The 60,948-nt window shown below is 37.7% G+C and overlaps 2 protein-coding genes across 2 annotated transcripts in view; both read left to right on the forward strand.

Annotated features, from left to right (window-relative positions):
• Positions 1-11,955, forward strand: part of LOC133092399 (alcohol dehydrogenase E chain) — a 20,058-nt gene extending 8,103 nt beyond the window's left edge. The window contains exons 3-9 of the mRNA XM_061191696.1: positions 731-869; positions 2,598-2,685; positions 2,783-3,002; positions 5,260-5,520; positions 8,351-8,486; positions 9,454-9,592; positions 11,848-11,955. Of these exons, the coding sequence (XP_061047679.1) occupies positions 731-869; positions 2,598-2,685; positions 2,783-3,002; positions 5,260-5,520; positions 8,351-8,486; positions 9,454-9,592; positions 11,848-11,872 (1,008 nt within the window). The 3' untranslated portion in view covers positions 11,873-11,955. The remainder of the gene's footprint in view (positions 1-730; positions 870-2,597; positions 2,686-2,782; positions 3,003-5,259; positions 5,521-8,350; positions 8,487-9,453; positions 9,593-11,847) is intronic.
• A 34,986-nt stretch (positions 11,956-46,941) lies between these two features.
• On the forward strand, positions 46,942-60,548 carry LOC133092400 (alcohol dehydrogenase 1-like). Its single transcript, XM_061191697.1, is given in 10 exon segments — positions 46,942-47,055; positions 49,477-49,615; positions 52,274-52,361; positions 52,516-52,633; positions 52,635-52,727; positions 52,915-53,055; positions 53,057-53,176; positions 58,174-58,309; positions 59,181-59,319; positions 60,524-60,548. Coding segments are annotated over 9 exon segments (999 nt in total). The 5' UTR covers positions 46,942-47,055.
• Positions 60,549-60,948: the final 400 nt, after the last annotated feature.

Consider the following 60,948-nt stretch of genomic DNA (forward strand, 5'->3'; position numbering starts at 1 on the left):
ATGGATCTAGAGACTGTCATACAGAGTGAAGTAAGTCAGAAAGAGAAAAACAAATATCGTATATTAACGCATGTATGTGGAACCTAGAAAAATTGAACAGATGAACCAGTTTGCAGGGCAGAAGTTGAGACACAGATGTAGAGAATAAACGTGTGGACACCAAGGGGGGAAAACCGCGGTGGGGTGGGGATGGCGGTGTGTTGAATTGGGCGATTGCGATTGACATGTATACACTGATGTGTATAAAATTGATGACTGATTAAAAAAAAAAAAAAAAGAGACCAAAGAGTATATACAGTATAAACCTAGTAAAATAAAAAAGAATTTATGTGTTAATACAGAAAAATAAGTGCAAAGGAATATATATCCAGATTTTAAATCAATTAGCATTAGATGGTAGCATTTAAGTAACTATTTTCTTGGTGCTAATCTGCATTTCCTACTTCTATACAAACGATGGCCTCCTTGTATATTATATGACTTAAATATTTCAGAAACAATTATTTCACCGATTATTCCAAATTGTTTAATGCATGAAAGGAAAGTAGAGGAGGGTTTTAGGCTGAATAATCTTGGGTATAAATTGAATCTGTATTTGGGAAGAGTAGGAATTATCAGTAAAACCCGTGAAAACTCTTTAGCGCAAATTCAGGAAACTGGGTATGTTAAGTCCATCTGAGTGAGGGTCATAATCTTTTCTGAATCTAATCATCCTCCCTTTACCCTGTAGATGGTGGCCACAGGAGTCTGTCGCTCAGATGACCATGCGATTAATGGATCTTTGTTCACACCTCTTCCTGCGATCATAGGCCATGAGGCAGCCGGCATTGTGGAGAGTATTGGAGAAGGGGTGACTACAGTAAAACCAGGTACAGAATTCACAGTTGGGGAATGTGCTTTGGTTCAGGACTCCAAGATGATCCAGCCTGGATGATGACACTGAAGTAATAAGAGATGAAAGAACTTGCTCAAGGCTGAGCTAGGACTTGACCGGAGGTCTCTTCCTTTCCTCCCTCCCTTCCTGTCTCAGGCATGTATGCATCCATGAACTCCTGTATTCTCTCCTTCAGCAAGTATTTCTTGAGGACCTACTAGATGTCAGCCACCATGTTAGATCCTGGGAATACATGAGGATCAAAAAAGACCCAGTGCCTGCCAGGTTGGAGTTCATAATGAATTAATTCCCATTTTAGTGTTGCTAAGCAGTGTCTTCTATCAGGTCCAAAGAAAACTACAAATGAGATAAGGGAAAACACATGTCTGTGTCCTGAGCCTCTAGATCAGTGTATGGAACCTGTTCTGTCCTGACTTCACACAATGGGGATTGTGAGGCCATGACTGAATCAACATGATCTCTTCTCAGGTGGGAAGCGGAGCCCATTCACTGATTTCCCCTTCCAATATGGCCTTCTTTCCTGAACACGGAATGAACGGAACAGACTAGTTGGCAGGAAATGAAAGAGAACTAGCAGAAGGCATCCTGCCATAAACAATATCTGTTTTATTACCTTTAACCATGATTAAATGTGACTGGTTACCAAGTACTATTTTTCTTTAATATTTATTTTATCCTAATATTATTGTGTATTAATACAGATAAATATTTTTAGAGGTAAACTGTGAATAAATAGAAAATTTCCATGCTATCATCTCATATAAAGTTTATCTATTAAATGTTCTGAGTCTTTTGGATAAGTAGTATAGATGATTAAAAATAAATAATTTTAATTCTAAAAAATCACTTTAGCCAGTAGATTTGACCTCCCTGCTTACCAAATACTTAACTGACCTGTGAGAAAATAATAAAATAAGTTGTCTGGTTTGAGTTTCAGCTCTCAGTATTTCCTTTAGTTAGAAATCTATTAATAATAAATGACACCCCTACTTTTCACCCCTGCTCCCTCCACCATAGCAGTAAAAATGAACTATTCACAAATTATCAGCTACAAACATTGGAAAGTCAGTTCTTATCCTAAAAGAAAGTGTCTAACTTATTATTGAGGGTTGAGGTTTTCAAAGGCATTTCTTAAATTCTTATGTGTCCTATTTTTGTTTGTTTTCCTTAAAAAAGAATTTTTTTTAAAAAAAGGACTCATTTCATAGTAGAGATAAGCATAATCACTTTGAAAAGCCAAGAAATAGTTGTTGAGATTCTCACTGTTATTGTACCCCAAACTATTACAAAATACTGGATCATCTAGTGGAACTATGGCAGCCTGCTCACAACTTAAATTTATATTTACACTTACAGTGAGAATATTTGTTTTAATTATTAAGGATTAAATGAGATGATACATATAAAATCCTCAAGAGAAAGGGCACACAATAAAAGATAACTATCAACACAGTGGAACCACTTCTAAAACTCCATGTTGTTTTCCACATTTGCATTTTCTTTGGGCATCTTCAGGCATATATAAACCCAAACTGGTAACGATGCTGGCAGGCAATGACCAAGACATAGCACTGACTGGACCCTATTCTTGGAGACTTTTCAAAGTCAAGTGCCTCTAATACATATGTGTAAGCTTTAAGCTCTAGCTCTACTAATTCCTGGGTAGAAATTTAAGAAGAAATTTGTTTTACCCCTTCCCCAGGTGATAAAGTCATCCCACTCTTTGTTCCCCAGTGTGGAAAGTGCAGTGTTTGTAAACACCCGGAAGGCAATTTCTGCCTGAAAAACAAGTAAGTTTCTGATACTCTCCTTACGCAGCCAAGGAATTTGCACATCAGTTATACTCCTGTCTCATACCCTCATGTGCCTGTGTGTTGCACTGACCAGTGTGACCAAGCCTCGGGGGACCCTTATGGATGGTACCAGCAGATTCACCTGCAGAGGGAAGCCCATCTACCAGTTCATCGGCACCAGCACCTTCACCCAGTACACAGTGGTGGATGAGATGTCAGTGGCCAAGATTGATGCAGACTCACCGCTGGAGAAAGTCTGTCTCATTGGCTGTGGATTTTCTACTGGTTATGGGTCTGCAGTCAAAGTTGCCAAGGTAGGAATTACAATGGGTGATAAAACCAGCTACACTCAGACTGTCAGGAGCTAAAAGGAGAGCAGTTTCTCACAGGAATCAGAGATCATTCTACAAAGATTTACTGGTAGCTTCTCCCCCCACCACCATAATAACATTGACATGCTCCATAGAATTGAGGGTGTTGATTATAAGTAGAAAATGCCCTCAGAAGGAATTGAGAGCACATCCTAGAAAATTAATGTTAATCACAATTGAAAAGCTGTTGATAATTAACTAAGAGAAAGTAGATGTTTTCAATAATTATTCTTCTACATGTGTTTTTTTATGGGATTACTAAATTTTAGAGCTGGGAGCTCATTTTGTCATTCATTTTGTAGTTAGCACCAACATGAGCCATACACAGCAGTTTCCACTAAGTTCTGAGTCAGGAAAAGTAAATGAAATGAAGGGGTTGCCTTTGAGGAGTATCTAGTCCATGGATCTTCTACTCCCAGAATTATGATCAACAGTAAATTTCAAAGCCTTACCTGATATCCCGATATACTTCCAAACTGAGGGTCACCAACATACCCACTCTATGGATCTCTATGAGGAAAGCAAAGAAGCTACAATGATGCATGAAGCATTTATTCCATTGCTATACCTCCACCCCTGCCACGAATACACACACACACACACACACACACACACACTTCAGAAGTGGTAGATTTTAAGGTGAAATTATTTAAAGGCTCCTCTTCCCAAAAGGTTGGAAATCTAGTAGTATCCTTTCATTTTATGAAACTGAGGTCCAGAGACATAAAGCTATTTGCCCAAAATCTCACGACTGGTTAATATGACAGCTGTGACTAGCCTCTTTCTCAAAACTCCTGCTGAATCATAAACCATAATACATAATTACCAGCACTTTTAAATCAGAATCACAAGCCTCATGTTTTTCTAAGGTAAAAAAGTGGTGTTGTACCCCACAGAAAGTTTACTTGGGACAGGAGGAACATTTCACCCACACTGAAGGCTAACTATAGCAGACTAGGTTTATTAAACAGTTCCTTAGGCAAGATAAACAATTGAGAGCACGTGTTTTCCAAATTTCTGTGACCCTAGCACTAAGTCCCCTGTGCAATTGCATCATCTGAGCAGGTGGTCCAACTGAACCTACAGACAGAGCAGAAGCCAAGGGCACTTGTGATGATGAATTTCATCCATTATTAAAATACAGACTAGCTTTTCATTGCATTATTCTTCATTAGTGTATTTTAAAAAGCAGACATAAAGACCCACTCAGAGCACACTGTTCCCAAGCAGTATTATCTTAAAATTACCTGTTAAATTTCCCCTGTTAAGTGTGCTTTAAGCTGAGGATAACTCTTCTATGATTCACAGCTAATTTCTGCTCTCATTATACTGGTCATGACTACTGAAAGTTAATGAACCAAGGAGTTAATTATTGAGGGTTCAATTGGATTATTTTTTTTCAGTCTCCTCTCTTCTACTTATTATTTAATTTCCCCAAAATTGTGTTTGTGTATGTGTGATGGACTGAAGCTGGCTATCAATAGATTCTCTTTAAGAGGGGGTCACTAGCATTTAGAGCTCAAAGATCATCCAGTCCACTGGCTCCCAGCTTGGGTTTCCCATTGGAGTCACCTGGAGACTTGGTCTTACCTGCAGAGAGTCTGATTTAATTGCTTATGGGGGCTTCCCTGGTGGCGCAGTGGTTGAGAATCTGCCTGCCAATGCAGGGGACACGGGTTCGAGCCCTGGTCTGGGAAGATCCCACATGCCGCGGAGCAACTAGGCCCGTGAGCCACAACTACTGAGCCTGCGCGTCTGGAGCCTGTGCTCCCAACAAGAGAGGCCGCGATAGTGAGAGGCCCGTGCACCGCGATGAAGAGTGGTCCCCGCTTGCCGCAACTAGAGAAAGCCCTCGCACAGAAACGAAGACCCAACACAGCCAAAAATAAATAACTAAATAAAAATAAATTAAAAAAATAAATAACTAAATAAATACATTGCTTATGGGCTGTGACCTGGGTGTTCAGATTTTTTTCAAAGCTCCCCAGGTGAGTCTAATGTCCAGCAAAATTTGAGAACCACTGATCTAATTCAACCCCTTCATTTTAAACATGAAGCAGCTGAAGCCAAAAGAAGTTTTGATAACAGATGGACATAGTTTGAGTAGCTCCTGACAAGGGAAAAGCATGGCACTTTATACAATTTAGGCTCTTCCTAACAATCATTACTTAATCTGTTTTTGCATTTTCTGAAAACACAGGTCACCCAGGGCTCCACCTGTGCCGTGTTTGGCCTCGGAGGAGTTGGCCTGTCTGTTATCATGGGCTGTAAAGCAGCTGGAGCAGCCAGGATCATTGCAGTGGACATCAACAAAGACAAATTTGTAAAGGCCAAAGAGGTGGGTGCCACTGAATGCATCAACCCTCGGGACTATGAGAAACCCATCGAGGAGGTGCTAAAGGAAATGAGTGGTGGAGGTGTGGATTTTTCATTTGAAGTCATCGGTCGTTTTGACACCATGGTATGTACCCTGAAATGCCTTGAGGTATCAGCTTCTGCATTCTAGAGTCTACTTTTATGCAGCAGAATATAAACATTATATATAAAGAATATTTTTTAAATTATGGCAATTTTCCATCTCCTATTTGTTACCTGGATTGCTTAATTATTATTATGAGGAATCTCATTCCATCAGTTAAGTATAACTGTCACAAGTATTATTTCCTTTTTAGAGACAGAAGGGGTTTTTTTAATTGAGCCATCATAAATTTATTTTAATTTTTAATTCAAAAAATTCAAACTCAAGTCAATATAAAGAATATAAATTCTGTTTTCAAGTTGGCAAGTTTGATTTTTCCCCCACATTCTTAACAAAAAATGGTCTGACAATTTTTATAGGTTTTAATGGATATCATATTTTGGCCAAAAGAAAAAATGAGCAACTTTAGGCTCTGTATCATTTTATTAACAGAAAATATGCCCTGTTTTACCACAGCAGGCAGCACAGTGCCTGGTACATAATATGCATCCAAATCTGTGTGTTGAACTGAATACTTTAAAAAGTCAACAGGTTTTTCCATCAAAAAAATTTAAGTGATACGTATCTCATAGTGTTGTTTCTGGATTAAGTGAGATAGACATGTAAAATACTTAGCACGTGCCACCTGTCAGTAGCAAGCTCTTAATAAATGTCAGCTGGTGTCGTCAACATACAGTACTGCTTGCAATCTTGCAGCACTTACATCATCTTTAAAATATACATGATATTACTTTCAAATAATTACAATTATCAATTGCAACAGAGAACACATCCCTAGCTACATTTCACCTAACCAGAATTCTCTAGAATCCTAATGAAAAAACCCCTGGAGACCAACAAAAAAAAAGCCCCCTTTTAAGGTTCTCCAGTAAGTCCCAGCAGTGTTGGTAGTAGGAAGCAGCACCTAAAGAGTAAAGCTCTTTGCAGCCTTGACCTGGGACAATATGCCATAGATGACTGAAGTTCCAATACAATCCAACTTTTTCCAAGGCTCTAGCCTTTCTCCTTATGCCATCTTTCTATGGTTTTCCCTCCATTTTCTCTTGTGGAATTGGACTGTTTTAAATATCTGATAGCCACATGTTCTAAAGTTCTCTGGTCTTCCAAATGTCATACTCCAAAATCAAAGGACTGATTATTATATATTTTGGGGGGGATCCTAAACAACTTTCTTACTGCAAACCTGCTTAAAAACCTGACTGGAGGGGAAAGGCTTTCTTTTCAAGTTCCAGAGTAATAGGTGTAGTTTAAAGTAAATTCACACCGGAGTTAAAAGCACATTTAAAACATGCCCATTCTAGGCCAACAACTATATGGAAAGGTGCTCAACATCATTAATCACCAGGGAAATGCAAATCAGAACCACAAAGAGATATTACCTCGTACTTGTTAGAGTGGCTATTATCAAAAGACAAGCAATAACAAGTGTTGGAGATGGTGTGGAGAAAAGGGAATTTTGTGCACTGTTGGTGGGAATGTAAAACTGGTACAGCCATTATGAAAAGCAGTATAAAGGTTCCTCCAAAAATTTAAGATAGAACTACCATATGATCCAGCAATCCCACTTCTGGGTATATATCCAAAGAATATAGAAATCACTATCTGCACCCCCATGTTCATTGCAGCATTATTCATAATAGCCAAGATATGGAAACAACATAAATGTCCATTGATGGATGAATGGATAAAGAAATTGTGATGTATATATAATATATATAATATTAATTCATATGAATGAGTATTATTCAGCCATAAAAAAGAAGTCCTGCCATTTGCAACAACATGGAATAACCTGCAGGACATTATGCAAAGTGAAATAAGGCAGACACAGAAAGACAAATATTATATGACCTCTCTTATATGTGGAAACTAAAAAAATCAAATTCTTAGAACCACTGAGTAGAACAGTGGTTGCCAGGGTCTGGAGGAGTGGGGGAGGAATAATGGGTAGATGTCAAAGAGTACAAACTTTTAGTTATGAGTAAGTTCTGGAGACTTCCATGTACAGCATGGTTATTATAGTTAATACTACTGTATTGTATACTTCAAATTTGCTAAGAGAGTAGATCTCAGATGTTCTCACTACAAAAAAAGGTAGTAGCTATGTGAGGTGATGAATGTGAATTAACTTGATTGTGGTAGTCATTTCACATGGCATATGTATATTAAATAATCACATTGTTCACCCTAAAAAATCACGTTGTACAACCTAAAAATAATTTTCATTTGTCATTCATACTACAACAAAACTGGAAAAAAATAAAGTACACAAATTAGGAAAAAAGTGTCCACTAGAAATGGGCGGTAGAAATGGGGATCCATTAAAAAGGGAGACTGTGAAGTGGGAAAGAGAGAAATGTTGATGTAATTGACCTTGTATCTTGTTCACCATCAAAATACCTGGTTCAAAGTACTGAGTTCAAAATATTTACTTAATAAGTAAATGAAGAATGAGTTAACTAACTCAGATTGCCCAGGGGTCATGTGATGATAAACATTACCTTTATTTGAGGAATCAGATTATATATATGTAATGATATTTACCTCTTCATTATTTTCTAAAGAAGACTTAAGTACATACCAAACATACAAATTCATTCATCTATTGTCTCATTCAAAAATATTTTCTGGGCATTTTCCAAAGCCACACCTAGTGGCTTTAGGAAATAATGGGGAATGAAGAAAAAGGCATAATCTCTTCCAGCCACACACTCACAATTTAGCTAGATCCATATTTCATGATACCATGTATCATAAGTTGGGACTACCAGAAAATCCACTTTAATGATGCTACATATTAATTTTATTCCAGATGGCTGCCTTGTTGTGCTGTCAAGAAGCATATGGTGTAAGCGTCATTGTAGGAATACCTCCTAGTGCCCAAAATCTCTCTATGAACCCCATGTTGCTGTTGACTGGACGTACCTGGAAAGGAGCTGTTTTTGGTGGTACGTAGTTAGGCTTGAGGGCCAAATTCTTACTAACGTCAGGATTTCTTCCTTTTTACAAGTGACAAGGCCAGGTTTTAAAATGCAATGTAGGGACTTCCCTGGTGGTGCAGTGGTTAATAATCCACCTGCCAGTGCAGGGGACATGGGTTTGATCCCTGGTCCAGGAAGATCCCACATGCCGCGGAGCAACTAAGCCCGTGCACCACAACTACTGAGCCTGTGTTCTAGAGCCTGCGAGCCACAACTGAGCCCGCATGCCACAACTACTGAAGCCTGCGCGCCTAGAGCCCATGCTCTGCAACAAGAGAAGCCACCACAATGAAAAGCTCGCGCACCGCAACGAAGAGTAGCCCCCACTCGCCGCAACTAGAGAAAGCCCGCGCGCAGCAACAAAGACCAAACACAGCCAAAGTTAACTAATTAATTAATTTTAAAAAATAAAATGCAATGTAGTTTAAAAATAAACTAAAATTCCTTTGTATCTATAGGCTCCAAATCAACTAGATGTGGAACTAATGCACACAGAAAGTCCCAAGATAGACTTTAATGAGTCCCCATAAACTAACAAGGATCTTTCAGCATCATCTCTTTTGATACTTGTGACTGCACAATGCACTGAAATACCTAGGAGGATCCAGGAAATCCATAGCGATAATTTATGTCTGCACTCACTGCCCAAATTTAGACAGTTGTTAAATTTTCTTCTTCACTTTGAGAATAACCATCTGTACTACGATTTCTCTATGAGAGAAATAATAACCAAGGACTCTAGTTTGTTTGGGGAGATTGTTTTAAAAAGTCAAACCACTGCAAAAGGATATTGAAACAAACCATCTCTCTTAACCTCAGTAATAGTAGTCTGTGGACGTTTTATAAACTTTCATTTAAATTCTATGTGGAAAATCTCCTCTCCAATTCTCCTCATATCTGGCTGAATCTAACATTGATGTCACTTCCTTTTCAGGCTTTAAAAGTAAAGATTCTGTCCCCAAACTTGTGGCTGATTTTATGGCTAAGAAGTTTCCACTGGATCCATTAATAACCCATGTTTTACCCTTTGAAAAAATAAATGAAGGATTTGACCTGCTTCGCTCAGGAAAGAGGTAGACTTTAAGTTTCTTTTTATGGTGCGGTTTGACTAACAGAGAAAAAAAGGTAGAAGGATGAGAGAAAGACAAGGATGCAGTACCTTGGTTTTCCATTCCCAGTTCAATCTTTGCATGTAGAACACTTAAGATCACATTGTGAGAAGCTAAATGCTTTGCATTGCCTGTTTTGTTGAACCCAAATTATGTTGGTCACAGCAAATCTGAATGATCAGAGCCCTCTGCCTTCTTTACAAGAGAGCTCTCACCTTTGCAAGGAAAAAGAATGAGACACACAGTCATATTATAACATGGAGTTACTGCAGCCCCTGCCTGGCCACCTAAAACGGTTGACTATTAATAGCTATAAATTTAAATTACATTCAAGACATCCCAAAAACTCATTATGGGAGCTGGTGGAGCTATATAGGCATTATTTTCTATACAGATATTACTTTCTTCATTAAAATGTTATTATTGTTATTCCTTTTTTCCATTTACAAATAATTTTTCACAAATAAAAATTATTGCAAAGAGGAAGGGTACATAATGCTGTTTTAAATCTTTAAATCTTACATGTTCTTCAAAGCTTAGGAAAACAAGCCAGTTCCATTTTCTACCTCTAACGTTTAACTTTTACAACCACCTAAAGAGAAGAATTTTATCATTTGCATTTATATATGGGGCACAATTAATAATAGGCAGTTTTACCTAACTCTCCCCTTCTTGTTCCATAGTCCCTGCTTTTTCTGCAACTTCACACTTCTTCTCATGAGGTTTTCAATTTTAAACAATATTTCTTTAGCACCCATACACATAACACATACTAGGCACTTAGTCTGATAAATATTACTGAGGAAGGAAAGAAACTAGCATCCAAACAGTACCAGATTACATTCTTTCTAGAAAGCAGTTTGGTCATTTGTATCAGAAACCTTAAAAAACAAAACAAAAAAATAAAACTTAGATCCCATGTCCCAGCAATGCCATTTCTGAGAATATATTCTACAGAAATTATGAGATATGCAAATGTACATATGTTTAAGCATGTTCATCTATTATCTATAATATCAAAAATTGGAAACATCCCAAAAGTTTAACATTAAGGGGATAGTTAAATAAATTCCAAACATGTACTAGAAATCAATGAAGCCATTTAAAAAGAAATGATTTCATTAAATTGGGAAATTCTCCTGATGTAATTTTAGGCTATAGAGTAGAGAAAACAAACTTATATATACAATATGGTTCCAAGTTTTCAAGAAGAGCAATAAAAACTTGAATATGTTTAGAAAAAGTTGATCAAAATTCAAGAAAATATTAACACTGATTATTTCTGGGCTGTGGGATTACAGGTTATCTTTACTTTCTTCTTTATACTGTCCTTTACTTTCTAAATTATCTACATACATTTTTCATATATATTATATATATACACACACACATATACATATATATAATTTTTTTTAAATACAAAGACCACCTTTTTCTAAAGTATTTACCCATCAGAAGATGGTTTTTGGAAAGGACATTAGTTCCAGTAAAATGTAACATTTCTGATGTTTCCAAGAATAAAGTCTCACCCAGTACAAATCAATTCTTTTTTTTCTACTTCTAAGTCTCCTTAAACATTTCTTTATCAAAGCTCTATTAAACTTTCAACATGGTCTTAACTTTATTACATTATCAGCACCTTTAGGCACATTACCTATCGTCTTGTAATTTGTGCAACTTTGTATTTGGATTTAAATCCCAGGATCCCACACTAGATGTGTGATCTAAAGAAAGTTACAAGTCTCTCCAAGTCTCAGTATCTACAATCTCTAAAATGGAAATAATATTAGAAACTGCCTCCTAGCATTGTTGTTTAAATAAAGGTTTAAATGATAAAATACATGAAAAGCATCTACATAGTATGTGACAAATAGCATGAACTTATTACATATCATTACACATTGTTATTTTGTATTCCTTATTATACAAGGCATGTGGGATCTCAAAAATTATATTTTGAAAACCTAATACATAATGAAGCCTAAATGGCAGTCATATTCAGGATATAATAGAGCTTCAGGTTGGAGAAAACACAACAGGAAAAGAGGAGATGACGTTTTACTTGACTTGACTTGAGTGCATTACGGATGGGAATGAAATAGCAGGAAACAAAGACAGCTTTTCAAAGAGACAAATCGAGTGCTCCTTGTACTCTCACATGGAAGAGTGTATATTATCTAAACATTAAAACAATCAGTATCTTTTATTTTCTGTTTCAGTGTCCGTACCGTCCTGACATTTTGAGACTATACACATGCCTTCACTTGTAGCAGTCTCCCGGCTCCTCCATCATCTGAAACATCAGCCAAACATCATCAATAATTCTATTCTTCAGAGATACTACCAATAAATTACACATGGGGGCTTTCCAAAAGAAATAAAATTAATGTGAAATCATTTTTTAAGCAAATGCTTAAAATTCAAGTGAGAGCTAGATGAACCATCATATGGGTAATTGAGTCCAATAAACCCTCCTTCTTAATCATTCTACTCATGTTGAATCGTGTCATCTTTCCCACTGAGGAAAGGTATTTCTTTTGACCTTTTGCACTTTTTGTATCTTTGCCACCCTTAGTCTTTGAAGCCTTAGTCATTGAGAAAGTCCTCATGATACTTATTCCCCAACATACATGTGATGGACTATTGTGCTCCAAGTCTTCTACCTGTACTTCTACTGTCTGTATTTTCCTTTTTATGAAATGTAGCAAAGCCCTACAATAAAAACTACATGTAGCCTGCGAAAGGATACACTCAGATTTATAAGTGGAGAAGGTCCAGAACTTCTAAAATGCAGGGAATTTCTTAGGGAAATGTCACATATTTTTAAGGTGAAGGGAAGTGTTTTTATACTACAGTTTCATACTACATGTGATAAATGTGAGGTTTGAATAGTAAATCTGAAAATTGAACTGCTCTTGGAACCATATTCCAAAAGTCTATAATTTTTACTCAAGAAAGTACTTTATTGGTTAAATGATCTTAGTTATTACAACTGACTGAAAATAAGTCCTAAGGTAATTAAAAATAATACGGTGGCTTGAAGTCTAGGGATGGGAATAAAGCAGTTGTGGACACAGCGTGTAAAAAGGGTAACTAAGAAATGGCACAAACATCCAAAGCAATAGATTTTCTAAGTAGATGTATATACACATAGAGATGTACATTTTTGCAAAAATCTTTTCAAACTAGAACTTTTCTATTAACTACCATGTCTTAAGTCTATAACCCTGGAATTAATTCTTTGAACATGTGAAAGTCTATGGTCCCCATTTGTTAGTGCTTTCTCAGGGGAAGATTTGCACTTTGAGCTTCATCTCTAAATGTGTAATGAAAAGCTTATTCCTTTAAGGAGTTTTAGCTATCTTTAAAAGTGTGATTTGTTTCCATGTCTACAATTTGTTTGATATTGTGGAAAGGACTCTAGACTTAGAGCAAGTGATCTACCACTTATTTGTGACCTTCAGTAAATTACTCAACCTCTCTAAACCCATTTTATCCTTTGTTTTAAAAAATTACTCTACCAACCCATTACAGCTTCATGAAGATTAGATGGAATGATGCTAGTGGAAAGGCTTTGTCAACTATGAAGTGCCACATAAATGTAGGGAACAGTTTAATTCTTTTGTCAAAGATACTGAAGGAGATATTGAGGGTTAGGGGAGCTTTCAGAATGTCCCTAAGTTTTCAGAATGTCCTAACATCATGGAACACTATGTTCCCATGTTACTGGGTAATCCAATGTTTTTATATTGGTGCTGATAATGTGAGATTCAGAGGAAAAAAAGATGGTTCTAAATGCCCATGTCACAATAGTGGGCATAAAATCCTACTGGTTGCACAGAGGCCTGCATCCAGCTCCAACCCTCCTTCCTCCCAGGTTGTGGGGAGCAGGCGGAGAGCAGGATTTGGTGGCATGTCAGTTTTCTCATGGAGGGGCACAGTGCTCCATGAGGTGTATGGGGGGAGGTTGGGGGGTGCCTTTTGCACTCAGAACTTCCTCTCTATTTACTTTGACATTGGTGGGGAAGGAGGCATGTTGAAATCAAAGCAGAAAAATGGAACCACAGAGTGGCTGGTATCCTGACAGACCTATAATGGTACACATGGTCAGTGTGTCCTGCTGGCCTCCAGCAATAATTTTGATTCTACAATCAAGAATTTCCATATTTGTTGGTCTCCTTTAAAAAGTGTAACTATAAATGCACATAGCTTGCACTCATTTTTAGCCAGCTGCAAAAAAACTTAGTCAAAATGAAGAAAATTTTCAAAATTTGAAGAGAAAGAATTTCATGTTGATGGTTTAACTAATAGCTCTGATACAGTGACTTAGCTCCTCCAGAAACAGTAAATAAACAAAAAGGAGTCATATAATCAAAGTCTGATTTAACCCTTTGCTACTTTACAAATCACACAAGCTACTCTAGGATTAGAAAAAAAGTCATTTTGACAGAAGCATTAAAAAATTACTCAGAAGTTGAAGTAGAGTAAGAGCAAGTATGTATTTAATAATTACATTCTTAGACACCTGACTACTTAATTCTGTTAGCAAATGATTATTGCACAAATAACCTCTATTAAGTATTCTCCAAAACTGTGAAATTGACCATTTTATTGAAGTATATCAAATTATATTTATCTGTCAAATACCAAGCAAACATTCAGGAAATGGACCATTGCATAGGAAGAGAAACCAAAATTAGTGTGGCAAGAATAAAACTGGAGTGGGAGCACTAGAGGCCAAACACCATTTTGATGAAATTTTTTGTCATATATGTCTACCTGGTTTGCTCATTTCATTCACTTGGGATCCAAGGGCCAGAAGATCATCTTGCACAGCCCTACCACAGTCATCAAAAGAACCCAGAGGTTGCTGAATAACTCGTGAACAAAACTAACTCATGAGCAAAGATAACTAGAGAGAGTAAAGTATCTGGTTTCCTTTTCCAGTCTTGCTCTTTGAGGTATTTGCCATGTCAACAAATAACTCGGTAGATTTATTAGGAACAAAAGCAAGTCAGAAATCATCAGACAATTCTTATCTAAAAATGATGTTTAAAGACTACCACTCAGGACTTCCCTGGTGGTGCAGTGGTTAAGAATCCCCCTGCCAATGCAGGGGACACAGGTTTGATCCCTGGTCTGGGAAGATCCCACATGCCACAGAGCAACTAAGCCCGTGTGCCACAACTACTGAGCCTGCACTCTAGAGCCCGTGAGCCACAACTACTGAAGCCCACGTGCTCTAGGGCATGCCACAACTAGTGAAGCCTGCGCGCCTAGAGCCCATGCTCCACAACAAGAGAAGCCACCGCAATGAGCTCGCACACCACAACGAAGAGTAGCCCCCGCTCGCCACAACTAGAGAAAGCCCACGTGCAGCAACGAAGACCCAACGCAGCCAAAAATTTAAAAAAAAAAAGACTACTACTCACCATAAACCAATAATTTATAGTGATTTGGGAGATGTCTAATTGCCTTAAAGGGTCATAACTACAGCTTTGAAGCAAGAAGAATTTTAGTTCATTCTAAATTTAAATACTGAATATCTCCTAGGTAATTCCACGTTTCAGCATGGCTGAGAGAGAGATTGGGAAATAACATGAAGACTAAGTATTTCTTTTGACACTGATTTTTTTTTCTTGTGATGAGTACCTTTACGATTTAGTCTCCTAGCAACTTTCAAATATGCAATACAATATTATTAACTAATATATTCTCCATGCTGTATATTACATCCTCAGGATTTTTTTAATAACTGACAGTTTGTACCTTTTGACTCCCTTCACCTATTTTGCCCACCTCCGGCACCTCCACCTTTGGCAAATATTCTGTTCTCTGTATCTATGTGTTTTGTTTTTTTTTTTTCAGATTCCACATATAAGTGAGATCATACGGTATTTGTCTTTCTATGTCTGACTTATTTCACCTAACATAATGTCCTCGAGGTCCATCCATATTGTCACAAGTGGCAAGTATTCATCTCTTTCATGGCTGAATAAAATTCCATTGTATATATAGACCACTTCTTCTTTATCCATTCATCTGGACATTTAGTTTGTTTCCATATCTTGGCTATTGTAAATAGTGCTGCAGTGAACAAGGGTTTGGATATATCTTTTCCAGTTAGTTTTTTGTTTTCTTCAGGTATATACCTAGAAGTAGAATTGCTGGATCATATGCTAGTTCTATTTTTAATTTTTTGAGGAACCTCCATACTATTTTCCATAGTGGCTGCATCAATTTCTACATTCCCACCAACATTGTACAGATATTCCCTTTTCTCCATATCCCTGCCAACACTTGTTATTTCTTCTCTTTTTGATAATACCCATTCTAACAAGTGAGGTGGTATCTTATTGTGGTTTTGATTTGCATTTCCCTGATGACTAATGATATGGAGCATCCTTTCATGTGTCTGTTGGGCATTTGGATCTCTTCTTTGGAAAACTGTCTTTCAGGTCCTCTGCCCATTTTTAATACAATTGTTTGGTTTTTTGCTGTTGACTTATATGAGTTTTTATATATCTTGGATATTAACACCATACCAGATAGATTATTTGCAAATATTTTGTTCCATTTAGTAGGTGGCTTTCTTATTTTATTGATAGTCTTTTTCCTGTGCAGAGCTTTTTAGTTTGATGTAGTCCCACTTGTTTATTTTTGCTTTTGTTGCTTTTGGTGTCAAATACAAAAAATTATCACCAAGTTCAATGTCAAGGAGCTTACTGCCTATATTTTCTTCTAGGTATTTTTTGGTTTCAGGTAAATGGGATTCTTTTCTTTCTCTTTCTTGTCGCTCATTATTAGTGTATAGAACTGTAACAGATTTCTGTATATTGATTTTATATCCTGCAAATTTACTGAATTTATTTATTAGTTATAACAGGTTTTTTTGGTGGAGTCTTTAGGGTTTTCTCTATACACTATCATCTCATTTGCAAATAGTGACAGTTTTCCTTCTTTTATAATTTGGATGCCTTTTATTTCTTTTTCTTGCCTAATTGCTCTGGCTAGGCCTTCCAATACCATGCTGAATAAAAGTGGCGAGAGTGGGCATCCGTGTCATGTTTCTGCTCTTAGAGGAAATGCTTTCAGATTTTCACTATTGAGTATGATGTCAGCTGGGCTTCTCATATATGGCCTTTATTGAGGTATATTCCCTATGTAACCAGTTTGTTGAGAGCTTTTATCATAAGCAGATGTTGAATTTTGTCAAATGCTTTTTCTGCATCTGTTGAGATGATTATATGATTTTTAGCTTTCATTTTGTTAATGTGGTATATGACATTGATTGATTTCACGATGTTGAACCATTCTTGCATCCCTGGAATAAATTTTACTTGATTGTGGTGTATGATCCTTTTTATATATTGTTGAATTCAGTTTACTAATATTTTGTTGAGGATTTTTACATCTACGTTTATCAGGGATCTTGGTCTGTAATTTTATTTTCTTGTGGTATCCTTGTCTGATTTTGGTATCAGGAAGTGTTACTTCCTCTTCTATTTTTTGGGAGAATTCGAGAAGGATTGGTATTAATTCTTTTTTGAATGTTTGGTAGAATTCATCAGTGAAGTTGTCTGGTCCTGGACTTTTGTTTGTAGGGAGGTTTGTGATTATTGATTCAATCTCCTTACTAGTAAGTAGTCTGTTCAGATTTTCTATTTCTTCCTGATTTAGTCCTGGAAGGTAGTATGTTTCCCAAAATTTCTTTCTAGTTTGTCCAGTTGGTTGGCATACATTTGTTCCTAGCAGTCTCTTATGATCATTTGTATTTCTGTGGTATCAGTTACAATGTCTCCTCTTTCATTTCTTATTTTATTTATTTGAGTCCTCTCTTATTTTCTTGTTAAGTCTAGCTAAAGGTTTGTCAATTTTGCTTATCTTCTCAAAGAACCAGCTCTTGGTTTCACTGAACTTTTCTATAGTCTTTTTCATCTCTATTTCATTTTGCACCTGAATTCAAGCATCAGAAAATTAGAAGTGAAAGAAAAGCTGGAGTGAAGTACACTCCTGCATTAATGGAAGGAAATACTAAGGCATTTGGTTTTATCTTTCCAAAGTCTTCAAACTATAATGAATACCAGAAAAGATTTAGAGCTGTCAGTGACCATTTATTTTATGTTTGCTACCACCTTCCTTTCCTTGAAGGACATTGAAAGACAGATCTTTGAAGAATATGCTGGTTGACTTTTGAGTGTGAGAGAGATTTAAGTCTCTCTGAGCCATTTATTCTCCATCTCTCCAATAGTTCTGAAGAAAAAGAAGGGAGTGAAGAAGGAAGGGGAGAGGATAACAAGTACATCCAAAACTAATACCTAAAGGAGAAATTGTCTTTATTTAACCTGATATTTGCATTCTGTGATTATGTTGATTGTTACCTAGAAGCAAATATTTATACCTAAATTGAAAGGATGAAGAGGAGTTTGACAGAAGGAAAATTGGGCTTCCCAGACAGAGGGCTCAGCATGAAAGAGCAGAATATGTTTAGGTAATGTAAGCATTTAGTATTGCTGACCTGCAGACTTCACAGTGGGAAATGTCTAGGGTCAAGTAACAGTGAATTCTGAATTCCTTGCAAGAGCTTTAGATTTTATCCTCTGGGCAATGGGACCTCTGTCGAAATTTTCTGAGTAGGTTGGTGATATGATCATATTAAAACATTAAAAATTCATTATTGCAACCCTGGGGAGGGGACATTAGAAGTGAGGAGAGGAACAGAGTGAGAAGGCTTTAGCTATGTACAGGCAAGAGGGAATGGAGCCTGTTTTAGAGCAGTGTCAAAGGGGAAGGAGTGCATCAGATAAATGAGATATTCTTAAGAAGTATAGATGACTTGGCACAAAGACTGATGGAGTGCAGGATGCAAGGTAGAAGGAGACAGAATTGAGGCTTATTACAATGTGTCTGTCTTGGCAACTGGGTGTGGACAATAGGCCCCTTCACCAACTTGGGGTCTAAGAACAGCACCAAGTATTTGTAGTGAAGATGGTTAAGATTGGCATTGGACTTGACAAGTTTGAAGTGCTTCTAAGATTTTCATATGGAGCTGTTTATACAAAGTCTGCAGCTACGAATTAAGTTCTGAGCTAAATATATAGATTTGGGGTTGATTCCCATGTTGATAATTCCCTGTAGTATAAGTCCACCTTTTCTAGCATTGAATTCTCCCATGGCCCCCACCCCAAAAAAATTACAAGATGCAAAATTGTGATTTAAGTGTCAAAACTACAGTGAGGTACCACCTCACACCAGTCAGAATGGAAATCCCTTTGCTTATGCAAAGAAATACCTCCCTCAAGAAATCCCTTCTGTGTAAACTACCTTTAGTAGATTCTGGTGTCTACAATGATCAACATTTAGACAAGCACGAGGTGTTGGCTGAATCCGTGGGGAAAGATAATATTGTCCAGGGAGAGAGTATAGGACATCAAGAGAATAAATCAGAAGGAGAAACTGAAAGATCATTTCAATCAGGGAGAAGGTATCAGCTAACAGCCACAGGGAGAAGTGTTTGCGCTGCTATTTAAGGAACCATAAGTCAGTCAATTGACTGAGAACTAGGAGAAATGACTGAATAGGAAGAGAAATGACAGACTGTGGGGAGACCTTCAATGTCAGGCTTTGGCTTTTTTTCCTACAGAAAAGAGCCATTGAAAGTTTAGCAAATGTACCAATCTGGAAAATTAATAGAACAGTAATAAGTAGAATAGATTGAGGCTGGGTAAGGAGACCAGCTAGGAAAGAATTTCCATAGGACATGAGTGAGATAGATGAGAGACAGATCACACGTGACGGATGTGAGAAACTCCATAAAGGAAGGATCATTGAGATTGGTGCCTATTGTAAGAAAGAAAAGCCAAAGATGACCATAGGTCTGGAAATCAGGGGACAGGTGAAGAAGAATAATCCACATAGAGTGCCAAAAAAAGGGGGTTTTATAAAGAAAAGAAATGGGCCATATCTTAGAAACATGGATTTTTGAAGTGACAGGAGGCATTCAAATGATGTCCAGTAAGTAGACATAAGACTTCAGATCCAAGATGGCATGGGACATGAGGTAATAGTAAAAAGGATGAATATAAAAATGATTTCTGATATCAGAGGACTGGTGTTGAAACATGTCCTCATCTTTGAAGTAAAAGAAGTTCTGTGAAGAGAGAGAAGGAGCAGGCAGAGGAGATAGGAAGACAATGAGGAGACAACCTGTAATGAAGGCCAGAGAATTGAGAAAGATCTGCCTTTTACCTCTGGAAGTGGCAGTTCTAGTAAACAGAAGGAGAGTGGGAGAAGCAAATTGCATAAGCAAAGAAGTTCAAGAGTTGAGTTGTAATAAAAAAAAGGCAAGTGTGGAAAACTTGAACATATTGGACAAAAACAGTAGTAGCAACAGGGTTGAGAGGAAATTCTTTTGGGGGGATAAATGAACAGTCAGTGGACAGTAGAGAAGAAATGATTTAAAAAAATTTTTAAGAGAAATAATAGATTAAATTACCACAGAAAAGACAGGAGATGGCTACAGCACACAAGAGAGGTAGAAATTAATCTCCATTTTCTTATCTGTAAAATGGGGATAATAAAAGCACCTATCTACAGCACTGTTGTGATAATTAAATGAGAGTTCATGTAAAACACATATTCCCACTCCCAGCAGTTCTTTGTCCTATGACAAATAATGTCCACTGCCTAAACCAGTACATAATTCTCAAACCACTTCCATCTTGCTGCCTCTACCACAGGGCTTAGGAAAGGTATATATTGCTTTCCCAGCCTTTCGTGCATCTAGGTGTGGCCATATGACATACTTCTTGCCAATAGGGACGTAACAATATTCTGATGGAGACTTCTGGGATGAAGCTGACCATTTTTTGATGAAGGAAACAAATATGTTTGCACTATCCCTTTTTTCTCCTTCTCCCTTTTTTCTCCTTCCCTGTTTTGCTTTCCTTAAACATAGTTGTAAAACCCGGAGCTGGGGCAGCCATCTTGGGACCAGTGATAACAATCGTAGAAGAACTAAAGTAATTTCAAAACCACTGGCCTTCAGGGACTTCCCTGGTGGCAGAGTGGTTAAGAATCCGCCTGCCAATGCAGGGGACATGGGTTCGATCCCTGGCCCGGGAAGGTCCCACATGCCGTGGAGCAACTAAGCCCGTGCACCACAACTACTGAGCCTGCGCTCTAAAGCCCACAAGCCGCAACTACAGAGCCCACATGCTGCAACTACTGAAGCCTGTGTGGCTAGAGCCTGTGCTCCAAAACAAGAGAAGCCACCGCAAAGAGAAGCCTGCGCACTGCAACGAAGAGTAGCCCCCACTCGCCGCAACTAGAGAAAGCCTGCGTGCAGCAACAAAGACCCAATGCAGCCAAAAAAAAAAAAAAAACTGGCTTTCATGTCACCATGCTGCTGAACACATGCAGAAAAATCCCTACTTCCAAATTATGATTATTTGGTAAGAAAATAATTCTTAAGTGTTTTGTCCCTTCAGAGTCAAGTTTTCAGTTATTTGCTCTTGAATACATTTCTAACTAATACACTTCTTAGGGTTACTTTAGACTTCCCAAACCCCACACTAAAATTTGAACTGGAGGCCCACCACCTAGCCTACTCTTCCTCCCACAGGTAAGCCTGCCAAACATAAAATGCCATCGAACACTCACTGCCATGGCACACTGCCTGCACATAGTAAGCTACTGATAAATAATTGCTGCTATTATTACTATCAACAGCCTTTGATGAGAGAAACAAAAATGTGAAAAAACAAATGAGCTACTAAAATATTTCTGTAAGAGACATCAAAGCACCTTTATTGTAAAAACAGCTGCACAGCAATGAGAACATGGACATCGCAAGACATGGCAGCAGGAGATTTCTCCTCCTCTGACCTCTAAACAGGTAGTCCTACAGCTTATATGTCAAGTATTCATGTGTTGCCTTACATATAACCTTTAATATTATGTTTAACTTAAATGTTATGTTGAGATTGGTTCAAGATGGCAGAGTAGAAGGACGTGCACTCACTCCATCTTGTGAGAGCACCAGAATCACAGCTAACGGCTGAACAATCATCGACAGGAAGACACTGGAACTCACCAAAAAAGATACCCCACATCCAAAGGCAAAGGAGAAATAGCAATGAGATGGTACAAGGGACTAAATCACAATAAAATCAAATCCCATAACCGCTGGGTGGGTGACTCACAACTGGAGAACAATTGTACCACAGAAGTCCACCCACAGCAGTGAAAGTTCTGAGCCCCATGTCAGGCTTCCAACCTGGGGGTCCGGCAACAGGATGAGGAATTCCCAGAGAATCAGACTTCAAAGGCTAGTGGGATGTGATTGCAGGACTTTGACAGGACTGGGGGAAGCAGAGACTCCACTCTTGGAGGGCACACACAAAGTAGTGTGCACATCAGGACCTAGGGGGAAGGAGCAGTGACTCCATAGAAGACTGAACCAGACCTAACTGCTAGTGTTGGAGGGTCTCCTGCAGAGGTGGGGGGTGGCTGTGGCTCACCGTGGGAAAAAGGACACTGGCAGCAGGAGTTCTGGGAAGTAATCCTTGGCGTGAGCCCTCCCAGAGTCTGCCATTAGCCCCATCAAAGAGCCGGGTAGGCTCCAGTGTTGGGTTGCCTCAGGCCAACAACCAATGGAGAGGAAACCCAACCCACCCATCAGCAGACAAGCAGATCAAAGTTTTACTCAGCTCTGCTCACCAGAGCAACACTCAGCTATACCCACCACCAGTCCCTCCCATCAGGAAGCTTGCAAAAGCCACTTAGATAGCCTCATCCACCAGAGTGCAGACAGCAGAAGCAAGAAGAACTAAAATCCTGCAGCCTGTGGAACAAAAACCACATTCACAGAAAGATAGACAAGATGAAAAGGCAGAGGGCTATGTACCAGATGAAGGAACAAGATAAAACCCCAGAAAAACAACTAAATGAACTGGAGATAGACAACCTTCCAGAAAAAGAATTTGGAATAATGATAGTGAAGATGATCCAGGACCTCGGAAAAAGAATGGAGGCAAAGATCGAGAAGATGCAAGAAATGTTTAACAAAGACCTAGAAGAATTAAAGAACAAACAAACATAGAAGAACAATACAATAACTGAAAAGAAAAATACACTAGAAGGAATCAATAGCAGAATAACTGAGGCAGAAGAACGATAAGTGACCTGGAAAACAGAATGGTGGAAATCACTGCCATGGAAAAGAATAAAGAAAAAAGAATGAAAAGAAATGAAGACGGTCTAAGAAACCTCTGGGACAACATTAAAAGCACCAACATTCACATTATAGAGGTCTCAGAAGGAGAAGAGAGAAAGAAAGGACCAGAGAAAATATTTGAAGAGATTATAGTTGAAAACTTCCCTAACATGGGAAAGGAAATAGCCACCCAAGTCCAGGAAGCTCAGAGAGTGCCAGGCAGGATAAACCCAACGAGAAACATGCCGACACATGGTAATCAAATTGACAAAAATTAAAGACAAAGAAAAATTATTAAAAGCAGCAAGGGAAAAATGACACTATACAAGGGAACTCCCATAAGGTTAACAGCTGATTTCTCAGCAGAAACTCTACAAGCCAAAAGGGAGAGGCATGATATATTTAAAGTGATGAAAGGGAAGAAACTACAACCAAGACTACTCTAGCCAGCAAGGATCTCATTCAAATTCGACGGAGAAATCAAAAGTTTTAAAGACAAGCAAAAGCTAAGAGAATTCAGCACCACCAAACCAGCTCTAAAGCAAATGCTAAAGAAACTTCTCTAAGTGGGAAACACAAAAGAAGAAAGGGACCTACAAAAACAAACCCAAAACAATTAACAAAATGGTAATAGGAACATACATATCGATAATTACCTTAAATGTGAATGGATTAATGCTCCAACCAAAAGACACAGGCTCTTTGAATGGATACAAAAACAAGACGCGTATATATGCTGTCTATAAGAGACCCACTTCAGACCTAGGGACACATACAGACCGAAAGCGAGGGGATGGAAAAAGATATTCCATGCAAATGGAAATCAAAAGAAAGCTGGAGTAGCAATACTCATATCAGATAAAGTGACTTTAAAATAAAGAATGTTACAAGAGGCAAGGAAGGACACCTCATAATGACCAAGGGATCAATCCAAGAAGAAGATATGACAATTATAAACATATATGCACCCAACATAAGAGCACCTCAATACATAAGGCAAATGTTAACAGCTATAAAAGAGGAAACTGACAGTAACACAATAATAGTGGGGGGACTTTAACACCTCATTTACACCAATGGACAGATCATCCAACAGAAAATTAATAAGGAAACAAAAGCTTTAAATGACACAACAGACCAGATAGATTTAATTGATATTTATAGGACATTCCATCCCAAAAGAGCAGATTACACTTTCCTCTCAAGTGCACACAGAACATTCTCCAAGACTGATCACAACTTGGGTCACAAATCAAGCCTCGGTAAATTTAAGAAAACTGAAATCATATCACGCATCTTTTCTGACCACAATGCTAGGAGATTAGAAATAAATTACAAGGGAAAAAGAGTAAAAAAACACAAACACATGGAGGCTAAACAATACGTTACTAAATAACCAAGAGATCACTGAAGAAATCAAAGAGGAAATCAAGAAATACCTAGAGACAAAGGACAACGAAAACACAATGACCCAAAACCTATGGGACGCTGCAAAGCAGTTCTAAGAGGGAAGTTTATAGCAATACAATCTTACCTCAAGAAACAAGAAAAACCTCAAATAAACAATCTAAACTTAAACCATACGGCTCCACAGGTGAATTCTATCAAAAATTTAGAGAAGAGCTAACACTCATCCTTCTCAAACTCTTCCAAAAATTGCAGAGGAAGGAACACTCCCAAACTCATTCTATGAGCCCACCATCACCCTGATACCAAAACCAGACAAAGAAACTACAAAAAAAGAAAATTACCGACCAGTATCACCAATGAATATAGATGCAAAAATCCTGAACAAAATACTAGCAAACAGAATCCAACACCACATTAAAAGGATCATACACCATGATCAAGTGGGATTTATCCCAGGGATGCAAGGATTCTTCAATATATGCAAATCAATCAATGTGATACACCATATTAACAAATTGAAGGATAAAAACCATACGATGACCTCAATAAATGCAGAAAAAGCTTTTGAAAAAATTCACCACCCATTTATGATAAAAACTCTCCAGAAAGTGGGCATAGAGGGAACCTACCCCAACATAATAAAGGCCATATATGACAAACCCACAGCAATCATCATTCTCAATGGTGAAAAACTGAAGGCATTTCCTCTCAGATCAGGAGCAAGACAAGGATATCCACTCTCGCCACTATTATTCAACATAGTTTTGGAAGTCCTAGCCACGGCAATCAGAGAAGAAAAAGAAATAAAAGGAATACAAATTAGAAAAGAAAAAGTAAAACTGTCACTATTTGCAGATGACATGATACTATACATAGATAATCCTAAAGATGCCACCAGAAAACTACTAGAGCTAATCAATGAATTTGGTAAAGTAGCAGGATACAAAATTAATGCACAGAAATCTCTTGCATTCCTATACATTAACAATGCAAGATTAGAAAGAAAAATTTAAGAAACAATCTCATTTACCATCACATCAAAAACAATAAAATACCTAGGAATAAACCTACATAAGGAGGCAAAAGACCTATACTCCGAAAACTATAAGATATTGACGGAAGAAATCAAAGATGACACAAACGAATGGAAAGATATACCATGTTCTTGGATAGGAAACATCAATATTGTCAAAATGACTATACTACCCAAGGCAATCTACAGATTCAATGTAATCCCTATCAAATTACCAATGGCATTTTTCACAGAACTAGAAAAATCTTAAAATTTGTATGGAGACATTAAAGACCCCGAATAGCCAAAGCCATCTTGAGAAAGAAAAACGGATCTGGAGGAATCAGGCTCCCTGACTTCCGACTATACTACAAAGCTATAGTCATCAAAACAGTATGGCACTAGCACAAAAATAGAAATATAGATCAATGGACCAGGATAGAAAGCCCAGAAATAGACCCACGTACCTATGGTCAATTAAACTACAACACAGGAGACCAGACTATAAAATCGGAGAAAGACAGTCTCTTCAATAAATGGTGCTGGGAAAACTGGAGAGCTACATGTAAAAAAAGTGAAATTAGAACATTCTTTAACACCATACACAAAAATAAGCTCAAATGGGTTAAAGACCTAAATGTGAGACTGGACACTCTACAACTCTTAGAGGAAAACAGAGCAGAACACTTTCTGACATAAATCACAGCAATATGTTTTGTTATCTGTCTCCCAGAGTAATGGAAATAAAAACAAAAATAAACAAATGGGACCTAATTAAAATCAAAAGCTTTTGCACAGCACAGGAAACCATAAACAAAAGGAAAAGACAACCCACAGACTGGGAGAAAATATTTGCAAATGATGTGACCGACAAGGGATTAGTCCTCAAGATTTAGAAACTGCTCATGCAGCTTAATATCATCAAAACAAACAACCCAATCAAAAATGGGCAGAAGACCTAAATAGACATTTCTCCAAAGAAAACATGCAGATGGCCAAGAGGCACATGAAAAGATGTTCAACATCCTTATTTATAAGAGAAATGCAAACCAAAACTACAATGAGATATCACCTCACACCAGTCAAAATGACTAACATCAAAAAATCCACAAACAATAAATGCTGGAGAGGGTGTGGAAAGAAGGGAACCCTCCTACACTGTTGGTGGGAATGAAAATTGGTACAGCCACTATGAAGAACAGTATGGAGGGTCCTTAAAAAACTAAAAATAGAGCTACCATATGATCCTGCAATCCCACTCCTGGGCATATATCTGGAGAAAAACATGGTCCAAAAGAATACATGCACCCCAATGTGCACTGCAGCACCATTTACAATAGCCAAGACATGGAAGCAACCTAAATGTCCATTGACAGAGGAATGGTTAAAGAAGATACGGTACATATATACAATGGAAGATTACTCAGCCATTAAAAAGAAGGAAATAACGCCATTTGCAGCAAAATGGATGGACCTAGAGATTGTCATACCAAGTGAAGTAAGTCAGACAGCACAAGAGAAATATCATATGATATCACTTATATGCAGAATCTAAAAAGAAATGATACAAATGAACTTATTTACAAAACAGAAACAGACTCACAGACTTAGAAAACAACTTACAGTTACCAGGGGAGAAGGGATCATTAGGGAGTTTGGGATTGACATATACACACTGCTATATTTAAAATGGATAACCAACAAGGACCTACTGTATAGCATAGGGAACTATGCTCAATATTATGTAACAACCTAAATGGGAAAAGAAATTGAATAAGAATAGATACATTTATATGTATAACTGAATCACTTTGCTGTACACCTGAAACTAACACAACATTGTCAATCAACTATACTCCAATATAAAATAAAAAGTTTAAAAGCCTTCTAGATACTATACATAGAGAATCCTAAAGATGCTACCAGAAAACTACTAGAGCTAATCAATGAATTTGGTAAAGTTGCAGGATACAAAATTAATGCACAGAAATCTCTTGCATTCCTATACACTAATGATGAAAAATCTGAAAGTGAAATTAAGAAAACACTCCCATTTACCACTGCAACAAAAAGAATAAAATATCTAGGAATAAACATACCTAAAGAGACAAAAGACCTGTATGCAGAAAATTATAAGACACTGATGAAAGAAATTAAAGATGATACAAATAGATGGAAAGATATCCTATGTTCTTGGATTGGAAGAATCAACATTGTGAAAATGACTCTACTACCCAAAGCAATCTACAGATTCAATGCAATCCCTAACAAATTACCACTGGCATTTTTCACTGAACTAGAACAAAAAATTTCACAATTTGTATGGAAACACAAAAGACCCTGAATAGCCAAAGCAATCTTGAGAAAGAAAAAGGGAGCTGGAGGAATCAGTCTCCTGGAGTTCAGACTATACTACAAAGCTACAGTAATCAAGACAGTATGGTACTGGCACAAAAACAAAAACATAGATCAATGGAAGAAGATAGAAAGCCCAGAGATAAACCCACGCACATATGGTCACCTTATCTTTGATAAAGGAGGCAAGAATATACAAGGGAGAAAAGACAGTCTCTTCAATAAGTGGTGCTGGGAAAACTGGACAGCTACATGTAAAAGAATGAAATTAGAATACTCCCTGACACCATACACAAAAATAAACTCAAAATGGATTAGAGACCTAAATGTTAGACTGGACACTATAAAACTCTTAGAGGAAAACACAGGAAGAACACTCTTTGACATAAATCACAGCAAGATCTTTTTTGATCCACCTCCTAGAGTAATGGAAATAAAAACAAAAATAAACAAATGGGACCTAAGGAAACTTCAAAGTTTTTGCACAGCAAAGGAAACCATAAACAAGACGAAAAGACAACCCTCAGAATGGGAGAAAATATTTGCAAACGAATCAACGGACAAAGGATTAATCTCCAAAATATATAAACAGCTCATGCAGCTCAATATTAAAGAAATAAACACCCCAATCCAAAAATGGGCAGAAGACCTAAATAGACATTTCTCCAAAGAAGACATACAGACGGCCACGAAGCACATGAAAAGATGCTCAACATCACTAATTATTAGAGAAATGCAAATCAAAACTACAATGAGGTATCACCTCACACCAGTTAGAATGGGCATCATCAGAAAATCTACAAACAACAAATGCTGGAGAAGGTGTGGAGAAAAGGGAACCCTCTTGCACTGTTGGTGGGAATGTACATTGATACAGCCACTATGGAGAACAATATGGAGGTTCCTTAAAAAACTAAAAATAGAATTACCATATGACCCAGCAATCCCACTACTGGGCATATACCCAAAGAAAACCGTAATTCAAAAAGACACATGCACCCGAATGTTCATTGCAGCACTATTTACAATAGCCAGGTCATGGAAGCAACCTAAATGCCCATCAACAGACGAATGGATAAAGAAGATGTGGTACATATATACAATGGAACATTACTCAGCCATAAAAAGGAACGAAATTGAGTCATTTGTTGAGACATGGATGGATCTAGAGACTGTCATACAGAGTGAAGTAAGTCAGAAAGAGAAAAACAAATATCGTATATTAACGCATGTATGTGGAACCTAGAAAAATGGTACAGATGAACCGGGTTGCAGGGCAGAAGTTGAGACACAGATGTAGAGAACAAACGTATGGACACCAAGGGGGGAAAAACTGCGGTGGGGTGGGGATGGTGGTGTGCTGAATTGGGCGATTGGGATTGACATGTATAAAGTGATGTGTATAAAACTGATGACTGATTAAAAATAAATAAATAAATAAATAGATAGATAGATAAATAAATAAATAAATGGGAGCTAAAGAAACTTAAAAGCTTTTGCACAGCAAAGGAAACCAGAAACAAGGCAAAAAGACAACACTCAGAAGGGGCGAAAATATTTGCAAATGAAGCAACTGACAAAGGATTAATCTCCAAGATTTACAAGCAGCTCATGCAGCTCAATAACAAAAAAACAAACAACCCAATCCAAAAATGGGCAGAAGACCTAAATAGACATTTCTCCAAAGAAGATATACAGATTGCCAACAAACACATGAAAGAATGCTCAACATCATTAATCATTAGAGAAATGCAAATCAAAACTACAATGAGATATCATCTCACACCAGTCAGAATGGCCATCATCAAAAAATCTACAAACAAGAAATGCTGGAGAGGGTGTGGAGAAAAGGGAACACTCTTCCACTGTTGGTGGGAATGTAAATTGATACAGTCACTGTGGAGAAAAGTATGGAGGTTCCTTAAAAAACTAAAAATAGAACTATCATATGACCCAGCAATCCCACTACTGGGCATATACCCTGAGAAAACCATAATTCTAAAAGAGTCATGTACCAAAATGTTCATTGCAGCTCTATTTACAATAGCCAGGACATGGAACCAACCTAAATGTCCATCATCGGATGAATTGATAAAGATGATGTGGCACATATATACAATGGAATATTACTCAGCCATAAAAAGAAACGAAATGGAGTTATTTGTAGTGAGGTGGATGGAGTTAGAGTCTGTCATACAGAGTGAAGTAAGTCAGAAAGAGAAAAACAAATACAGTATGCTAACACATATATATGGAATCTAAGGGGGAAAAAAAAAGGTCATGAAGAACCTAGTGGCAAGATGGGAATAAAGACACAGACCTACTAGAGAATGGACTTGAGGATATGGGGAGGGGGAAGGGTAGGATGTGACAAAGTGAGAGAGTGGCATGGACATATATACACTACCAAACGTAAAATAGATAGCTAGTGGGAAGCAACCGCATAGCACAGGGAGATCAGCTCTGTGCTTTGTGACCACCTAGAGGGGTGGGATAGGGAGGGTGGGAGGGAGGGAGATGCAAGAGGGAAGAGATATGGGAACATATGTATATGTATAACTGATTCACTTTGTTATAAAGCAGAAACTAACACACCATTGTAAAGCAATTATACTCCAATAAAGATGTTAAAAATAAATAAATAAATAAAAGCCTTCTAGCTTATACTACTGATAAAAATGTGAATTGTTATAGGTTTCTGAAAAGCAATTGGCAATATTTATTAAAGTGCTAAAGTACACCTGTCCTTTCCCCCAGGAGTACTATACTTGGGAATCAATTCCTAGAAATAAAAGTATCTGGGTGTGAGGATGTAAAGACAAGATTATTTACTGCAGCCTTGCTTGTAGAAGAAAAAAATAAGTAATTTTAAACAGTCTAATTGACAGAGTAAGGAATGATAAACCCCTATTTCGAATGTTAAGTGGACGTTTAAAAAAACAACTTACATCTTTTAAGAGGGATGAATGTGATGCATCATTACATGCAGAAACCGAAGTACAGAGTAGTAATGTGTATTGTATGATCCAGTTTTTGTGAAAGATGAAAACAAACCAAAAATATATTCCCATTTATTAGTATATAGGTTTATATGAGCATGGAGAAAGGTGTGGAAATGTACATACAGGCTGTTTACCTCAGAAACCTGGCCTGAAGTGAGTTGGAGAACAAAAGTTAACTTTTTAACTGCAACTGTTTGGCTTCACTTGTTACAATGAGACTTATGACTTTATTACCTATAAAGAAACTGTAGAGAAATGAAAGATTTCAACTGCTAACATACATATGTAACTGTGAAGTAACTTGAAGTTACTGTGATTTTTGTTTTCATTTTAGAAAAAACACTCCAGCCCAATAATTGTCAAAATAATATAAACTGTTTGGGGATGTCTCTAAAATCTTGAGAAGATTTCAAAACTCTTTGTCCATTTTGCACATTATTCATGGAGTCGTAAACATGTTTTTTTAATGGATCATTTAGGAACCTGTACTTATCTAAGGCAGATATATAAGGCTAGATGTAAGAAACATTTTTCACAGGCCTTTAAAAAAATGTTTAGAGCTTTAAAACATGAGATTATAAGGTCTAGTAGAGTTTTGGCTGATAGTTATATGAAATTAATATAAACAAACTTTCTGGAGTTACCTGCATAGTTCTGGATTCTGCATTTTTTTTCCCCAAGGGGCTTACCTTTGGATCTTCACTTGCCCTCTTGGACCCCAGAATGGTGGCAGCTGGGTATGTACTTTCCACATAGAAAACTTGAAAATTCTTCTCTGAATAATCTGACCAGCCAAAAGAGAAAAGACCTCAACATACCAACATTGCGATTCCCTAACAATAAAACACACCAGATAATTCTACAGCAAATCCCACATTCAAAAAAAGCCAACCATGTGTTCTGAGCTTCCCAATAGCTTATTAGTGTGCCATTCTTCAACAGAAGCAGACAACCAAGAATCAGCAGACATTTGACGTGATTCTATCAATAGCTTTCTAATATGAGAGAGAACAAAGCAAACAAAGAAAAGAGAAGTTGGAAGAAATAATCCATGAAAAGAGAAAATGTAAAAATCTTCAAAAAGGCTGTTATTAATATCCTGAAAGAGACAAGATAGGGTATACATGAAGTAAGAACAGGTTGTAATTAAAAAAAAAAAAAGAGCTCTTGGGAATTAAAAATTATCATAGCAGGAAAGGAACTCCAATAGAAAAATTAAAAGATCTCAAAAAATCTATCCCCCCCCAATGAACTTTTTCTCAGGAGACTACCTGATGAAGTTCTCCTAAAGTGGTAAGTGAATTCAAGAGAAAAACATGGGATCTAGGAAGCTGATGGTCTCACCCTGGAGAGAGTGAAGGGATTCCCCAGGACAAGGACAGAGAAGCTCGAGGATGGCAGGTGTGCCCAGATGCAGAGCACCCACAGCCCACACTGGTAGAAGCCAAAGACTCCAGTAGGAAAAGTGTCTGGGAATAAAATTTTCAGTACTGTGCTGGCTCCTGCTTGAAAACGCCAAGTGCCTTGAGAAATTTAGATGGAGGTAAAGTTGACATGTTCTGGAAAACTGTGCTACAAAACTCAAGTGGCTTTAATGATGACAAAGATACTGATGAAACACATGCAGCTTTAAAATGAGGACAATGGTGAACTTACTGCATAGTTATTATGAGGATTTAATGACTTGATAAATGTAAAGCATTTAGAACACACTGAGAGTGACAAAGATATTAGTTATCATCATCATCATCATCATCAGGCAGGTTATTAAACTCTACAGTTAGGCCTCCTGGAATACTGGCTCTACCACTAGTTGTTTATCCTGGGAAATTTATATAAACTCCTTAGGCCTCAGTGTCCTCATCTATAAAATGTACATAACAATGATATCTACTTTATAGGCTAATTTTAGGGTTTGAATTAGATGAGACAATGTATATAAAGTACCTAGCAAGTTAAACACTCTATGAATATTAGATGTTGATAGTAATCATTTGTTTTCCATAGAAAATAATAATATTTTAAATTTTTGAGAAGAAAACTCTCCACCATTAGAGAACTATTCTTAGTTTTAAGATAGTTTTATATGGCTGCAACCATGGCATTTGTATTACTTTGTATTATTTTAAAAGTATTATGAACATTTGGTGTTTCTATAACATCTCGGTAATTATATTTTGCATCTGCCAAGCACATCATCAAAATGATTTGAAATAAGTCACCAAAACATTTGTGGGACATTCAGATTGTTTGTAGTTTTGTTCTCATCAAGAAGACAAAAGTGTACATCTTTGTCGTTTTGGATTTTGGCTTCTCATATATTATTTCCCAAGACCCTCAGGAGATATGCAAACAAGACTGACGTGTAATGGTCTTCATGGCAAAGATCCCAGCTCCAAGCAACAAGAACACTGGCAAGCATTTCAACTCCCTCAACATCTTTGACTTCAGTCTTAAAATAAAAATGAAATGCTAATTGAATACTTATAAATGATTTTGAATGTGGGTATTTTTCAAAATTGCTCTAGGAATTTATTTATTTATTTTTTTAACATTTTTATTGGAGTTTAATTGCTTTACAATAGTGTGTTACTTTTTGCTTTATAACAAAGTGAATCAGTTATACATATACATATATCCCCATATCTCTTCCCTCTTGCGACTCCCTCCCTCCCACTCTCCCTATCCCACCCTTCTAGCTGGTCAAAGCACCGAGCTGATCTCCCTGTGCCATGCAGCTGCTTCCCACTAGGTATCTGTTTTACATTTGGTAGTGAATATATGTCCATATATACACTACCATTGCTCACTTTGTCCCAGCTTACCCTTCCCCTTCCCCGTGTCCTCAAGTCCATTCTCTAGTAGGTCTCCATCTTTATTCCCGTCTTGCCCCTGGGTTCTTCATGACTTTTTGTTTTTTTTTCAGGTTCCATATATATGTGTTGGCATACAGTATTTTTTTTTCTCTTTCTGGCTTACTTCACTCTGTATGACAGACTCTAGATCCATCCACCTCACTACAAACAACTCAATTTCGTTCCTTTTTATGGCTGAGTAATATTCCATTGTATATATGTGCCACATCTTATTTATCCATTCATCTGTTGATGGACACTTCGGTTGCTTCCATGTCCTGGCTATTGTAAATAAAGCTGCAATGAACATTGTGGTACATGACTCTTTTTGAATTATGGTTTTCTCAGGGTATATGCCCAGTAGTGGGATTGCTGGGTCGTATGGTAGTTCTATTTTTAGTTTTTTAAGGAACCTCCATACTGTTCTCCATAGTAGCTGTGTCAATTTACATTCCTACCAAAAGTGCAAGAGGGTTCCCTTTTCTCCACATCCTCTCCAGCATTTATTGTTTGTAGATTTTTTGATGATGGCCATTCTGACTGGTATGAGATGATATCGCATTGTAGTTTTGATTTGCATTTCTCTAATGATTAATGATGTTGAGCATTCTTTCATGTGTTTGTTGGCAATCTGTATATCTTCTTTGGAGAAATGTCTATTTAGGTCTTCGGCCCATTTTTGGATTGGGTTCTTCGTTTTTTAGATATTGAGCTGCACGAGCTGCTTCTATATTTTGGAGATTAATCCTTTGTCAGTTGCTTCATTTGCAAATATTTTCTCTCATTCTGAGAGTTGTCTTGTTTCTGGTTTCCTTTGCTGTGCAAAAGTTTTAAGTTTCATTAGATCCCATTTGTTTATTTTTGTTTTAATTTCCATTTCTCTAGGAGCTGGGTCACAAAGGATCTTGCTGTGATTTACGTCATAGAGTGTTCTGCCTATGTTTTCCTCTAAGAGTTTTATACTGTCTGGTCTTACATTTACGTCCTTAATCCATTTTGAGTTTACTTTTGTGTATGGTGTTAGGGAGTGTTCTAATTTCATTCTTTTACATGTAGCTGTCCAGTTTTCCCAGCACCACTTATTGAATAGGCTGTCTTTTCTCCATGGTATATTCTTGCCTCCTTTATCAAAGATAAGGTGACCATATGTGCATGGGTTTATCTCTGGGTTTTCTATCTTCTTCCATTGATCTATGTTTTTGTTTTTGTGCCAGTACCATACTGTCTTGATTACTGTAGCTTTGTAGTATAGTCTGAACTCCAGGAGACTGATTCCTCCAGCTCCATTTTTCTTTCTCAAGATTGCTTTGGGTATTCGGGGTCTTTTGTGTTTCCATACAAATTGTGAAATTTTTTGTTCTAGTCTGTGAAAAATGCCAGTGGTAGTTTGTTAGGGATTGCATTCAACCTGTAGATTGCTTTGGGTAGTAGAGTCATTTTCACAATGTTGATTCTTCCAATCCAGGAACATGGGATATCTCTCCATCTATTTGTATCATCTTTAACTTCTTTCATCAGTGTCTTATAATTTTCTGCATACAGGTCTTTTGTCTCCTTAGGTAGGTTTATTCCTAGGTATTTTATTCTTTTTGTTGCAGTGGTAAATGGGAGTGTTTTCTTAATTTCACTTTCAGATTTTTCATCATTAGTGTATAGGAATGCAAGACATTTCTGTGCATTAATTTTGTATCCTGCAACTTTACCAAATTCATTGATTAGCTCTAGTAGTTTTCTGGTAGCATCTTTAGGATTCTCTATGTATAGTATCATGTCATCTGCAAACAGTGACAGCTTTACTTCTTCTTTTCCGATTTGGATTCCTTTTATTTTTCTTCTCTGATTGCTGTGGCTAAAGCTTCCAAAACTATGTTTAATAATAGTGGTGAGAGTGGGCAACCTTGTCTTGTTCCTGATCTTAGTGGAAATGGTTTCAGTTTTTCACCATTGAGGACGATGTTGACTGTGGGTTTGTCATATATGGCCTTTATTATGTTGAGGTAAGTTCCCTCTATGCCTACTTTCTGGAGGGGTTTTATCATAAATGGGTGTTGAATTTTGTCAAAAGCTTTCTCTGCATCTATTGAGATGATCATATGGTTTTTCTCCTTCTATTTGTTAATATGGTGTATCACACTGATTGATTTGCGTATATTGAAGAATCCTTGCATTCCTGGAATAAACCTCACTTTATCATGGTGTACGATCCTTTCAGTGTGCTGTTGGATTCTGTTTGCTAGTATTTTGTTGAGGATTTTTCAATCTATGTTCATCAGTGATACTGGCCTGTAATTTTCTTTCTTTGTGACATCTTTGTCTGGTTTTGGTATCAGGGTGATGGTGGCCTCATAGAATGAGTTTGGGAGTGCTCCTCCCTCTGCTATATTTTGGAAGAGTTTGAGAAGGATAGTTGTTAGCTCTTCTCTAAATGTTTGAAACAATTTGCCTGTGAAGCCATCTGGTCTTGGGCTTTTGTTTGTTGGAAGATTTTTAATCACAGTTTCAATTTCAGTGCTTGTGATTGGTCTGCTCATATTTTCTATTTCTTCCTGGTTCAGTCTCAGAAGGTTGTGCATTTCTAAGAATTTCTTCCAGATTGTCCATTTTATTGGCATAGAGTTGTTTGTAGTAATCTCTCATGATCCTTTGTATTTCTGCAGTGTCAGTTGTTACTTCTCGTTTTCACTTCTAATTCTATTGACTTGAGCCATCTCCCTTTTTTTCTTGATGAGTCTGGCTAATTGTTTATCAACTTTGTTTATTTTCTCAAAGAATCAGCTTTTAGTTTTATTGATCTTTGCTATCGTTTCCTTCATTTCTTTTTCATTTATTTCTGATCTGATCTTTAGGATTTCTTTCCTTCAGCTAACTTTGGGGTTTTTTTGTTCTCCTTTCTCTAATTGCTTTAAGTGTAAGGTTAGGTTTTTTATTTGAGATGTTTCTTGTCTCTTAAGGTAAGGTTGTATTGCTATAAACTTCCCTCTTAGAATTGCTTTTGCTGCATCCCATACGTTTTGGGTCATCGTGTTTTCATTGTCATTTGTTTCCAGGTTTTTTTTTTTTTTTTTTTTAAGATTTTTAGAAATTTCATGTGATGTCTGAAACGTTTATATTAACATATTTCCATACAAATAACCCAATGAAAGTTTAGTATTAGTTGTTTTGTTTGTTTGTTTATACTGCAGGTTCTTATTAGTCATCAATTTTATACACATCAGTGTATACATGTCAATTCCCATTGCCCAATTCAGCACACCACCATCCCCACCCCACTGCTGTTTTTCCCCCTTGGTGTCCATATGTCTGTTCTCTACATCTGTGTCTCAACTTCTGGCCTGCAAACCGGCTCATCTGTACCATTTTTCTAGGTTCCACATACATGCGTTAATATACGATATTTGTTTTTCTCTTTCTGACTTACTTCACTCTGTATGACAGTCTCTAGATTCATCCACGTCTCAACAAATGACTCAATTTCGTTCCTTTTTATGGCTGAGTAATATTCCATTGTATATATGTACCACAACTTCTTTATCCATTCGTCTGTTGATGGGCATTTAGGTTGCTTCCATGACCTGGCTATTGTAAATAGTGCTGCAATGAACATTTGGGTGCATGTGTCTTTTTGAATTACGGTTTTCTCTGGGTATATGCCCAGTAGTGGGATTGCTGGGTCATATGGTAATTCTATTTTTAGTTTTTTAAGGAACCTCCATATTGTTCTCCATAGTGGCTGTATCAATTTACATTCCCACCAACAGTGCAAGAGGGTTCCCTTTTCTCCACACCTTCTCCAGCATTTGTTGTTTGTAGATTTTCTGATGATGCCCATTCTAACTGGTGTGAGGTGATACCTCATTGTAGTTTTGATTTGCATTTCTCTAATAATTAGTGATGTTGAGCATCTTTTCATGTGCTTCTTGGCCGTCTGTATGTCTTCTTTGGAGAAATGTCTATTTAGGTCTTTGGCCCATTTTTGGATTGGGGTGTTTGTTTATTTAATATTGAGCTGAATGAGCTGTTTATATATTTTGGAGATTAATCCTTTGTCCGTTGATTCGTTTGCAAATATTTTCTCCCATTCTGAGGGTTGTCTTTTTGTCTTGTTTATGGTTTCCTTTGCTGTGCAAAAGCTTTGAAGTTTCATTAGGTCCCATTTGTTTATTTTTGTTTTTATTTCCATTACTCTAGGAGGTGGATCAAAAAAGATCTTGCTGTGATTTATGTCAAAGAGTCTTCTTCCTATGTTTTCCTCTAAGAGTTTTATAGTGTCCAGTCTTACATTTAGGTCTCTAATCCATTTTAAGTTTATTTTTGTGTATGGTGTTAAGGAGTATTCTAATTTCATTCTTTTACATGTAGCTGTCCAGTTTTCCCAGCATCATTCATTGAAGAGGCTGTCTTTTCTCCATTGTATATCTTTGCCTCCTTTGTCATAGATTAGTTGATCATAGGTGCGTGGGTTTACCTCTGGGCTTTCTATCTTGTTCCATTGATCTATGTTTCTGTTTTTGTGCCAGTACCATATTGTCTTGATTACTGTAGCTTTGTAGTATAGTCTGAAGTCAGGGAGTCTGATTCCTCCAGCTCCGTTTTTTTCCCTCAAGACTGCTTTGGCTATTCGGGGTCTTTTGTGTCTCCATACAAATTTTAAGATGATTTGTTCTAGCTCTGTAAAAAAATGCCATTGGTAATTTGATAGGGATTGCATTGAATCTGTAGATTGCTTTGGGTAGTATAGTCATTTTCACAATGTTGATTCTTCCAATCCAAGAACATGGTATATCTCTCCATCTGTTGGTATCATCTTTAATTGCTTTCATCAGTGTCGTATAATTTTCTGCATACAGGTCTTTTGTCTCCCTAGGTAGGTTTATTCCTAGGTATTTTATTCTTTTTGTTGCAATGGTAAATGGGAGTGTTTCCATAATTTCTCTTTCAGATTTTTCATCATTAGTGTATAGGAATGCAAGACATTTCTGTGCATTAATTTTGTATCCTGCAACTTTACCATATTCATTAATTAGCTCTAGCAGTTTTCTGGGGGCAGTTTTAGGATTCTCTATGTATAGTATCATGTCATCTGCAAACAGTGACAGTTTTACTTCTTCTTTTCCAATTTGTATTCCTTTTATTTCGTTTTCTTCTCTGATTGCCGTGGCTAGGACTTCCAGAACTATGTTGAATAATAGTGGTGAGAGTGGACATCCTTGTCTCGTTCCTGATCTTAGAGGAAATGCTTTCAGTTTTGCACCATTGAGAATGATGTTTGCTGTGGGTTTGTCATATATGGCTTTTATTACATTGAGGTAGGTTCCCTCTAAGCCCACTTTCTGGAGAGTTTTTATCATAAGTGAGTGTTGAATTTTGTCAAAAGCTTTTTCTGCATCTATTGAGATGATCATATGGTTTTTATTCTTCAATTTGTTAATATGGTGTATCACATTGATTGATTTGAGTATATTGAAGAATCCTTGCATCCCTGGGATAAATCCCACTTGATCGTGGTGTATGATCCTTTTAATGTGTTGTTGGATTCTGTTTGCTAGTATTTTGTTGAGGATTTTTGCATCTATATTCATCAGTGATATTGGTCTGTAATTTTCTTTTTTTGTAGTGTCTTTGTCTGGTTTTGGTATCAGGGTGATGGTGGCCTCATAGAATGAGTTTGGGAGTGTTCCTTCCTCTGCAATTTTTTGGAAGAGTTTGAGAAGGATAGGTGGTAGCTCTTCTCTAAATGTTTGATAGAATTCACCTGTGAAGCCATCTGGTCCTGGACTTTTGTTTGTTGGAAGATTTTTAATCACAGTTTCAATTTCATTACTTGTGATTGGTCTGTTCATATTTTCTGCTTCTTCCTGGTTCAGTCTTGGAAGGTTATACCTTTCTAAGAATTTGTCCATTTCTTCCAGGTTGTCCATTTTATTGGCATAAAGTTGCTTGTAGTAGTCTCTTAGGATGCTTTGTATTTCTGCGGTGTCTGTTGTAACTTCTCCTTTTTCATTTCTGATTTTATTGATTTGAGTCCTCTCCCTCTTTTTCTTGATGAGTCTTGCTAATGGCTTATCAATTTTGTTTATCTTCTCAAAGAACCAGCTTTTAGTTTTATTGATCTTTGCTATTGTTTTCTTTGTTTCTATTTCATTTATTTCTGCTCTGATCTTTATGATTTCTTTCCTTCTGCTAACTTTGGGTTTTGTTTGTTCTTCTTTTTCTAGTTTCTTTAGGTGTAAGGTTAGATTGTTTACTTGAGATTTTTCTTGTTTCTTTAGGTAGGCTTGTATAGCTATAAACTTCCCTCTTAGAACTGCTTTTGCTGCATCCCATAGGTTTTGGGTTGTCGTGTTTTCATTGTCATTTGTCTCTAGGTATTTTTTGATTTCCTCTTTGATTTCTTCAGTGATCTCTTGGTTATTTAGTAATGTATTGTTTAGCCTCCATGTGTTTGTGTTTTTTATGCTTTTTCCCCTGTAATTCATTTCTAATCTCATAGCGTTGTGGTCAGAAAAGATGCTTGATATGATTTCAATTTTCGTAAATTTACTGAGCCTTGATTTGTGACCCAAGATGTGATCCTGGAGAATGTTCCGTGCGCACTTGAGAAGAACGTGTAATCTGCTGTTTTTGGATGGAATGTCCTATAAATATCAATTAAATCTATCTGGTCTATTGTGTCATTTAAAGCTTCTGTTTCCTTATTTATTTTCATTTTGGATGATCTGTCCATTGGTGTAAGTGAGGTGTTAAAGTCCCCCACTATTATTGTGTTACTGTCAATTTCCTCTTTTATAGCTGTTAGCAGTTGCCTTATGTAATGAGGTGCTCCTATGTTGGGTGCATATATATTTATAATTGTTATATCTTCTTCTTGGATTGATCCCTTGATCATTATGTAGTGTCCTTCCTTGTCTCTTGTAACATTCTTTATTTTAAAGTCTATTTTATCTGATATGAGTATAGCTACTCCAGCTTTCTTTTGATGTCCATTTGCATGGAATATCTTTTTCCATCCCCTCACTTTCAGTCTGTATGTGTCCCTAGGTCTAAAGTGGGTCTCTTGTAGATAGCATATATATGGGTCTTGTTTTTGTATCCATTCAGCAAGCCTGTGTCTTTTGGCTGGAGCATTTAATCCATTCACGTTTAAGGTAATTATCGATATGTATGTTCCTATGACCATTTTCTTAATTGTTTTGGGTTTGTTTTTGTAGGTCCTTTTCTTCTCTTGTGTTTCCCACTTAGAGAAGTTCCTTTAACATTTGTTGTAGAGCTGGTTTGGTGGTGCTGAATTCTCTTAGCTTTTGCTTGTCTGTAAAGCTTTTGATTTCTCCATCAAATCTAAAGGAGATCCTTGCCGGGTAGAGTAATCTTGGTTGTAGGTTCTTCCCTTTCATCACTTTAAGTATATCATGCCACTCCCTTATGTCTTGTAGAGTTTCTGCTGAGAAATCAGCTGTTAACCTTATGGGAGTTCCCTTGTATGTTATTTGTCGTTTTTCCCTTGCTGCTTTCAATAATTTTTCTTTGTCTTTAATTTTTGCCACTTTAATTACTATGTTTCTCGGCATGCTTCTCCTTGGGTTTATCCTGTATGTGACTCTCTGCGCTTCCTGGAATTGGGTGGCTATTTCCTTTCCCATGTTAGGGAAGTTTTCGACTATAATCTCTTCAAATATTGTCTCTGGTCCTTTCTCTCTCTCTTCTCCTTCTGGGACCCCTATAATGTGAATGTTGTTGCGTTTAATGTTGTCCCAGAGGTCTCTTAGGCTGTCTTCATTTCTTTTCATTCTTTTTTCTTTAGTCTGTTCCGCAGCAGTGAATTCCACCATTCTGTCTTCCAGGTCACTTATCCGTTCTTCTGCCTCAGTTATTCTAGTATTGATTCCTTCTACTGTAGTTTTCATTTCAGTTATTGTATTGGTCATCTCTGTTTGTTTGTTCTTTAATTCTTCTAGGTCTTTGTTAATCATTTCTTGCGTCTTCTCAATCTTTGCCTCCATTCTTATTCCAAGGTCCTGGATCATCTTCACTATCATTATTCTGAATTGTTTTTCTGGAAGCTTGCCTATCTCCACTTCATTTAGTTGTTTTTCTGGGGTTTTTTCTTGTTCCTTCATCTGGTATATAGCCCTCTGCCTTTTCATCTTGTCTATCTTTCTGTAAATGTGGTTTCTGTTCCACAGGCTGCAGGACTGTAGTTTTTTTTGCTTCTGCTGTCTGCCCTCTGGTGGTTGAGGCTATTTAAGAGGCTTGATGGGAGGCTCTGGAGGTGGGTAGAGCTGACTGTTTCTGTGGCGGTCAGAGCTCCGAAAAACTTTAATCCACTTGACTGTTGATGGGTGGGGCTGGGTTCCCTCCCTGTTGGTTGTTTTGCCTGAGGCAACCCAACACTGGAGCCTACCCGGGCTCTTTGGTGGGGCTAATGGCAGACTCTGGGAGGGCTCACGCCAAGGAGTACTTCCCAGAACCTCCGCTGCCAGTGTCCTTGTCCCCACGGTGAAACAGAGCCAGCCCCCGCCTCTGCAGGAGACGCCCGAACACCAGCAGTTATGTCTGGTTCAGTCTCCCTCAGGGTCACTGCTCCTTCCCCTGGGTCCCGATGCACACACTATTTTGTGTACGCCCTCCAAGAGTGGGGTCTCTGTTTCCCCCAGTCCTGTCGAAGTCCTGCAATCAACTCCCACTAGGCTTCAAAGTCTGATTCTCTATGAATTCCTCCTCCCGTTGCCGGACCCCCAGGTTGGGAAGTCTGACGTGGGGCTCAGAACGTTCACTCCAGTGGGTGGACTTCTGTGGTATAAGTGCTCGCCAATCTGTGAGTCACCCACCCAGCAGTTATGGGATTTGATTTTACTCTGATTGCGCCCCTCCTACCGTCTCACTGTGGCTTCTCCTCTGTCCTTGGACGTTGGGTATCCTCCTTGGTGAAGTCCAGTGTCTTCCTGTCGATGATTGTCCAGCAGCCAGTTGTGATTCTGGTGCTCTCGCAAGAGGGAGTGAGAGCACGTCCTTCTACTCCGCCATCTTGGTTAATCCCCTCCAGGTATTTTTTGATTTCCTCTTTGATTTCTTCAGTGATCTCTTGGTCATTAAGTAGTGTATTGTTTAGCCTCCATGTGTTTGTATTTTTCACAAAGTTTTTCCTGTAATTGATATCTAGTCTCATAGTGCTGTGGTCGGAAAAAATACTTGATACGATTTCAATTTACTTAAATTTACCAAGGCTTGATTTGTGACCCAGGATATGATCTATCCTGGAGAATGTTCCATGAGCACTTGAGAAGAAAGTGTATTCTGTTCTTTTAGGATGGAATGTCCTATAAATATCAATTAAGTCCATCTTGTTTAATGTATCATTTAAATCTTGTGTTTCTTATTGATTTTCACTTTGGATGACCTGTCCATTGTTGAAAGTGGGGTGTTAAAGTCCTCTACTATGATTCTGTTACTGTCAATTTCCCTTTTTATGGATGTTAGTACTTGCCTTATGTGTTGAGGTGCTCCTATGTTGGGTGCATAAATATTTACAATTGTTATGTCTTCTTCTTGGATTGATCCCTTGATCATTATGTAGTGTACCTCTTTGTCTCTTGTAAGAGTCTTTGTTTTATAGTCTATTATGTCTCATATGAGAATTGCTACTCCAGCTCTCTGATTTCCATTTGCATGGAATATCTTTTTCCATCCCTTCAATTTCAGTCTGTATGTGTCCCTAGGTCTGAAGTGGGTCTCTTGTAGACAGCATATATATGGGTCTTGTTTTTGTATCCATTCAGCCAGTCTATGTCTTTTGGTTGGAGTATTTAATCCATTTACATTTAAGGTAATTATCGATATGTATGTTCCTATTATCATTTTCTTAATTGTTTTGTGTTTGTTACTGTAGGTCTTTTCCTTCTCTTGTGTTTCCTGCCTAGAGAAGTTCCTTTAACATTTGTTGTAAAGCTGGTTTGGTGGTGCTGAATTCTCTTAGCTTTTGCTTGTCTGTAAAGGCTTTAATTTCTCCATCAAATCTGAATGAGATCCTTGCTGGGTAGAGTAATCTTGGTTGTAGGTTTTCCCCCTTCATCACTTAAATATGTCCTGCCACTCCTTTCTGGCTTGCAGAGTTTCTGCTGAAAGATCAGCTGTTAACCTTATGGGGATGCCCTTGTATGTTATTTGTTGTTTTTCCCTTGCTACTTTTAATATTTATTCTTTGGATTTAATTTTTGATAGTTTGATTAATATGTGTTTTGACGTGTTTCTCCTCGGATTTATCCTGTATGGGACTCTCTGTGCTTCCTGGACTTGATTAACTATTTCCTTTCCCATATTAGGGAAGTTTTCAACTATAACCTCTTTAAACATTTTCTCAGTCCCTTTCTTTTTCTCTTCTTCTTCTGGGACCCCTATAATTAGAATGTTGGTGTGTTTAATGTTGTCCCAGAGGTCTCTGAGACTGTCCTCAATTCTTTTCATTCTTTTTTCTTTATTCTGCTCTGCAGTAGTTATTTCCACTATTTTATCTTCCAGGTCACTTATCCGTTTTTCTGCCTCAGTTATTCTGCTATTGATCCCTTCTAGAGAATTTTTAATTTCATTTATTGTGTTGTTCATCAGTGTTTGTCTGCTCTTTAGTTCTTCTAGGTCCTTGTTAAACATTTCTTGTATTTCCTCCATTCTATTTCCAAGACTTTGGATCACCTTTACTATCATTATTCTGAATTCTTTTTCAGGTAGACTGCCTATTTCCTCTTCATTTGTTAGGTCTGGTGGGCTTTTACCTTGCTTCTTCATCTGCTGTGTGTTTCTCTGTCTTCTCATTTTGCTTAACTGACTGTGTTTGTGGTCTCCTTTTCGCAGGCTGCAGGTTCGTAGTTCCCGTTGTTTTTGGTGTCTGCCCCCAGTGGCTAAGGTTGGTTCAGTGGGTTGTGTAGGCTTCCTGGTGGAGGGGACTAGTGCCTGTGTTCTGGTGGATGAGGCTGGATTTTGTCTTTCTGATGGGCAGGTCCACGTCTGGTGGTGGTTTTGGGGTGTCTGTGGCCTTATTATGATTTTACGTGGCCTGTCTGATAATGGGTAGGGTTGTGTTCCTGTCTTGCTAGTTGTTTGGCATAGGGTGTCCAGCACTGTAGCTTGCTGGTCGTTGAGTGGAGCTGGGTCTTGGCGTTGAGATGGAGATCTCTGGGAGATTTTCACTATTTGATATTACATGGAGCTGGGAGGTCTCTTGGGGACCAATGTCCCGAACTTGGCTCTTCCACCTCAGAGGCACAGCCCTTAAGCCTTGCTGGAGCAGCAAGAGCCTGTCATCCACATGGCTCAGAATAAAAGGGAGAAAAGAAAGAAAGAAAGAAAGAAGATAAAATAAAATAAAATAAAATAAAAAGGTATTAAAATAAAAATTTCTTAAAAAAAATTTTTTTACGTAATTAAAAAGAAAAGAAAGAAAGAAGAGAGCAACCAAACCAAAAAACAAATCCACCAATGATACCAAGCGCTAAAAAGTATACTAAAAACAATAAATGAAAAAATGGACAGACAGAACCCTAGGACAAGTGGTAAAAGGAAAGCTATACAGAGATAATCACACACAGAAGCATACACATACACATTCAGAAAAAGAGAAAAAGGGAAAAAAAATATATATCGTTGCTCACAGTGTCCACCTCCTCAATATGGGATGATTCGTTGTGCATTCAGGTATTCCACAGATGCAAGGTACATCAAGTTGATTGTGGAGATTTAATCCGCTGCTCCTGAGGCTGCTGGGAGGGATTTCCCTTTCTTTGTTCCCACAGCTCCTGGGGTTCAGCTTCGGATTTGGACCCGCCTCTGCGTGTAGGTCTCCTGACGGCGTCTGTTCCCACCCAGACAGGACGGGGTTAAAGAAGCAGCTGATTCGGGGGCTCTGGCTCACTCAGGCGGCGGGGAGCGAGGGGTAAGGATGCAGGGTGAGCCTGCGGCGGCAGAGGTCGGCATGACATTGCACCAGCCTGATGCGCCGTGTGTTCTCCCGGGGGAGCTGTCCCTGGATCACGGCACCCTGGCAGTGGCGGGCTGCACAGGCTCCAGGGAGTGGAGGTGTGGAGAGTGACCTGTGCTTGCACACAGGCTTCTTGGTGGCGGCAGCAGCAGCCGTAGTGTCTCATGCCCGTCTCTGGGGTCCGCGCTGATAGCCGCTGCTCAAGCCCATCTCTGGAGCTCCTTTAAGCCATGCTCTGAATCCCCTCTCCTCGTGCACTCCGAAACAATGGTCTCTTGCCTGTTCTGCAGCTCCAGACTTTTTCCCGGACTCTCTCCCAGCTAGCCGTGGCACACTAGCCCCCTTCAGGCTGTGTTCACGCCACGAACCCCAGTCCTCTCCCTGGGATCCGACCTCCAAAGCCCAAGCCTCAGCTCCCAGCCCCTGCTCGCCCCAGCAAGTGAGCAGACAAGCCTCTCAGACTGGGGAGTGCTGGTCGGCACTGATCCTCTGTGCGGGAATCTCTCTGCTTTGCCCTCCGCACCCCTGTGGCTGCGCTCTCCTCCGTGGCGCCGAAGCTTCCCCCCCATCCACTACCCCGTCTCCGCCCGCGAAGGGCCTTCCTAGTGTGTGGAAACCTTTCCTCCTTCATGGCTCCCTCCCACTGGCGGAGGGCCCGTCCCTATTCTTTTGTCTCTGTTTTTCTTTTTTTCTTTTGCCCTACCCAGGTACGTGGGGAGTTTCTTGCCTTTTGGGAGGTCTGAGATCTTCTGCCAGCGTTCAGTAGGTGATCTGTAGGAGTTGCTCCACATGTAGATGTATTTGTGATGTATTTTTGGGGAGGAAGGTGATCTCCACGTCTTACTCTTCCGCCATCTTGAAGCTCCTCAGATACATTGTTTTTAATGACTACAGTCAATGATAATGAGGGTGGAAAAAATGATGACATAGATATTCTTTTATAGTTCTAGGAACTGTGCCAAATAATTCAAACTTTCTGTAAGGAGATTTAGAAATCAATTTAACCCTAATAATGTCTGTATCCGTTACTTAAGGAAACCAGGCAAGTCAAAAGTATAAACAAAGTTGTTCATTACAGTATACTTTATAATAGTCAAAACAATAGAAATAATTACATGTCTAGGTAGTTGCTGATTAAGCAAATTAGGACCTATTCAAATGATGAAATATAAAACAGCCATTTAAAATTATGATTATAAAGTATTTTGAAGTCATGAGAAAATGTTTTAGAACAAGTAAATGTTCAATATATGGTGGCTTTCATTAGCAAAAAAAACCCTAAAATGCAAAATTGCTTATATGACATGATCTCTACTATATAAAAATTACTTTAAGAGACTGAAAGGAAATATGCTAAAATTTTAACAGCTTATGTCTGAAATTGCAATGATCTTTTTTCTGTTTATGATTTTCTTATTTTTACAAATTATAGCAAGTAAGTGTCATTTGTATGGTCAGAAGTTAAATGTTATCGCTAAACGATGTCATTTTATTGTCCTTGTGTCAACAGACTATCACATGACGGGCAGCCATTGCCTGAACAACAAATTCTCCTCTTTCAATTGAGAACGTGCAAGTTGAGCCACCAAAGGCTGGGGAAGTTCATATTAAGGTAAATTTAAGTCTCTGAACCTTTACCTTTGAAGGCAAGGGTAAGGAAATCTTATTTCATTTTATATATATAAAATGAAATAAGATATATATTATATATATATCTTATTTCCATATATATATATATGGTACAAAATTTGCATTTTGGGTCTGTCCACTTTTCTTAGTAAAAGAAGAATCTTAAAAACTAAGATAAGTAAATACAGTTAATGAGTGTTTGAGATATTCTTAATAATTGTAAATTATTGGTAGTTCACTCTCCCACTATAATTTTTTTAATTACTGAAATTTTTATTTAAGTCATATAATATCATAGGCCTAAATGCTTTACAGTGTGACCTAGAAGGTGTTCTAAGTGTTAGGTTCTTTAGATTTCTGAGGGAAAAGGGACAAGGAATGCATTTCCCCATACTTCTATGATAAAAAGTTGATATCAACAAATACTCAGTAACTAAAAGACGAATTTTTCATCTCTATTGTTTTTGTGCTCACTAATTGTAATTTCAGAATTTGTCTCAGAATTTGTCTGAAAAAGTACACCATGTGGTAAATTTCAGTCTCTAGGAATGAGCAGCTAGGACTCCATGATGGACTTCAAAGTGATTTGGAAGAGTTAATAATTACTGAACAGAGCCTAGACCAGGGATGGGAAAACACTGATCTGTCTTAGCAGCCTTGCCACTCTCAAATCAACCTCTGAATCAATATACCTCACATTTTACAAAATCATTAAATACCCAAGATTCAGAGTATTATTGCTTACAATCTTTCTAAACATTAAATTCACCTACCTTCTAATTTAAGCCCAGGAAATTCAACACTTAATTCGATGAATACAACAAAGACTGAAAACTATATGCTTCTAGTCCACACTGTATCTAATCAAAGTAGAAGGTATAAGGGGATGGTTAGAAGAGTAACAGAGAAAAGGAATGAAGGGAATTGGAAAGATACCAGAAGGAAAAGGAGATGGAGTGAAGGAGGAAAGTAGAAAAAGATGGATGGGCAATGAAAGACAAAACAGGAGAATATGGGAACTAACACTAAATAAATTATTATCTCCATGTCTGGCATTATGTTAAAGACTTTATTTCATCAATGAGAGATGGTAATGAACAAAATGAAAAGTAATAAGAATGTACACGAAGAAACGAGTTTAGTATAACTGACTGCTATTCAGAAGCTATACTTTTCTATTAATCATTCACCCAAACAGCACTTAATTATTGCTTATTGCATACTGGGTCATCTGCTGAAATATTTACTAGTTAATTAGCCAATGTTCCCGTTCTTACACTGGTATTCTCCTTACTACAAAGGTTACACCGTAAATAATAAATCCAGAATAGCCCACCAAGGTGGAAGTTGCAGCAGCAAGGACCTGAGCGATATCACACTGAACCCACCAGAATAAAATCAAAGTTGAGGTTGAGGACTGGATCTGCCCATAACGACAGACAATCCCACCTCTGGTTTATGCTATGGACAGCTTCCCACAAAGAGTTGTGCATTATTATTTGGTATGTAGAACAAAACTAAGAAGGAGATTCCAGCCTGCTGCATACCTAAAATAACACTCCTTGCCTTTGATAGCATCCTGAAGCCATTTTAGCACTGTGGAAACGAAAACCACAGCATTTTTCTCATGAGAATATCGCTTCACCCATTTGCCACAATCATATACCAAAGTTGTTCCCAGTGTTCCAGCTATAAATGCTGCCTCTCCCACTACAGATACTGGAAAAACTAGTCAGTATGCTTGGGCAAATACTTTCCTGGCTGAATTCCAGGCAGAGCAGTAATATAGTGGCTATGGTACAGGAAATGTTTCATTTCTATGATCAATATAAGTGGATTAGGTCTATCCACAGACAAGAAAACTTAGGCCATTAACTAAGAAGTTTTAAAACTTCTCAATGTCAATTAAATTTTGCAACAGTTAGTTTAACTCAAACTCATTTTACATTATTAACTTAAAGAATGTTTTCAATATACTAGTTTAAAATCAATTTTCCCAGAGCATTGGGAAAACATTTCACAATATTGGGCCTAAAATTCTTGGTTTCTCAATGGTGCTGCTATTGATATGTGGTCAAAAAGTCCTTCATTGTATGCAATTGCCCCTCATATTTCAAAACTAGTTGATGACATAGGATGTACAAAGTAGATTTCAAAAGACCTAGTTTATTTCCAGGTCTGAACATGCACCATGTGACTTTGGGCAAGTCATTCTAAGCCTTCGAATCTCCCTTTCCACATCTCTAAATTGGGGGTGATAAGACCTGCCCTGTGTTTCTCTGGGTGCTGTTATAGGGATCAACTGAGATCATTCATGTAAAAAAACTGTTAATAATCAGTCTCAGATAAAAGAAAAAGAAAAATTCCAAACCAACTGATCCTTGGTTACTTAATTCCTATACAGATGATATCTTCAGGGATCTGTGGTTCTGATGATCATGCTCTAAAACGATTATTCCCAGTGAACTTTCCCTTAAGAACAGGCCATGAAGGAGCTGGGATTGTGAAGAGTACTGGCGGAGGAATGAACTCAGTGAAACCAGGCAGGAAATGGGCCACAAAAACCTTCACACCAACAGCCTGCCATTAAAATGCATTAACAAAACAACAAGGTCCTACTGTATAGCACGGGGAACTATATTCATTATCCTGTGATAAACCATAATGGAAAATATTAAAAAAGAATGTCTCTATGTGTATAACTAAGTCACTTTGTTGTACAGCAGAGACTGGCACAGCATAGTAAATCAACTGTACTTCAATAAAAAAATACATAAATAAAAATAAAATGCATTAACATATTTACAGGAGAATAAGTTGGTTTGACTCTAAATTCTTTTAAGTAATCACGTATCATGATATTAAATGTATCCAGTGATTTCAAGAGCCACACAGTCACTCTGCTGTCATTGCTAGCAATCCAGAGGGGCAGTGGTGAGCCAAGTATGCATTCACGGCCAAAAGAGAGTTGAGATGGGACTAGTGTACCTCTAAATAGATTAAAATCTCCTTAGGAGCAGGGACTGCTTCTTTTTTTTTTTTTTTTTTCAAATAGACAATAAAACTGTATTATAAACATCACACTTGCTAAGTGACTAGATCTTAATTGTTCCCAAGACTAAAAGAAATTATAATTATATAACACAATAGAAGGGTTAGCTAATGCTATAATGGCAGTCATATTGCAATATAAATGTATCAAATTAATATAAACTTACATGCAATTTTGTATATCAAACATATCTCAATAAAAACTTTTTCTAATAAATTGTCAGCAGAAAGGGAAATTTCTATAATCTGGCAAGTTAATTTATTCTGACATAGTTGCAAAAGAATTCAGTATTTCTTTTTTTATTGAAATATAGTTGATATACAATATTATGCTAGTTTCAGGTGTGTTACAGAGTGATTTGATATTTGCATACATTATGAAATGATCACCATGATAAGTCTAGTAACCATCTGTCCCCAACAAAGTTATTACAGTATTATTGACCATATTCCTTATGTTGTATATCACAACCCCTTGGCTTATTTATTTCATAACTGGAGGTTTGTACCTCTTACTCCCCATCACCTATTTTGCCCCCTCGCACCCTCCCCTCTGGCAACCACCTGAGTGTTCTCTGCATCTATGAGTCTGTTTTCATCTTGTTTTGTTTGCTTTGTGTTTTAGATCCCACATATAAGTGAGATGATGTGGTATTTGTCTTTCTCTGTCTGTCTTTTTTCACTTAGCATAATACCCTCTAGATTTATCCATGTTATTGCACATGGCAAGGTTTCATATTTTTATGGCTGAATAATATTCAGTTGTGTGTATGCATGTATATATATGTGTATATATATATATACACATATACATATGTGTGTATGCATGTATACACACACACACACACGTGTATATATATATATATATACATACACACATATACCACATCTTCTTTATCCATTTGTCTATTGATGGGCATTTAGGTTGCTTCCAAATGTTGGCTATTATAAATAATGCTACAATAAATATTGGTGTGCATCTATCTTTTTGACTTAGTTGTTTTGTTTTCTTTGAGTAAATACCCAGAAGTGAAATTGCTGGATCATATGGCAGTTCTATTTTTAATTTTTTGAGGAACCTCCATGTTGTTTTCCATAGTCTCCACATCTCCAGAAAGATAATGCAAATAGTAGTTAGTTAATTCCTCTCTAAACAAATTCCAGTGGAAGTTTTGTGGACAATGATGAGTATTTGAAGGGAAAAGATAAGAGAGCAGAATTTGAGATTCTCCTGAATTTGAGATACAGTACCTTTGGGATTTTTAGGGCCAATGAAGGTAAGATGTTCCTTATCTAAACTTACAAGAGATTTTTAAAGCTATCTAAACTCTGCAAGAGGCCAAAGGGGATTATTTCTGTGTTATAAACATTTGTAAGGACCAATATACGGACAAGGTTGTAGACCTCTGGCAAGGCTTTGTGAGGCTTTTTAAGTCTGTGATGACTGTGTTAATTTTCTTCTTAGACCCTACCCAGCCTGTCACTCTAGGGCCCAGGAGGGCTAATGACTTGATCCAAACATAATCAATATCCTCTCCAGAACTCTGCAACCTAAAAACCACCCTCTGTAGTAAGTGTCCCAGAAGCAGCCACTCTCTGCAGAGGGAAAGCTATTCCTTTTACTCTCTTGAAGTTAGCATATCTTGGACCCTAGCCCCACTAAAGAACACATGTCAGAGGCCTGCTGTGGGTCAGTGAGCCGTCATGGGGCAGGTAGACTCAATGGAAAGGGCTCTGCTATTACCCAGCTGGGCCACTTCAGGCAGGTACAAGCACTGTGGGATTTAAATCTTTCAAAATGAAAAACAAAAGGGTTAAAGTAGATGACATCTCTAAGGGTCATTCCTGGTTTTTTAGTCTACTTCCAGAGTAAAAGCAGACCTACAATTACGTATCCAGCAAGGAATAGCCCCATATTTCCATCATTTGCCCAAAAGAATAATGGGATTTCTGAAACCAGGTTATATGGTTTCTCCTTCAAAACAGCCATGGGCTATGTTATACTGGTTGTCATAATCCGTCCGCAGCAAGTTTTCAAACCATTCAATGAAATCTTTATATGAAATTTTTAAAATATAATAATATGGTGATATTATTGTATTTCTGTTCCAATAACATTTTAAATTAATGATCTTTTTTTGTATATATAGGAGATAAAGTCCTCACACTCATTATTCCACAGTGTAGAGAATGCAGTGCCTGCTTGCACCCCAAGGGAAACTTCTGTGAGAAGCAAGAGTTAGTAGATTTGCCTGGCTTTTATTTACTTTGCCACTCTCTTATTAAATCGCTTATATTGTGCAAGCACTGACCTGGAGCAAAGGTACTCATTTCTCTCTTTACAACTCCGTGTGTCTGTGCTGGTGCCGGTGCCTGTGTCACTACAGGACAGCGTTCTACCTTCTTCTGGAATAATGCTGGATGGGACTAGTAGATTTACCTGCAAAGGAGAAAAGATCTATCACTCTTTCCCCACGAGCACATTCACTGAATATACTGTTGTGAATGAAAATTTCTGTGGTAAAAACTGATGATGCTGCTCCCGTGGACAAAGTTTGTGTCATAGCTGTGACAGGCTATGGGGCCGCTGTTCACTCAGCCAAGGTGAGGAAAATCACTGTGTTAGTATGTCATAGTGATTTGCCTAGAAAACATCAAAACAAGACCAAAACGGTCCAAATGTTTCAACTAGTGTATATAGTTCCGAAAGTCTCAATGGTTGTTTTTGTTTTCTTAATTATACATGTGTCCAGGTTTGATTCCTAACACAACATGCTTTGTGAATTTGTAGGTCACTCCCGGTTCTACCTGTATGGTCTTTGGATTTGGATGAATCAGCTCAGCCGTTGCCATGGGCTGTAAAGCCTCTGGTGCTTCTAGAATCATCGGGGTTTATATCAATGAGGAGAAATTTCCCCAGGCAAGAGCATTAGGGGGTCACTGATTGTCTCAACCCTCGAAACCTGAAGAAGCCCATCCAGGAGGTGGTCACGGAAATGACAGGCATTGGTGTCGACTTTGCTCTTAAGGCCATGGGACTCTCAGATACCATGGTGTGTGGGCTTGGGTCACAGTGAGTATAGGCAGACCTCAGAGATATTGCAGGTTCAGTTCCAGACCACCACAGTAAAGTGAATATTGCAATAAAGCGAGTCAACTAATTTTTTTGGTTTTCCAGTGCATATAAAAGTTATGTTTATACTATACTATAGTCTATTAGTATGCAATACAATTAAGTCTAGAAGAAACAATGTACACACCTTAATTTAAAAATACTTTATTGCTAACATATGCTAATCATCTGAGCCTTCAGTGACTCATTATCTTTTTTCAAGAGTAACATCAAAGATCACTTATCCCAAATCACAATAACAAATACAATAATAATGAAAATGTTTGAAATACTGCCATAATTACCAAATGTGACACAGACACAAAGGAAGCAAATGCTGTTGGAAAAATGGCACTGATAGACTTGCTCAATGCACACAAACCTTCAGTTTGTAAAAAAATGCAGTATCTGCAAAATGTGAAGCACAATAAAACGAGGTGTGCCTGTAGATGCTTAATGGGTGGGTACACATTTAGCATAAAACTCACCTGTGGAACCCAAATCTAAAAATGGAATGTAAATTCACTCTAAAACATTCATCTTAAAAATAAAAGCAGAGACACGACGACCCAAAACCTATGGGATGCAGCAAAAGCAGTTCTAAGAGGGAAGTTTATAGCAATACAAGCCTACCTCAAGAAACAGGAAACATCTCAAATAAACAACCTAACCTTGCACCTAAAGCAATTAGAGAAAGAAGAACAAAAAAACCCCAAAGTTAGCAGAAGGAAAGAAATCATAAAGATTAGATCAGAAATAAATGAAAAAGAAATGAAGGAATCAATGGCAAAGATCAATAAAACTAAAAGCTGGTTCTTTGAGAAGATAAACAAAATTGATAAACCATTAGCCAGACTCATCAAGAAAAAAAGGGAGAAGACTCAAATCAATAGAATTAGAAATGAAAAAGGAGAAGTAACACCTGATACTGCAGAAATACAAAGGATCATGAGAGATTACTACAAGCAACTCTATGCCAATAAAATGGACAACCTGGAAGAAATGGACAGATTCTTAGAAATGCACAACCTGCCGAGACTGAACCAGGAAGAAATAGAAAATATGAACAGACCAATCACAAGCACCGAAATTGAAACTGTGATTAAAAATCTTCCAACAAACAAAAGCCCAGGACCAGATGGCTTCACAGGCAAAATCTATCAAACATTTAGAGAAGAGCTAACACCTATCCTTCTCAAACTCTTCCAAAATATTGCAGAGGGAGGAACACTCCCCAACTCATTCTACGAGGCCACCATCACCCTGATACCAAAACCAGACAAAGATGTCACAAAGAAAGAAAACTACAGGCCAATATCACTTATGAACATAGATGCAAAAATCCTCAACAAAATACTAGCAAACAGAATCCAACAACACATTAAAAGGATCATACATCATGATCAAGTGGGGTTTATCCCAGGAATGCAAGGATTCTTCAATATACGCAAATCAATCAACGTGATACATCATATTAACAAATTGAAGGAGAAAAACCATATGATCATCTCAATAGATGCAGAGAAAGCTTTCGACAAAATTCAACACCGATTTATGATAAAAGCCCTGCAGAAAGTAGGCATAGAGGGAACTTTCCTCAACATAATAAAGGCTATATAAGACAAACCCACAGCCAACATCATCGTCAATGGTGAAAAACTGAAACCATTTCCACTAAGATCAGGAACAAGACAAGGTTGCCCACTCTCACCACTATTATTCAACATAGTTTTGGAAGTTTTAGCCACAGCAATCAGAGAAGAAAAAGAAATAAAAGGAATCCAAATCAGAAAAGAAGAAGTAAAGCTGTCACTGTTTGCAGATGACATGATACTATACATAGAGAATCCTAAAGATGCTACCAGAAAACTACTAGAGCTAATCAATGAATTTGGTAAAGTTGCAGGATACAAAATTAATGCACAGAAATCTCTTGCATTCCTATACACTAATGATGAAAAATCTGAAAGTGAAATTAAGAAAACACTCCCGTTTACCATTGCAACAAAAAGAATAAAATATCTAGGAATAAACCTACCTAAGGAGACAAAAGACCTGTATGCAGAAAATTATAAGACACTGATGAAAGAAATTAAAGATGATACAAATAGATGGAGAGATATACCATGTTCTTGGATTGGAAGAATCAACATTGTGAAAATGACTCTACTACCCAAAGCAATCTACAGATTCAATGCAATCCCTATCAAACTACCACTGGCATTTTTCACAGAACTAGAACAAAAAATTTCACAATTTGTATGGAAACACAAAAGACCCCGAATAGCCAAAGCAATCTTGAGAAAGAAAAATGGAGCTGGAGGAATCAGGCTCCTGGACTTCAGACTATACTACAAAGCTACAGTAATCAAGACAGTATGGTACTGGCACAAAAACAGAAACATAGATCAATGGAACAGGATAGAAAGCCCAGAGATAAGCCCACGCACATATGGTCACCTTATCTTTGATAAAGGAGGCAAGCATATACAGTGGAGAAAAGACAGCCTCTTCCATAAGTGGTGCTGGGAAAACAGGACAGGTACATGTAAAAGTATGAAATTAGAACACTCCCTAATACCATACACAAAAATAAACTCAAAATGGATTAAAGATCTAAATGTAAGGCTGGACACTATCAAACTCTTAGAGGAAAACATAGGCAGAACACTGTATAACGTAAATCACAGCAAGGTCCTTTTTGACCCAGCTCCTAGAGAAATGGAAATAAAAACAAAAATAAACAAATGGGACCTAATGAAACTTAAAACCTTTTGCACAGCAAAGGAAACCATAAACAAGACAAAAAGACAACCCTTAGAATGGGAGAAAATATTTGCAAATGAAGCAACTAATAAAGGATTAAGCTCCAAGATTTGTAAGCAGCTCATGCAGCTCAATAACAAAAAAACGAACAACCCAATCCAAAAATGGGCAGAAGACCTAAATAGACATTTCTCCAAAGAAGATATACAGATTGCCAACAAACACATGAAAGAATGCTCACATCATTAATCATTAGAGAAATGCAAATCAAAACTACAATGAGATATTATCTCACACCAGTCAGAATGGCCATCATCAAAAAATCTAGAAACAATAAATGCTGGAGAAGGTGTGGAGAAAAGGGAACACTCTTGCACTGTTGGTGGGAATGTAAATTGATACAGCCACTATGGAGAATGGTATGGAGGTTCCTTAAAAAACTAAAAATAGAACTAGCATACAACCCAGCAATCCCACTACTGGGCATATACCCTGAGAAAACCATAATTCAAAAAGAGTCATGTACCAAAATGTTCATTGCAGCTCTATTTACAATAGCCAGGACATGGAAGCAACCTAAATGTCCATCATTGGATGAATGGATAAAGAAGATGTGGCACATATATACAATGGAATATTACTCAGCCATAAAAAGAAACGAAATGGAGTTATTTGTAGTGAGGTGGATGGAGTTAGAGTCTGTCATACAGAGTGAAGTAAGTCAGAAAAAAAAAAACAAATACAGTATGCTAACACATATATATGGAATCTAAGGGAAAAAAAAAAAAGGTCATGAAGAACCTAGTGGCAAGACGGGAATAAAGACACAGACCTACTAGAGAATGGACTTGAGGATATGGGGAGGGGGATGGGTAAGCTGTGACAAAGTGAGAGAGTGGCATGGACATATATACACATACACTACCAAACGTAAAATAGATAGCTAGTGGGAAGCAGCCGCATAGAACAGGGAGATCAGCTCTGTGCTTTGTGACCACCTAGAGGGGTGGGATAGGGAGGGTGGGAGGGAGGGAGATGCAAGAGGGAAGAGATATGGGAACATATGTATATGTATAACTGATTCACTTTGTTATAAAGCAGAAACGAACATACCATTGTAAAGCAATTATACTCCAATAAAGATGTTAAAAATAATAATAAATAAATAAATAAAATAAAAGCAATATATACTTAAAGATATGTCATTATAGTATACAAAGCTTAAACATGCAAAAGGCTACAATTCAAGTATTTCCTTTCCTGTATTCCTAGCTCTTTATTCACATACATGTTATTATATTTACGTATGAACATTATTTAATTCACATACGCTATTCATGTGTGTTCTATATCAGAACCATTCATTTATTTGAAAAATGAGCTCCTATGCCCCAGTGTGTTAAGTTCAGGGAGAATCAAATAGGCACCAGACTCTTTGGTCAGACAGGGTAGAGGAGAGAATGTAGGCATTCAATACATTTCAGTGTGTACCTAATGTACATGGTCAAAGGATGAAGGAAGTAGAGGTAGTTATGTAACAGAAAAGAGAAAAATAAGGCAAAACAGAGGAAAGGGGAGAGAGAGCAAAGTTAAGAACCAGAAAAGGAAGTAAAATAGATTGATGTATACTGTATACTGTACTCCCTTAGAAAATAAAATTTTTTTAAATGAAGCTTCACACACACATATGTATATATTTGTTTTGTTTGAATAGAAATGATTTGGACAGAGAGTCATAGCAAGTGAGAAGTTCAGGCAAAGAATAGCATGTGTGGCCTTTGAGGCAGTGGGTAATTTTATCAAATAAACACATGGTACTTACTCTGTGCCAGATAATGTTCTAAATGTTTTAAGTGTGATAAATCACTTAAGCCTTATAACAACTCTATGAAATAGGTAGTATCATTCTTCTTTTTACAAATAAAGAAACAGGCATAGGGAAGTTAAGTAACTTGCCTAAGGTCACACAGCAGCAGAGTCTGTGCTCTTTACCACTAAACTCTACTGGTTCTCTCATGAGATTCCATCACTGGCAGTGTTGAAGCTGAGCCTGAAGTAGCATCTGCCCAGGAAGAGGTTTGAAATCTAGGAACCCCAAAATTCCTTCCACCACTGCTGGTAGTTGTTATTTATGTATGGGAATGTGCTTATGGTCATTATTATCATTATCAGATTGCTGCTTGGGACTCCTGCCACCTGAACTATGGTGTCTGTATGATCACTGGGCTACCTCCACCAAATTCACAGCTTTGCCTTGAGGCACCGAAGGTTGTCCCTGGACAGACACTGAAGGGTGTATGTTTAGGAGGTAGGTCAGTGAATAGAAGGAACCAGTTGGTTGCTCTCATGAAATCCCTTTCAACTTTGTAGAAACATGGAATTCAAAATTCCCCTCCTTGGGGAAACAGACCTATAATGATAGACGTTTCCAAAGACTTCTCCTCCAATGAATTGGTATATTTTGCAAATCAATTTTAGTTAATTTAATTAAATAGGTTTTTTAACATTCAAATAAAATTTTTATCTCCTGCAAAATAATTTTTGGGTTTTTCCCAGTGTTTGGAATAACTCAGTTAAGTTCAGTTCTGCACTGGTGGATTCAAAGTTTGTCATGCTATTTTTTTTTTTTTTTTTTTTTTTTTTTTTTTTTTTGAGTGTCATGCTATTTTAACAGCAATGCTTTCTGGATAATCACATGCACCAACTTGGTATTTGGCACTGATTTTTGTCTTCCCAGTGGAGTCCTTATTTCTGAACAATACTGACCAATAGCTTTACTAAATTAACATTCCCATCTCCATCCATTGCTCTGATGGAAAGTTCCCATGCCATCTCAATGTGTGTGAATAGAGAGATGAAGAAACGGTTGTATAATGGTAAGCCCAGGAGGTGGGTTGGAGACTGCTAGCTTATTTAAAAGGACTATTTTTAATCTCAGTAACATGTGAATATCGATCCAATTCTTTTCCAAAGGAGGTCTAGGCAACAGAACTGTCTGTAGCAGCCACACTTAGCAACAGCAGCCAACAGCTTCTGATGTACAATGAATTAATTATCTTCCATCTTCAATGACGAATTTTCAGAATACTTTACCCATCTCCATGACTTATTTGATTATTTTTCTTTTGGTTGGTTTGATATTTCTCAAATCTTATTACAACAACCTTTCTGTTTTGCAGATTATAAAACCACAGGCTGTATTCCCCAGCTAGTGACTGATTACCTACAAAATAAAATTAATATGGATCCATTGATAACCCATCAGCTGCCTTTTGACCAACTCCACAAAGCTTGCAAGTTGTACCATGCTGGAAAAACGTGAGTGTTTTCTTTGATGATCTCCTGTACCCTGAACTCACAGAGAAAATGACTCTTCAAACGTTTCCAAGTGGTTTTGTGATAAAGAGATGGCTACTTGGACCTTCAATATCTTTCACACACTCTACCCTATTTCCTATTGTTACCAGAATAAGAAAAGGTTTTACCTGCAGGCTCCTCTTTGGGAAACATCTGTATTAACCTATTTCAAAGTAATGTTCGAGAATTCAGTATAACACCAAGAACCAGTCTACTCCACGTTGGTCAATTATGCATTATTTTTCTAGTTAGAGAAATGACCTAGAATAAATGATTTGACATTACTGGAGTCATAAAATCTTACAAGGACTCCTAGAAACAAAGGTTTAGACTCCACCCAGGGCACAAAACCTTTCTACATCATTTCTTGACAGATGGTCAGTCTGCTCCAGCTTGCACACCTTCAGGGATGGAGTGTTCACTCAATGTGTTAATTTATTCACTCAACATATATTTAGTGATGGTGCACTATTTGCCAGGACTGTCCTAAGTGCTGGAGACACAGTGGAGAACAAGCAACAAGCAGTAAATAAGGAATTAGTCCTGTGATGAATGCTTTGATTTTCTAATTCTGATTCCAAGCACATCTCCCTTTCATATTCTCTCCCTGCTCCTCTACCTATATCCTTTGCTTGTTTTAAGATATTTTTAAAATTTTTAATCCAGGTACTTAAAGTTTACCCTGCTATACCTTGTTGGTTTACACCTAGCATGTCAGCCCATTTAAATCTGGAATGAAAAGCCACGAAAACTCATCTGAAATTTTAGAAACAAATTATCAAGGAGGTGGGTGGATCTAGCAGGCAGTAGACACACTGCAAAAGGAAAGGAACCAAGGGAACCCATTTATTCCTCCCTAATTAGACATGGAACTAGATTCTGGGGCTGATGGAAGCTGATCAGAAGCTGTAGCAGGTTTAGGTGTCTTTGTGGTTATGCAGCCCGAGGAAATGGTGCTCAGAGCTGGGGCCTTCCTTTCACAGCTGATTTTCGATCCCACTTTCACCAAATCCTATATTTCATATAGGTGAACTAGGTTGAAGGTGGAGTTGGGAGTGGGGATAGGTAGGCAATGCAGTGTTTCAATACGGTGCATAATTGCTTTGCTGAAATCACTGTTTCTCAAGGAATTCAATTGTTTTATTATTGCACTTTTATGTTTCAGCATCCGCTGTGTTCTGCTGTTCTGAGACCCCAGATGATGAAAGGTGCAAGGGCATCCTTGGGGACTTTATTCCTTTCCTGTTTCACCTCCCCAATTGTTCCAGTGCAGTGAAAAGCAGAGCAAAAGAGATAGGAATGCAGTGTGATTGCACAAAACAAAATAAGTGCATCTTGAATGTAATTATTATAAAATAGCTTCTCAGAGAACAGATGTTACATAACTTTAAAAAGAGAGGTGGTGGGATTTGATTGATGACATTGTTGATATGTCCATCAACCCAACTGATCTCTGTCATTGGTCCATGAAAGTTGTCCCTGAGTTATCCTTTATTCCTATTCTTCATAATGTACAGATTTCTCTGTATCTTTCACACCACTCTAGGGTTTACATGATGGTTTTGCTGCTTCTACAACACACTGGGGTCT

The sequence above is a fragment of the Eubalaena glacialis genome, chromosome 5, assembly GCF_028564815.1.
Source record: "Eubalaena glacialis isolate mEubGla1 chromosome 5, mEubGla1.1.hap2.+ XY, whole genome shotgun sequence".
Lineage (NCBI taxonomy): Eukaryota > Metazoa > Chordata > Mammalia > Artiodactyla > Balaenidae > Eubalaena > Eubalaena glacialis.